Here is a 72,089-nt window from a genome sequence, read left to right as displayed (position 1 = left end):
TGTTGTGAAGTCATAAGCAAGTGTTCTCTTCTTGCTTGTCAGTAAAATGAGCTGTTTGAACTTGTTTATCTTCTTAGCCTTGTAAAGTTCCTTGATTTTGTTTTACCCTGCAGTACCTTTCAATGTGCCAAAATTTTTACGGAACCTGCATTGCTTCTTGCCTTGTGTGCCAACAATAGTTTTCCTAGTGGTTTGTTCTATTGCAAATTTTGCAAGGTGGATATTTTCCTCTTTAGTCAACTTCTTTGGTGGTAGCCTCAACACCTTTACCTTTGTCATTTTTTTTAAGCAAGTTGGTTCCCTAAATGTTGATTTCTTGTAGGAAATATATTTACTTTGTGCCTCATTTGGAAAGCTTCTTCAAGGGACTCCTCACTTCTTTTACTAGATCTTTGTTCATATGCTTGTAGACCCAATAAGCTTTGTCACTATCAACTTGCTAAGGTCCTTTGCTTCTTCAATTGTTGAAATTTTTTATTCAAACTTTTCAGGCAAACTAGTTAAGATCTTTTCAATTATTCTTTGATCATAAATTTTTTCTTCGTGAAGCTTCATCTGGTTCACAACTTCTATGAGTTTTGAAGAGTACTTCTTAACAAAATGTGTCATCTTCAGCATCTCAAATTCTCTCCTCAACATTTGCAGCTTCACTATTCTAACTCTTTATGTGCCTTGAAACTCCACCTTAACAAATTCCATACCTTTTTTGCTATAGGTGTAACAACAATTCTTGGAAAAATGTTCTCAAATACAGCAAAACGGATAAAAGAAAGAGCATTATAGTTTTTGGTGAACTTTTTTTTTTTTTTTGTATTGTATTCTTCATTTGCAAGCTCAAAATCCCATTCTTCTATTTCCCATAGATCATAAGCCATCAAGCAAGCTTTTGTCTTTCCTACCAAAAATCATGACTTTCTCTAGTGAAAATGGAAGGAGCAAACAGGAGGTGTAGGCAAAGAAACACTTGTTGCCATGAAAACTATTTTCTCGGGACCTTAAGATCATAAAAGCTCTGATACCATGTGAGTTTTTGAATGGAGAAGAGTTTTCTTCTGTTGGTACTACTAGAACGAGAAAAATTGAGACACAAAAATGTAGATAATTCTATGTTTCATTTAAAAATTTTCTTGATACATACATATACCCTTGATCAGTTTTCAACCACTCTACCCGCTACATAAGGCTTCACATTTCTTACACCATATATTTTTCCAAAACTATAGACAACTTTTTACTTAAAGTTAAAACCATATATAACAAAAGGTCAGTGCATCAATAAAAAGTTATTGCCACTACAAGAAATGTAGTTTTGCCGACATTTATTTATGGCTTGCAAATAAGGCATGCTATGAAAATAAACTATTTATGGCATGCATTAAATGTGTGCCATAATAATTCAAATAATTAAAGTATTTATGACATATATTTCAGGCACGCCATAAAAGCTGGATATTTATGACATAATTCTCAAGCGTGCCGTATATATTGATAAAAAAAATTATTTCTAATTTTTAAATTTTCAAATGAATGAACTATTTATGGTATGCGTTTATGTATGCCATAAAATAAAATTTATGGTATACATGTTGCAGGCTGTAAAAATATAGGATAAAAATGGGATTTTTACAGCATGCATTTGTATAAGTTGAAAAAATTTTTACGGCAACTTTTTTTTCCTTTTCATTTTCTTTTCTTATCTTCCCCTTCCCCTTCCTCTTTCCCTTTTCCCTTTTCCTTCAAATTCTGCCAAAATAATTCATCCATTTTTATCAAATTCCTAACCCTACTGATATGATCCAGGAGTCGAGCCCGATGAAGGCAAGTGCGAGACGAGACCCGTTGATAGTCGATGGCGGACCAATGACGCGATCAAGGGCAAAGCAAGTGAAACAAGTGATGGGATTGCTTGTTCAAGAAACCATTGGTGGAACCATGTTCGGGACTCAAAATGGAGCAACTTTCATGTTCGGGTCGAAAGCCGAATCAACTTGGATCAATTTGTTATCAAGCGACGAAAGTGGAGGCTGAAGACAACACCATGCGGCCGCACAGGCAAAACCACATGCGGCCACGCACATGCATACCAAAAACCAAAAGTGCAATTTCAATTGAACCATGCGATCGTATGGATTTACACCATGCGGCCGCACAGGCCAAAAATTTGGCGAATTTTTCAATTTTAGCAATTTCCCATATTTTGTTAGATTTTGATTCTTTTCCATATTTTGGAGATTATTCTCGACTTTTGCACGATTTTTACCTAGTTTTTAGGTTTAGTATAAATAGGAGTTTCCATTCAATTGTTAAAAACCTTTGACATTATTGATATTGAATTAAAGTGAGGCGTATTGTCTTCTCTTCATCGTTCTTCATTGAACAATTTCAAACTTATCAAGTGATAACTTGTGGTGTTCAAACAACCGGATTTAATTCTTGGATTGCGTGATCAAGGGGTCTTTCAAGCGTCGTTCTTGTTGGGTTTTTTGGTTCGACTTTCTTTTGGGTTAATCCTAAACTCTTGGATTAATTTGACTTTCTTGGGTTCATCAATCTCGTTGTGAGTTTCGTAGTCAACGTAGCTACGTGGTTTGCATCAGTTGGTATCAGAGCTTTGACTCCAAATTAATTGAAGGTTATATCTTTTCTTTATTTGTTTGGGTCGTTAATTTTTCTTTCTTAGTTTTCCTCATTCTTGTTTTCTTTTCATCATTTTGCTGAGTTGTTGGTAGCTTACTCACCTTCTTTCATCAAGGAAAAAAAGGTACAAAACGAAAAAAAAAGGTTATTGTACATTCGAGTTACTGCTCATCTCGAAGTATTGTTCACAAAAAATAAAAAAATATATATATATATAAATTTTTTTTGATATCATTGTTTGATTTTGTTTTTTTCCTACCAATAACAATTCCTACATTGTGTTTGATTTTTGGGATATTCAATTGGGTTCGAGTCTGTCATTCTTCTTTTAAGTCTATTCACATATTCGTGTCAAAACATTCATCTATTCCACTTATTCAAGTCCTTTGAGTCTCGTGGTCTTTGATTAATATTTGATTTGTTTGAATTGCCGGTAAAATAATTGATTTAGTTCACTTGGTTCTTTGAAATGTTTGAAGGGAGACTTTGAGTGGTAAAAGGCCGAGTGGTGAGTTTAATAGAGGGAAAAAGCCATAGTGAGTGTTTTCCGAGTGAAATCTTTGTGAGGCATAAAAAAATTGTGTGATATGATGTCGGAAAGAGAAGGTTCTAATTTAAGCCGAAACGGTAATGACAACAATGCATCGGAGGACATGATAAGGAGGTTTGAAAGGGTATTTGGTAATGTTAGGGTGAAGGTGGATAGGCAAGGGGAATGGATGGTGCAAATGGGTATTACAATTGCTAATCTTAGCCGGGGACAAGTGGAGATGTCTAATGCTAGGGAGCCGGGTAGGCATGAATCTAAGAGAGGAAGGCGAGATGAGTATCGTAGTGATGAGGATGATTTTGATGAAAATGACATTGATGTGGGTTGAGCGAGGCATAGGGGCAATAGGATGGAAAGACAGGGTATGAATAACTTGAGAGATGAAGTAGATGGAAATTTGGGGAGTATTAAAATGATTATTCCGCAATTTAAGGGGAGAAGCGATCCGGAAGCATATTTAGAGTGGGAAAGGAAGGTTGAGATGATTTTTGAGTGCTATAATTATTCGGAGGAGAAAAAGGTAAAATTGGTGGTGCTTGAATTCGTGGATTACGTGATATCTTGGTGGGATCAAGTACTTACATCACGACGTAGGGGTCGGGAAAGGCCAATTAGCACTTGGGATGAGTTGAAGATGTCGATGAGGAGGAGGTTTGTTCCGAGTCACTATTATAGGGAAATCCATCAAAAATTGCAAGGTTTGTACCAAGGATCGAAAAGTGTAGAGGATTATCACGAGGAGATGGAAATTCTTATGATTCGAGTGAATGTGGAGGAAGATCGGGAAGCTACCATGGCACGGTTCTTGAATGGGTTAAATCGAGATATTGCAAATGTTGTAGAGTTGCAACACTATGTGGAAATCGAGGACATGTTACATGTGGCAATGAAGGTCGAGAGGCAATTGAAGAGGAAGGGGACGTCTAGCCAACCGTTAGGTACTTTGGCTTCTAATCCAACATGGAAATCGAAGTGGGATGACAACAGCAAAAAAGGGCTGCACCTAGAGGTAAAAATGATTGGTAAAAGGGCAAGGATGAAAATGCTAGCAAATCAATATCAAAATCGGAGGCACAACCGTCGCGCAATTGGGACATCAAATGTTTTGGGTGTTTGGGAACAGGGCATATTGCTTCTCAATGCCCAAACAAACGGGCGATGGTGTTATGGGGTAATGGAGAGATTGTGAGCGATAGTGATGGCGAGTTTGATGACATGACGGCGTTGGAGGGTGTTAGTGAAGAAGAAAAAGTTGAAGGGCCGGTTGGGGATCTATTAGTCACAAGGCGAGCTCTCACTACTCACATCAAAGCGGATGACTTGGAGTTGCAACAGGAGAACACTTCCACACTCGATGCCACGTCAACAGTACGGTATGTAGTGTTATAATTGATGGTGGTAGTTGCACTAATGTAGCTAGCGTATCTCTTGTAGAAAAGTTGGGTTTAACATTGTTGAGACACTCGAGACCTTATAAATTGCAATGGTTGAATGAGAGTGGCGAGGTGAGGGTGAATCGAAGGGTTTTACTTAATTTGTCAATTGGGAGTTATAAGGACGAGTTAGTGTGTGATGTGGTGCCAATGCAAGCAGGACATATTTTATTGGGGCGACCATGGCAATACGATAGGAAAGCTATGCATAATGGGTACAAAAATCGATATAGTTTCATTAAGGATGGAAGGACCATTACTCTTGTACCATTAACACCGACGTAAGTCTATGAGGACCAATTAAAATTGAGAAGTGAGGAAGAGAGGAGAGCAAAAGAGTTAGAAAAAATGAGAGCAAATAGTGAGTCGGAGAAAAAGAGAGAAAATGTTGAGATAGCCATTAGAGAGGAAAAGAGAGAGCAATCACAAGAGAGAAAAGAATGAGAGTGCCCCGAGAGAAGAGAGAAAACACGAGCGAATTTCTTTGCAAAAGAGAGTGATTTGAGGAGGGCGGTAGTTGAGAGAAAAGAGATGATCTTGTTCGTTTATAAGGAATCACTCCTCAATTTTGAGTAAACTAACCCATCCCTCCCAAGTTGGGCTAAGTCTTTGTTGCAAGAATTCAATGATGTATTTCCGGAGGATGCCCAAGTGGATTGCCTCCTATTTGAGGCATTGAACATCAAATTGACTTCATACTCGGAGCTGTAATTCCAAATCGACCGGCTTATCGAAGTAATCCCGAGGAGACTAAGGAGCTTCAAAGGCAAGTGGAGGAATTGATGAGCAAATGATACGTGAGGGAAAGCATGAGTCCTTGTGTGGTACCGGTTTTGCTTGTACCAAAAAAGGATGGAACATGGCGAATGTGCGTGGATTGTAGGGCTATCAACAACATAACGGTAAAGTATCGTCACCCTATACCTATGTTAGATGACATGCTTGATGAATTACATGGTTCTTGCATATTTTCTAAAATTGATTTAAAAAGCGGGTATCATCAAATTCGTATGCGGGAGGGTGATGAATGGAAAACGGCTTTTAAAACTAAATATGGTTTATATGAATGGGTGGTTATGCCGTTTGGACTCATAAATTCACCTAGCACTTTTATGCGTTTAATGAATCATGTTTTACGTGCTTTTATAGGAAAATTTGTTGTGGTTTATTTTGACGACATATTAATCTATAGCAAAGACCTAGGAGAGCATTTGGAACATTTAAAATGTGTGTTAATTGTTTTAAGGAAAGAACAACTCTATGCTAATCTTAAGAAATGCACATTTTGTATGGATATAGTTATATTTCTTGGATTTGTGGTTAGTGCTAGTGGGGTAGAAGTAGACAATGAAAAGATAAAGTCTATTAGAGATTGGCCGACACCTAAAAGCATAACGAAAGTTAGGAGTTTTCATGATTTGGCTAGTTTTTATAGGCGATTTGTGAAGGATTTTAGCACTATCATTGCACCACTCACGGAAGTAGTTAAAAAGAGTGTAGGTTTTCACTGGGTGATGAACAAGAACTTGCATTTAATACTATTAAAGGTAGATTGTGTGAAGCACCTATTTTGGCATTACCTAATTTTGACAAAACATTCGAGATTGAGTGTGATGCATCAGGAATAGGGATTGGAGCAGTTTTAATGCAGGATCGAAGGCCTATTGCATACTTTAGCGAGAAATTGAGTGGAGCTGCTTTAAATTATCCTACATATGACAAAGAACTTTATGCACTTGTTCGAGCTTTGGAGACTTGGCAACATTATCTATGGCCGAAGGAGTTCGTAATACACACCAATCATGAGTCACTAAAGCACTTGCGAGGACAAGGTAAATTGAACAAGAGGCATGCACGGTGGATGAAATTCATTGAGACCTTTCCATACGTCATTCGGTATAAACAAGGTAAGGAAAATGTGGTGGCGGATGTATTGTCGCGAAGATACGTATTGCTAACTACTCTTGATTCTAAGTTACTTGGGTTTGAACATATTAAGGAATTGTATAAAAAAGATGTTGAATTTTTGGATATTTATTTGTCATGCATAAAAGGGGCGGTTGATAGGTTCTTTAGGCATGAGGGGTATTTATTTCGGGAAAATAGGTTATGTGTTCCTAATTGTTCTATTCGAGAGTTGTTAGTAAGGGAGGCACATAGTGGTGGATTGATGGGACACTTTGGGGTTCAAAAGACTTTAGATGTATTGAAGGAGCATTTTTATTGGCTTAAGATGAAAAGTGATGTTGAGCGAATTTGTAGTCGATGCATAGGTTGTAAAAAGGCTAAATCTAAGGTTTTACCACAAGGTTTGTGCACACCTTTACCTAGACCTAGTGAGCCTTGGGTTGATATATCGATGGACTTTGTTTTAGGTTTACCTAGGACTAAGAGAGGTCGGGATTCTATTTTTGTGGTTGTAGATAGGTTCAGCAAAATGACACATTTTATACCATGCCACAAAACTGACGATGCCACGAACATTGTTGACTTATTCTTTAAAGAGATTGTGCGTTTACATGGGGTTCCTAGAAGTATAGTGTCGGATCGGGATATCAAATTTTTGAGTCACTTTTGGAGAGTTTTGTGGGGTAAGTTAGGCACTAAGTTACTATTTTCCACAACTTGTCACCCACAAACAGATGGGCAAACGGAGTTAGTGAATAGGACTATGATACAATTGTTACGGACAGTAATCAGTAAAAATTTGAAGAGTTGGGAGGAGTGTCTACCATTTGTTGAATTTGCATACAATCAAGCAGTTCACTCTACTACGTCATATTCTCCATTTGAAATTGTATATGGTTTTAATCCACTAACTCCTTTGGATTTAATTCCTTTACCTGTGAATGAACGTGGTAGTTTAGATGGCAAAAAGAAGGCAGAATTGGTTAAGTCACTCCATGAAAAGGTAAAAGCGCAAATTGAAAACAAAAGTAAGTTGGTTGCGTCGCAGGTGAACAAAGTTATGAAGCGCATGACATTCGCGCCAGGAGATTGGGTTCGGGTGCACCTTAGGAAAGAGCGGTTTTCGGAGCAAAGGAAGTCCAAGTTGCAACCCCGATGGTCTATTCCAAGTGATCGAAAAGATAAATGACAATGCTTACAAGTTGGACCTTCCAGGTGAGTACAATGTTTCGGCTACTTTTAATGTATCTGATCTCTCTCTGTTTGATGCAGGTTCAGATTCGAGGATGAATCCTTTTGAAGAGGGAGGGAATGATATGATCCAAGAGTCAAGCCCGACGAAGGCAAGTGCGAGATGAGAGAGACGAGACCCGTTGATAGACGATGGCGGACCATTGACGCGATCAAGGGCGAAGCAAGTGAAACAAGCGATGGGATTGCTCATTCAAGAAACCATTGATGGAACAATGTTCGGGACTCAAAATGGAGCAACTTTTATGTTCGGGTCGAAGGTCGAATCAACTTGGATCAATTTGTTATCAAGTGACGAAACCGGAGGCTGAAAATAAACTTGTGCGACCGCACAGCAAAACACATGCGGCTGCACAGTGGCATACCGAAACTTTAATTGGAATTTTTGTTGAACCATGCAACTACATGGAAATACACCATGCAGCCACACAGGCCAAAAATTTGGCAAATTTTCCAATTTTGGCAATTTTCCATATTTTGTTAGATTTTGGAGATTATGCTCGACTTTTGCACGATTTTTACCTAGTTTTTTGATTTAGTATAAATAGGAGTTTCCATTCGATTGTTAAAAACCTTTGACATTATTGATATTGAATTAAAGTGAGGCGTATTGTCTTCTCTTCACCGTTCTTCATTGAACAATTTCGAACTTATCAAGTGTTAACTTGTGACGTTCAAACAACCGGATTTAATTCTTGGATTGTGTGATCAAGGGGTCTTTCAAGCGTCGTGCTTGTTGGGTTTTTTTGGTTCGACTTTCTTTTGGGTTAATCCTAAACTTTTGGATTAATTTGACTTTCTTGGGTTCGTCAATCTCGTTATGGATTTCGTAGTCAACGTTGCTACCGGGTTCGCATCAAAACTTAATGTTCAACAGAAAGCATTTTTGATAGAGAATGTGAGCTCAATCATTCAACAAAACACTCCACCTAAATTCAAAGATCCTGGTTGTCCAACAATTTCTTGTCTGATTGGAAATAATAGGATAGAACGTGCTTTGCTTGATCTTGGTGCTAGTGTTAATCTATTACCTTTTTCTGTGTATGAGCAACTTGGTTTGGGAGAGCTTAAACTAACAGCAGCAACACTTCAACTTGCTGATCGTTCAGTAAAAGTTCCAAGAGGGATTGTAGAGGATGTTCTAGTTCAAATTGATAAATTCTATTATCCTGTTGATTTTATAGTTTTGGACACACATCCTACTTTAAATTCAAATGCACAAAGACATGTCATTTTAGAACGTCCCTTTCTTGCTACTTCAAATGCGTTGATAAATTGTAGAAATGGTATCTTGAAACTCTCTTTTGGAAATATGACAGTGGAAATGAATGTTTTTAACATTTGTAAGCAACATGGAGATGAAGATGATTTGCATGGAGTAGATCTTATTGAACAACTTGTTGATGATCAATTTATCACTACATCTTCATATGATGCCCTTGAATTTGAATTCAATGATAATTCTAAAAATTCGCACAGGATTTCAATTGTTCAAGAGCCAAAGCTCGATTTGAAACCATTTTTTGAGAATTTCTCTAGATTGGAAGAATTCGTTGCTATACATGATTCTAAAGATTGATATCATTTTCTCATTATTTTATTTTGTATGTTTCTTTTCAGTTTTATAATGTTGTGTGTTTGTTTTTGGTGTGTTTCTTTTACTGTTGTTTTTTTTTCACTAATGAAATTGAAGGATCATTTAGGCCAAGTTTATGTAGACTTTCCAGGTAAAGCTCAAAACTCGTCCCTTTGTTCAAAATTTTGCTCCAAACTGTCCTTCATATATTTTGCACATCTAATCTTTACATTGAGGACAATATTTCATTTTGTTGGGGGAAAGGAATCAAAATGTTCAAAAAAAAAAAAAGTTCTTACCGACCGATGATAATATTTGAAATTGTTTTTATATTATTGTGACTAGGGGATGCTGCTTTGATTTAGTTTAAACTTGTTCATGTTAGATTGATCTACATTGAGCACAATAATCATGAAAATCACATATTATTTAGATTGGATCAATGGGTAGAATATGTAGAATTAACTATGACAGAAAAAAATTCCAACTAAACCAATTCTAGGATAGTTTGGGGTAGTTGAGCTGTTGTGGGGAGACATTGAGATAGATGTGGATTTCATGTGTGCTAAATTTTGTGTGGATTGCTTAAGACCAATGAGACGATAATTAGGTGAAATCTTAAGTTAAAGATTGATTTTCGATAATAAGTGTTTAATGAGGGGCATTGCACTAATCATTGCATAGAAGAGAAAAAGCTGCCATGTTGTGAAGCTACCCTAAAAGAGCCCAATGAGGACAATTATATACATAAAAAGAGATAGGCTAGTGCATGAAATAGAATATGCACGACAAACTTGAAAAAAGCAGGCGCATGAAACAAAAGACGCACTACATGCCTTGATTAAGTCCTAAACACTTATTTTAGAGAATTAGACCTTTGATAAGGGATTAGTAACTTAGTTGATTCTTGAAGGTTGTATCAGTCAAAATTAAGGAGAATCCTTATTTATTGATGTGTTAAATTAGTAAAATCTAACCAAACTAGATAGGGTGAGTAATAGTATATAAATTTAACCATAAATCACACCTTAGGAAAATAGTTACAAAATCAAGTTTGGGGGTGTGCATCCAACGAGAGAAGAGAGAAATAGTTGACCATTGAGGGTCGGAATGAGTCCAATTTGAAAAAGTATGTGATTGAATTGATTATGCACACACACATATTGATTGAGCATTGGACAAGTTAGACTATGTTTTGGTAGCAAACCTTAGAAGAATTTTGATAAGCAATTTCAAATCCTAAGGCAAATGCGACAAGCTATTTCATTTGAACTATTTTTGAATTTTTATTGCTAGAGACTAGCAATATCTTGGTTGGGAAGTGTGATTAGTGTCTAAAAGTGCTTCAAAGATATATCATTTACAAGGCATTTTACATTCACTTTGTTTTAAAACACTAATGTTAGTCTTTAATTTCAATTCTCTTGCCGTAAATTCAATTTCCACAAATACAGGATTAAAAATGCAATTAATTGAAATACGTATTTACATACATGTCGGCATGAGTATTATATATTTGAAAGAGTATCTATTTGATGTATCTCACATGTATTTCCAATTTAGAAAAAGTGGAGCAAGTGGACGAAAATAATGTTGAAAAGTCAAGAATAGTGACTGTCTTAAGCAAGAAGTAGCTGTCGGTAAAATGATTAATGTAATGTCGATCACATCAATAAAAAGGGACTTTTCATTTTTTTGAACATTTTATTCAGCAATCTGTCAGAATCTCATAAAGCCCTGCTCCATAGGTAGGCCGATCTAAGGTCGTATGTGCTGTGACACTTAGTGGAAGATTCCTCCTAAGGAATCTCATAAAGCCTTGCTCCTTAGGCAGGCCGATCTAAGGTCGTATGTGTTGTGACACTTAGTGGAAGATTCCTCTTAAGGAATCTAATAAAGCCCCGCTTCATAGGCAGGCCGATCTAAGGTATGTGCTGCGACACTTAGTGGAAGATTCCTCTTAAGGAATCTCATAAAGCCCTGCTCCATAGGCAGGCCGATCTAAGGTTGTATGTACTGCGACACTTAGTTGAAGATTTCTCATAAGGAATCTCCCCTTCTAAGGCTGTACATGGTACAATGTATATGCCTGGATCAGAAAGCGAGTACTGCACAACTAAGTAAAATTTATTCAATTTTTGCTACGTCTGTGAGGAAAAAACCGTACTGAACATAAACAATTATCCATTCCAAACAAAATGTTGTAAACGGTCAAAACAAAGTTCAAATCGCAAGTCAAAAAAACAAATTAACAAATTAAAATACCAAAAATCAATGTTTCTAATCGCCTAAGGGGTCTTGGGTCTTCAACATCTTGAGCTGCCGGTAATACTCGGACTCCAGCAGACTCCGACAACCTCTGCAACTCCTCCTTCTGCCCCTCCAGTACCTTATCCAGAAAGGCCACATCAAGATCAGGCCTCTCCTTCCTAATGTGCCCCCACCAACTCCTCTAGGGCTACTACGTAGACATCCTGGGGCACGACGTCAAACTCAAAGGACTCCTTCCAGGCCTCCACCGCCCTGTCAATCTTGGCCTCAGCTTCTTCAACCCTTTTTGTGGCTTGCCTCGCCCTTTCGTTAGCCTCTTGTACCTTCTGGATGGCCTCTCTGACTTTGCCCCGTTCCTTTTCCGCTCGAGCTTTGGCCTCTTCCTCCGAGGCCCTCAACGCCTTAACCTCCTCCATCAGTCTCTCCTCGACATCGAGGCTAGAGTTCAGCTCAATCCCCATCTGATTCAGCTTCTTCTCATACTCCTTCTCCCTCAGAGCGAACTGGGCTTTTTCAGCCTCCATACTATTGTAAAGATTGAAGGCCTGGTCTTTTACCTCTATAAGTTTGTCCAACTCGGACTTACCGTATCCGCCACTGCCATTATGTATAAAACTGATCGGTGGCCATGGAGCTGAGCAGTGACCAAGGCCTCGCCAATGGGCATCTCGTTCAGATAGCCCTATTCTCTCTCAACCCAACTCCGGGTAAGTAGATTGGCCGACTCTCTCAAAGGTGAAGTGAGCGCGACAGTTATTCCTCTGGAAGGAGAAGAAGCTCGGAGATAGTCCAAGAATATCTCTGGTTTGTGTCCCACCAGACTTTCCCAGCTCGGCCTCTGTAAATTCGGGCACCGATCTTGCAAGTTCGTAGAACTGGTCCTGATAGTAGAAGGGGCAAAAGGGATGGCAACGAGGGGCACGGCAGGGTCGGGCTCGGCAAAGGCACTGCCTCTAGAATCCTCAGTGATGTCGGGGGCATAGATTGGTTCCTCTTCAATGAAACCTCCTCCTCCACCTCTTCAGAACGACTCTCCATCCGTTTTGGGACTTCTCTCTTTTTTCCCTTTGCTGTAGCCGCCGCCTTAGCTGTTTTGTAGCCCGACATTTCGTCTGATGATCTGAGAAAGCAGCGAAATGCTAAAAAAATATGTATATGCATAAAGAAATTATAACCGCGAATGAAGATCAAAATATTACCTAAACTGGATAGAGCTGAACTTGAAGCTCATACTTGCAGCAATTCGGCCTGGTATAAGTTCGAATTTGAGATTACAAACTTACAGGACCTTTACTTTTTAGGTAACGATCTTATTACCTCAACTCATCTCTGTGTATCTTTGGTTAACGTCTCCTTCTTGTAATCTGCACAAAGAAAAAATACCGAGGTCAGCACTTCATCAAACATATGCCTTGCTAAAAGACTAAAACCCAAAAAGACACTTACATAATGAATGATAGAGCCTGGGAACCACGTCCTCCCTATTCACCTCGGCAGAATGAAATTGTCACTCCCCCGATACATAAAACCATTCTTCCTTCCATTTCTTAATTGAAGAAGGGGTGTCTAACACCAAAGAACCTTCCGTCCTGGGCCTAACGCTTATGTACCACCACTCGAGTTCTTCCCATCCTCCTTAAAAGTAAATAGAGAATCGAACTGCTGGACACTCAGCTTGAGATTCCCCATTTGGTTCCACAAAATAAGGGTAGCTATTAAGGTTCGCCACCCATTAGGGCATAGTTGTGTGAGAGCTATGCCCCAAGAAGAAAGGAATTTATGAATCGCCCTAAGAAAAAGAAGCCTAAGGCCAGCCTGAAGGATAGCTGAGTTCAGAGCAACACATCCCTCAGGAGGAGTGTCAACTCGGTCACATGGCTTTGGTATTATCATAACTATCGAACTAGGAATGGCGTATTTAGCTCGCCAGCTGGCAAACACATCCCCTGTCACAACCGACCTATAAGAACTCGCCCCCACTTCCCGAAATTACTCTCCTCAACATCCTTACTGGATCGACCTACTCCCTTTGAACCCTCACATCCTAAGTCCATCACAGGATTCCCTAAGTCAGTTGGGTTAACTACAGAAATAGGAATGGGGTTAAAAACTTCCCTACAACTAGAAGACGAACTCGTCGAGAAGGAGACTGACTTTTCCTGCTGGTTGCCCTAGGAATGAACTCTAGATTCGTCTGAACTCATGTATAAAATAGGAAAAGAAGCACAAATTGAAAGGAGACAGTAGATAAGAACAAAAGGATACCTGGGAGACGAACTGGGAAAACGACCTCACTCGAATACGGGAATACGAGCTTAGGAAAATCGCCCAAATATATGAGAAAGTAAAACCAGTGAAATGGGAAGAGAAATGATTGACCAAAAATGGATTTAAAGAAATGGAAGATGAGAGGGCGCGATCTGAGCCATTCATCTAGAAATAGAGGGAAAATATCAACGGTCCAAAAGTTTGGGAGACAAAACGATGTAGTTTTGACCAAGCTTCCTGAAGAAGCTACTTATAAATGGCGTACAGCTCATCCACCTCAAAAGATGACACTTGTCACAGCCATAAATGTACTTCTTGGAGAAAGCATCATTGAGGTCAGCTCCCCTACGGTAGAGCTGACCTGGGGGGTAACTGTTGACATCCGAACTCCGATCTGGTATAAACAATTCGCTAACCCCACCTCAGTTAAACGTAAGTTCGGCCCACACTCCCAGGTCAGAGTTACTCACCGTTATCTTAGAAAAACATCATGATTACCCCTTGTCACATCACCCTATCAATCAGCGACATTTGCCACAGGTGATGTCATCGTCGCCCGGAACAACCAATTCCAAGTCCTCGAACTCCAGCCCCTTACAGGTCATCATTACCTAGGTAATACATTAACACATGACCACCGACCTCATTGATCAATCACAGGAGAATTTGGTGACCCGAGTTCCGAGCTCAGCACTGTTGTTGATTTGATGTAATTTCAGCTAAAACTATGTATAAATAGTTTAGTAGGACCCTTGTAAAAGCAGAGCGAATTCATACAACAACTTATGGCATAATCACACTAAAATGACATCATTATGGTCTTTTTAAAGCACAAATAGCCTTTTTTCTTAAAGTTTGTTCAAAACTATCCTAGCTAATTTTGACATCAACAAGGATATTTTGAACTATCAAGGATTTCAGCACACACTATCATATCTACATTTTTAGGAGAAATAATCTTCGAAGATGATTTAAGTATCATTAGAAAGTGAGTATGCGGTAAACCTCTTTTTTGAAACTCTATAACATATATATATGCAAATGGGTCCAAATAACCGTTTCTTGAATAAATCCATTTTTAACCCGTCTAAATTTGCTCTAAAAATCCGTGAAACCAAATCAGGCCTATTTTGAAATTCATCATAATACTTTAATTCTCGCTTCATCTCAGGCCAATTTGAATTGCATATAATAGCTAAAAACATATCAGGCTTTCCAAATTTTTGAACTAATGTCATTGCATCCATGTATCTTTTATTCAAATCCCTAGAACCACCTATGAATGATGATGGTAAAATAATCCTCTTACCTACATTTGGTCCTCTAGTTTCACCATTTTGCACACTATCAACAATTCCTTAATAAAGCTTACTACGTATTCCTACCTGATTATTACGGAAGTAATCTAATCTAGAAGATTCAACTTTAACATACATATCAACTACATACTATTGAAAAAGTCTACCAGCATGTAATAGAATAGAGTTATCTAATGACCTTACCTGTATTTTATAACAATAATACTCAAGACAAGAGACCTGACATCATTTCTGCTTCTTTTGTAAAACTGAAAATACATTGAACACAAAAAAATAAAATAAATAAATAATGTAATTATAGTTACAAAAAAAAAAAAAGGTAATCCACAATCTAAATCTAAATCTAAAAGCTTAAAACAAACCAATAATTCATATTCAAACCTGTCATTTCATCATTCAGCAATTCTTGTGGAGAGTGAACATAATGTGCATCATCCAATGACTATATGCAAGAAATATCATCATTCTTGAGCAATTTATTTACCCTTTCAGTGCCATGATACCAACCATGTTCTCCATTAGGAAATAACAAAGGATACTGAAGAGGATCATAACATCCAAAATAATAGTACACTTCATGTTTGCTACCAGAATGAACATAAATAGATATGTTACGATTTCCAAAATTTTCTGATATTCCATTGTCTACCAAAATAGCAGCAACTTGTGATGTTGTTGGAGCGTTGTAGACTCTCTTATCCATATTTAAAGGAGATATAGTTTTTATATGATGACTCTGTAAATTAGGAGTATTAATTAAACTTCTAAATTTTTTTGCTTAAGGATTAACATGTAAGATGTGAAGTAATTTCTCTACAATTGATTGAGACAATCCATCTGATATTTTCAACCGATTTTGTATCTCATTCTTGTTGTCGTAAAAATAAAGCTGTAAATAAGAAGGCTTGGAATCTATAGGAAGAAGACTATTCAGATAATGATATATCTGTCCTTGAATCCTAAAAGTATATATTCCTTTGTTCCTTCTACATAAGTCTTTATCATATTTTACTCCAAATGAAGTAAATGCGAAACTACAATTGTAACTTCGGATATAAGTCCTAAATTCAACCAATTCGTCAGAGGAGGATGTAAATAAATCATACAATTCTGAAGGCACATCATTTATCTTTAATCAAATGGTTCCATCAGAACAATAGAAACATTTAATTTCTCCTTTAAATTTCTTTAATCCATAGAAATTACAAACTGTTGAAAGAGGTAACAAATAACTTTGGGTTGGAATTTGTTGTAAAATATGTATATTTGAACAACTTTCTTTTGGTGAAGGAGTAATACCTAACAAACACGCATTTAGTAATTAATTCAAATATATAAACCTAAACTTGAAAAAATCAAGCAAAAGTATAACTTGCCTCTGTCACATTCTTCTCTATTAGTTTCTTGAACTTCTTCTGAATACATAATTATCTACAATGCAAATAAAGCAAAAAGTAAATATAAGAAAATTTTAAATTGAAGAAATATATAATTAAAACAAAAACAAAATTTATAGAACTACATATTCTCTGTGCTTTTCTATCACGAGAGGTCCTCATTTTCAATCGCCATTTTTGTCGTAATTCTCGTGTTTGGGATTCTTGTGAATTTGTTTCTTTTGCCACAAAATCCATTAGAGAAACAACTAAACACAAATAAAAATTTTAAGCACTGGAATTAGAATTAAATAATGACAGTAAAACGAAGAAAAAGAAAGTTAAGGAAGAAAAAGAAGAAATATTGCCAACACCAATTAAAGAAAAAAATAATTAGAGCCTAAATTCACAGCAAAAAAAGTAAAAGAAAGTAATGATAATGTAAGAATAGTTATTTACACTAAATTAAAAAAATTAAGAAACACATGCCGAATTAATGATCAATATAAAAAATTAAAGCTTAAATGCTGGACCCAAGTAAAATTAGTGATGGCAACGGGGCGGGTTCAGGGTGGGGCACCCCAATCTCGCCCCGCCCCGCCTTAGACGGGGCGGGAACGGGGCAACTTTATGTCCCGTTTGTTGCCCTGTTTAATTTTTTTTATTTTTTATTTATTATTATTATTATTATTATTATTATTATTATTATTATTATTATTATTATTATTATTATGCTGGACCCAAGTAAAATTAGTGATGGCAACGGGGCGGGTTCAGGGTGGGGCACCCCAATCTCGCCCCGCCCCGCCTTAGACGGGGCGGGAACGGGGCAACTTTATGTCCCGTTTGTTGCCCTGTTTAATTTTTTTTATTTTTTATTTATTATTATTATTATTATTATTATTATTATTATTATTATTATTATTATTATTATTATTTTACATTTTGAAAGTTTCGAATTATGTTATTATTAGAGAATAAAATACAAATTTAAAATAAGTTTTTAAAGGATGAATTGTCTGGAAATAAAATTATTTTTAATTTTTTTTTATCTTATCTTCATGGGGCAGGTTCGGGGCGAGGCATTCTCGCCCCACCCCGCGCCCCGCGATGGGGTGACCATTTACGCCCCGTGACGGGACTGGACGGGGCAAATTGCCATCACTAGGTAAAATTGTCGACATACACATGCATATTCATACTTCCGGAGTATTAGAATCCAAAAATTTAGCCAAAAAAATGTAATTCAAAGCACGTTAAAATAAAAACGAAAAATATCGAAAAATACGTACAAGAGATCGAAATGATTTTCCAGTAAAATTATAGCAATGGTAGGCAGGAAGAGAAATACAAAAAGAAGAAAAATAAAGAGGAGGTTTAAGCTGTGGAAAATGGAGTAGTTGGCTGGTTGAGTGCAATGATGGAGAAAGAGGAGGAATGGTCTGGTAGAGTGCAAGAATGGAGAAACAGAGGAATGGTCTGGGTATTGGTCGAGAAAGAGACGAGAGAAAAAATGAAATTAAAAAAAAATGGTGAACGGGCTCATTTTCCCGACACGTGTCCTGGAGTGTTTCACTCTTTTATATATGTAGGATTAAATTTATTATATATAATTTCGAAGATCTAGTTATGTACCAGTGAAATCGATGGGCCCCAAATCTAGATATACAAGCGATAATAGGTTTCAAACTTCATTTGGAATATTTTTTGTCAATCCATTTAAACATATTGAATTTAAAACATCAAATGTTAAATTAACATAATATAGATTTAATGAAAGAAGAGAAGTACTAACTAATTTTAATTTGATAATGATGTACCTATGAAGTTATTGTTACGTGATGTATTGCTAATAATTATTTGGAAAGTGCATACATGTTGAAAAATATTTGACAAAAAGTGTAAAATGCGTATGTCGTAACCTAAATTTCATTAAGATTTTCTATCAACATTAAAATCTTTGTTATATATGAGAATTTTAAATTTAGAGTTTTTTTTTTAAATATTTGTGAGGACTAAATACACAAATTGAAATATATTTAATTAGTGTTCAAAAAAGATCTTCCATGCATGAATCTAGACCTTGACGAGATGTGAACATCACATTTTTGTTATTATTGGATCGTTTAATTTATTTTATTTAGAGTTGGGTTTGTATGAATGGGCTGGCCCAAGCCCTTAGCTTCAGATTTGTTGATTTGTGTATTTATATGGTTTGTAATTGGAAACAATACTTAGTTGATGAATGAAATGAATTAAGATTGGCTTTGCTCACATTCTCTCCTCTTTCCCTCTCCCGGTCATCTTCTTCCTCTGTTGGCTTCTTCTTCTTCTCTGCCTTTTTTGCTGAAATTCTAAATTCTGCTGAAAAATCTATCTATCCTACATCAAATTTGGTATCAAAACTAAACTTTGGTAGGACTTCATATACATAAGCCAATATGTTACAACTCTCGTCATCCTCTTCACATGTCAAATGCAACAGCCTACTACCAAAATTCCACAGTCTACCAACAGACCTCCACCCTTTTCTATTACACACAGCTATAAACAAATATGTTGCTACTGAATAGGGGCAAACATATTAAGAGCAGAGCAGGGTTGGCCGCTCTCATTGGATTTTCAAAAATCTTCGATTGGACTTCCTTAAATTTAAATTAATTTTTTTCTCTTTCCCAATTTATTTTAGCCTATTTTCTCTTGTCCACATTGGACCATAATTTTGGGTCAACCCATGCTACCAAACCCACTCCTATCATCTTTCTAAACCCATCTCCATCTTCATCCATTACATACAAAAATAAATAAAAAATAAATAAAATAAATAATAAATAAATAAAATGAAAACCTCCAACCTCCAAGCCCACTTCCAAACCTCAAACCTCAAGACAGTAACTGTCGGTAACTTCTAATAAACCATATAGTTAATGGGATACTTTTCAAAAGCAGCAAGTCAAAGAACAACTTTGCCATATTGACCAATATTTTTTTGCCATTCACCAAAAGGGTTTTTTGAAGAGGAAATGTCATTTTTGCCCTTGTTATGTTTTGTAATTACAAAAACATATCATCTACAATAATACCCTCATTTAAAAAATAAATAAACCAAATACTTCCAACTTAAATCTCAAAACCAAATCACTTTCCTTATCAAATTCTCCAACATAGTTAAAAAAAAATTTCCTCTTCCATTTGCTTGAACATTGAAATCTCACAAAATTATCAAAGGCTCAACAAGAAAATATTATTCATAGCCATCACTCAAAATTGGTAAGTATAAATTCGTATTTTTAATTTCGTTTTTAGTTAAATTAGTATATTGTTTGAATCTTTAAATCTTATTTCGACATAAGCAGATAAATTATTACAGTCTTAAACGGATGTATAATTTTTTAGCAAAAACAAGGAAAAAATTCATCCATATGCACTTATTTCAGAAAAAATTGACGCGAAATCGAAAAATCACACAAACAGCCGCCCCAAACTTCTGGGCTAGATGTTAATAGACATCCCTGAACATTTGATTGGGTCGGCTGTGATCGTCTGTGCCTTTTTTTATCCCATTTTCCGTGTTTTAGTTAGGCCTAGCATATTTTTTTTTCTTTCTTTTATCCCCGTAATTACAACTTTTTTTAATAAATGATGTTTTCTAATGCAGATATGGGATCGGCTAGAGTCCCAATTTGTTACTTTGGTGAATTTGAAAAGAATGAAAATGATCAATGGGTGTGGAAATGAACGAGCGAAAGATATGAATGTATTGCAGTTGTGATAACATCAAGTATATCATATGCAAAAATGTACAATGAGTTACAGAACTTGCTCAAAGTCGATCCCTCTCAGTACGACATGGAATTGAGATTTCTACTGGACGAGCATACATTCATTTCAATTACACCTATAATGGTTACTTCTGAAACTGAAATGAAGGTTTTAATTGAAATGAACCAGAAATGTACGATTCCTATTTGCGTAACTTTGATGAAGAAGAATGTCCTCGAGAGTGAACACCGAGATTTCAATGGAGGGGATCGTAATAAGAATGAGTTTTGGGACACAGTGGAGATAGTTCGTGAGGATGATGTGACTATTCCAGAGACAGTTGATCCTCACCATGATCTCACTGTTACGCATAGAATTTCTGCTATAGTTCAAGACAACAAAAAAGATAATGACTTTACAAATAAGAATTTGATTGCTTTATCTCGTCTGGGACATGAGTCGAGCGGGAGCTCACAGGCTAAATCGAGTGCATGGTCTTCTAATTGTTAGTGTGTAGTTCCCAATGATGAAGATTTTTATGCCGAGCAACTATTTGACACGAATAAAGATTTTCAGAAAGTTGTTCACCGGATTGCTTTGAAACATAATTTTGAGTTTAAAGTAAAGAAATCAAACAAGTTGACTTACATAATTGTCTGTGTTGATGATAGTTGTCATTGGCGTTTGTGAGCGACGAAGATGGATATGAACAAGTTCTTTGTAGTTCGTAAATATGCACGTGAACATACTTGCGAAGTGGGTATTAGTTAAAATATCATAGGCAAGCTCAATCATGGTTTATTGGTCGAGAAATAATGCATAAGTTTCAAGACTCACGAACGATCTACAGACCTCCGGACATCATTAATGACGTTCGTCGAGGATACGGGGTGGCCATGAGCTATCAAAAGGCTTGAAAGGCCAAAAAATGCGCATTGGAGGACTTGATGGGTTCGAGCGAAAAGAATTATGCTAAATTGACCAGGTATTTCATTGTTTAGATGTTTATTTAATATTTATTTTAATAGTTAATTATTTATTTCAATTATTTATTTTTCTATTTATTTAATTATTTAAATGATTATGTAAATTATAATTATTGTTTATTTAAATTGTTCCCATATTGCTATAATATGGGAAAAATTAATATTGAATCAATAATTTTTATTGAGAAGGATGACGAGAATCGCTTCAAGTATTTCTTTATGACCTTTGGATAATGCGGTTAAGGATTTCGAAATGCAATGTGACCTCTAATACTAGTCGACGGTACAACCCTTAAGGCTAGATACGGGGGCAAGTTAATTATTGCAACATGTCAAGATGCCAACATCCAAATTTACGCTCTTGCATTCAACATAGTCACCGGAGAAAATGATCTAGCGTTGCGTTAGTTTTTCATGAAGTTGAGAGAAGTAATCGGGGATGTTAAGAACCTTAAACCTTAAACCAACCGACAGTAGTCAATAATAAATGATATCGTCGAAATCTTTCCCAAGGCACATCATGGTTATTGTATGTATCATATACAAGGAAACATGAAGACTAGGTATCGAGGCAGTGTCATCGTTACATTGTTTAGAAGAGTTACAAAGACTTACAGTTTTCAAAAATTTGAATAGTTCATAGTCGAAATAAAAAGTAAATCGTATGCTACATGGGAGTATCTAATAGAGATGGGGATCAAACATTGGACATGATCACATTTTTTAGGCACATCATGATTATTATATGTACCATATACGGGGAAACCTGAAGATTAGGTATTGAGGAGTGGCATCATTACATTGTTTAGGAGAGCTATAGAAATTTATAGTTTTCAAGAGTTTGAGAAGTTCATGGCCGAAATAAAAAGTAAATCGTATGCTGCATGGGAGTATCTAACAGAGATGGGGATCGAACATAGGGCACGATCACTTTTTCCAGGGCACGATACAACATGATGACGTCAAATAATGCGAAGTCGCTCAATGCCTTATTCAAGAGGGATCGAGATTTACTAATTCTTGCAATGATTGAAAACATTCGTGACAAACTACAACGGTGGTTTCATGATCAACATGAGAAATCACAAAGTTACACAAGTGTGCTAACCCCCACTCAGAAAAATAAACTCTTCGAGACTTTGGAAGTGACTAGAAAAGTATATGTAGAACCACTAGATCAGTTTCGCTTCTCCTTGAGATATGCGTGTAATTTCATATACATCGTGGACTGGAATGATAACACATGGACGTGTAGACTGTTTCAGTTTGAGAGTTGTCCATGTACACAAATAGTGACAGTGGTTATGCATAGATGATTTTCACCACACACCTTATGCAGTGCTTATTACATGACTGATTATTGGAGAGCAATGTATATCGAAACAATATTTCCTGTACCAAATGAAGTAGAGTGGGAAGTTCTCGACCACATTCTCTCACTGAATAACTTGTTGCCACCAGCAATCGGACCACGACGTATATGTACATCCAAAATACCATCTACGGAAGAATTTTTCCGACCTCGTAAGTGCGGTAGGTGCGATGCAACAAGGCATACTAAATGATTTTGTACAAGTTAGATTCCTCAGCATGACAATGTAACAGATGGATAACTGTTGACAATATAACATTAATTTCGATTGCCTAGTTTAATAAAATTTAACATTTGTTAATAAAATATTGACAATGTAATTATTTATAACATAGATTTAACATTTTTAATTATTTATTTTAATTATTAGATTTAATTTTTTATGTAAATATTTCATTAATTATTTTCATTGGTTATGTTAATTATTTATGTTAACTATTTATTTTAAATATTTATTTTAATTATTAGATTTAGTTTTTTATTTAAATATTTCATTAATTATTTTCATTGGTTAATAATATTTTTTATTTTTATTATTAGATTTAATTTTTTATTTAAGTATTTCATTAATTATTTTCATTGGTTAATAATATTTTTTATTTTTATTTTTTATTTTAATTATTAGATTTAATTTTTTATTTAAATATTTCATTAATTATTTTCATTGGTTATGCATATTATTTATATTAATTAATTATTTTAGTTATTTATTTTAATTATTAGATTTAGTTTTTGATTTAAATATTTCATTAATTATTTTCATTGGTTCTGCATATTATTTATGTTAATTATTTATTTTAATCATTAGATTTAATTTTTTTAAATATTTCATTAATTATTTTCATTGGTTTTGTTAATTATTTCTTATTTACTTGAATAAACAATAAATATAAATAATTAATATAATTCATGAAATATTTAAATAAAGAAATAAAATAAACAAATATTATACAATTGTTGTATTGGAACACGATTTAATATTTACATTTTTAAATAAAATAATACATAATGTACTAAGAATCACAATTATATTCATACAGATCGCAGACTAACTTCAACCTCCACATATCTATAAGAGATTGGATTATTTTATCAACATTGCGCCCAATACTAAAAAATTCTATATACTTTATTGCGAATATCGCACGATCGCTCCTACAAGTAAATAATAATATATTAGCTCTATAACATATAGCTAAAAACTAAGTTTTCAAATAAAAAACTTGTAAATACTTACGATACTTCCTATCTCGCCATCGTCATGTCCCGCACTATGGCTAATCTCTCATTTACTTGAAAGTCGACATATTTAGCCTTCATGGGAACGGTCACGGTCATTGGCCCCAGTATTTGCTATAGTTGATTTTGCGTCTGACGGCTGTGATAAAAATCGTACACATAGATAGTGGAATCGGCGATTGTGATCTCAACTACAAAGCAGTGTGAGTTCGCGATCATAGGCACGTATATATGTGTATAATCCGTCAATCGAAAACTTCCTGTGATGACATCTTAGTACGCTCTCGAGTATAAACGCCATCCCCAACTTCAACTTGTTGGACATTTGGTCGTATTCCCTGAATGCATCTCCTAACTGTGCCAGTATCACTGTCATGTGCACATTAAAATAATCATTTAGTAGCCTCTTGTTTGCCGGAATACGGGCCCTTGTTGCTTCTACGCCCGTACATCTAAATCCGACGATGAAGGTAAACTCAAATATGGAAAATGTAGCAACCTTGTCCCCAAGATCAAAGTGAAGGGAATCTCCGTCAACTGATTTAAGCAGTTGACATAATAATGAATTGAGTAACTGCCTAGAAAACTGTACAAAGAGTAGCGAATACAGGGGCATAAGTAGGATCGACGTAATATCTCCGCGTGCTCCTCGGCCAATGAATCCAATATTGATGTAAAGCTGGCAAAGTTATAGTTTGACCTAACTTTGCCAGGAATCTGTTTCATGGTGGCGTCCAAATGGTAATCCATCCTGCGAAATTTCAAATGTTAGAACATTATTAATTGAAAATGGATAAAGCATAATATTACAAAATTAAACTAATCGAATTGTAACTAATATACGCAAAAAATAACAGGTAAAGGAATAAAGAAAATGAGGGTAATTAAAATTTAAACAAGAAATTATAAAAAGCGAAAAATAATTTTTCTAAAATAATTTATTTAATTGTTTATTGAATGTTTAATTCTTTATTATTTATTTCAATTATTTATTTAATTTGTTTCAATTGTTTATTTAAATTATTTGTTTTAATTATCTATTGAACATTTAAACGTTTATTTAAATTATTTTTTTAATTGTTTAGTTGTTTATTTAACATTTATTTTAATTGTTTATTGAATGCTTAATTTTTTATTATTTGTTTTAATTATTTATTTAAATTATTTTTTTAATTATTTATATTTGTTGGTTATTTAAATTGTTTATTGAACATTTAAACGTAAATATTTAATTATTTATTTTAAATGTTAGATATTTATTTCAATTAGTTGTTTAAATTTTAATTACATATTTTAATTATTTATTTTGATTATTTATATTTATTTATTATTTAAATTATTAATTAATTATTTAAATTATGATTATTGTTTGATTGAAATTGTTTATTTATTATTGAATTACTAATTTTAAATATTTATATTTCTTGGTTATTTAAATTGTTTATTTATTATTTAAATGTTCATTATTTATTTCAATTATTTATTTAAATTATTTATTTTAATTGTTCACTTTTTTATTTAACATTTATTTTAATTTTTTTATTGAATGCTTAATTTTTATTATTTATTGCAATTGTTTATTTAATTTGTTTTAATGGTTTATTTAAATTATTTGTTTAAATTACTTATATTTATTGGTTATTTAAATTATTTATTGAACATTTGAACGTAAATATTTATTTATTTATTAGTTGTTTATTTATTATTTATTTTAATTCTTAATTTAAAATTTAATTGTTTATTTTAAATGTTAGATATTTATTTCAATTGTTTATTTAAATTTTAATTACTTAATTTGATTTTTGATATTTATTTTTTATTTAAATGATTTATTATTCAAGTGTTCATTATTTATTTCAATTGTTTATTTAATTATTTCAATTATTTATATTTTAAATAAAACGAAATGGAAAAACAATTCAATTAAATAAAAAAATGGGCCACATTTCTAGGTGCCCCAAACGTCTGGATCCGTCTGAGCCTTCGACATTCGCAGTCTGCTTCGTTGCAGATGGCTCCAATGGTGGAGATCGCCATTTTTGACGATCTCCGCCCACATAAACACCAATAAAATTGAAACCCCATTAATTATTTATATACTAGAACCCTTTTTTAAATGAATTTTCAACAAATAAACCCTCAACAGTTCAAGAAATCCATTATTAATGGCAACAATTCAAAAAATCAAAGATTAACGGTGGACAAGAGTTTCAAAGCTTACCTTCTTCACAGAAATGGAGAGCTTCGGTCTGGGTCGTTGATTTTCCTTGCATACAGGCGACGGTTTTACTACATGACTTTCTCTCTTTTTCACTCTTTAGGTCGGTGTGAGGGCAAAAATGGATTTTCATTGTTCTTATTGGTTTTAATGATTTTTCAATTTTTTTTATTTATAATCAACTGCCATTTTAGAAAATTGTAATAATCAAGAAGCCATCTATCCCTATTTCTTCCTAAACAAAGGGGTACTTTTCAGTGTAGCTTTATCAAAGTTACCATTTTTCACTTTGACCAAAATTTTTTTGTCATTCACCACAATGGCTTCTTAAGCTGTAAAAGACAAAAGTACCGTTAACTTGTTACACAATAAAAAAAAAAAAAAGAAGAAGAAGGATATTGTTTAAAAGACTATTATGCCCTTTCAAGTTACAAAAAATTCCAAACACTTTTCATTTAAATTTTCAAAACCAAATCACCTTTTTTTATCTTTTTACTTCAACACAGACAGAAATGGCTTCATTTTTCATCTGCTTCAACCGTGAAATCTCATAAATTTATCAAGCGCTCAACAAAAACAAATTATTTCTAGCCAGCACTACGAATCCTTAAGTATATTTACGTATTATTAATTTTATTTTCATTGATTTAGTAACTTGTTTTAATCGTTAAAACTTATTTTTTACAAAGCAGATAATTTTTTACAATCTTAGATAGATCTATAATTTTTTAAGTAAAATCAAAAAATTCATCTGAACACGTCCAAGAACATTGGGCTCCCGACGGCTAGGCCATCTGGATCTACACATAGCGATCCAGACAGGATTCACACGTTTGGGTCCGCTTGACCCAACCTGCTATTTTCGACGCGTTGGATCCAACTCGCTAGGCCAAATGTCGGGTTGGAGGATTTTTGAAGTCTTTTTTTTATCTCCTAATTATATTTTTTTAACAAATTATGTTTTCCGTATGTATATATGGGATCGACTGGAATTCCAATTTGCTACTTTGGTAAAATTGAAATAAATGAAAATGAACGTTGGGTATGGATATAGATGAGCGAAAGACGTGGTGCTACTGCAATTGTGATAAGTTCTAATACATCATATGTAGAAATGTACCATGAATTACAAAACATGCTCAGCGTCGATCTTTCTCAGTACGACATGGAATTGGGATTTCTATTCAGCGAGCATGTGTTCATTTCAATTCCGCATGTAATAGTTACTTCTAAAGCTGAAATGAAGGTTTTAATTGAATTAAACCTGAATCGCACGACTCCTATTTGTGTAACTTTAGTAGAGAAGAATAAACTCGAGGGTGAACTTGAAGATTTCGATAGAGGGCACCATAATGTGAATGATTTTTGGAGCACAGTGGAGATAGTTCGTAAGGATGATGTGCTTATGCCTGAGACAGTTGCTTCTCACCATGACCTCATTATTACTCATAGGATTCCTTCGACGGTTGGAGACAATGAAAATGAAAATGAAAATGAATTTACAAATGAGAATTTGATTGCGTTATATCGTCAGAAACATGAGTCCGGGGGAACTCATAGGTTGGAACTGTACACGGTATTCTAATTGTTCACATGTAGTTCCCGATAATGAAGATTTGTATATCGACCAACTGTTTGAAACAAAGAAAGATTTGAAGGAAGCCGTTCATTGGATAACTTTGAAACACAACTTTGAGTTTAAAGTAAAAAAATCAAACAAGTTGACGTACACAATTATTTGTGTTGATGACAATTTCCATAAAAATGAAGATGGACACGAATGAGTTCCTCGTAGTTCGTAAGTATGCACGGGAACATACTTGTGAAGCTGGTATTCGGTAAAATGATCACAGACGGGCCAGATCATGGTTCATTGATTGACAAATAATACACAAGTTTCAGGGCCCATGGACGATCTATAGACCTTTAAACATCATTAACGATGTTTATCAAGAGCATGGAGTGGTCAAGAACTATTAGAAGGCCTGGAATGCCAAATAATGTGCATTAGAGGACTTAATGGGTTTGATCGAGGACAGTTCTATTAAATTGGCCAGGTATTGCCATAACATGGGGAGAACTAATCCTGGATAGGCATTTTTTAGTGAGACGGATGGCGAGAATTATTTCAAGTAGTTGTTCATGGTCCTTGGACAATGCATTCGAGGATTTCGAAACGCGATACGACCTCTAATTCTAGTCGACGGTACAACCTTTAAGACTATACATGAAGGCAAGTTGATTATTGCAACATGTCAAGATGCTAACATCCAAATTTACCCTCATGCATTCGGCATAGTCGAAGGAGAGAATGACCTAGCGACACGTTGGTTTTTCATGAAGTTGTGAAAAGTGATTGAGGATGTCGAGAACCTTGCATTCGTAACTGACCAGGGACAGTCAATAATAAATTGTATCGTCGAAGTCTTTCTCGAGTCACATCACAATTATTGTATGTACCATATATAGGGCAACTTGAAGACTACGTATCGAGATAGTTGCATTGTTGTATTATTTAGGAGAGTTGCCGAGTTTTACAATTTTGAAGAGTTCGATAAGTTCATGGTCGAAAGAGAAAGTAAATCACATGCTGTATGAGAATATTTAACAGAGATGGGGATCAAACATTAGGCACGATCACACTTTTTAGGACGTCAATACAATATGATGACGTCGAACAATGCGAAATTGCTCAATGTATTATTCAAGAAGGATTGAGAGTCACCAGTACTCGCAATAATAGATCACATTCGTAACAAGCTACAGCAGTAGTTTCATGATCGACATGAGGAATCACAGAGTTGCACAAGTATGTTAACCCCGACTCAGGAAGTAAACTCTTCAAGACATTGGAGGTGGCGAGAAAGATATGTGCAGAACTACTGGACCAGTTTCGCTTCTCCGTGAGATGTGGACATAATATTGGATATATCGTGGACTTTAATGATAACAAGTGCACGTGTAAACAGTTCCAGTTGAAAAGTTTTTCATGTACGCATGCAGTAGTAGTGGATATGCAAAGAGGATTTTCAGCACACACCTTATATAGTTATTATTACATGGCTGATTATTGGAGAGTATCGTATGCCGAAACGATATATCCTGTACTAAATGAAGTCAAGTGAAAGGTTCTTGACCACATTCTCTCACTTAATAATGTGTTGCCACCCGGAGTCAAACCACGTACTCCTGGACGCACACGCACGTCTAGACTACCATCCACTAGAGAATTTCCTCAACCTCATAAGTACGGCAGGTGTGTCGCAACAGGGCATACTCGTCGATTTTGCACAAGTCAGATTCCATTACATAACAATTTAATGAATGTGTAATAAAATTTGAAATTTATTTGCTATTTTTACATTTTGTCTGTTATTTAACATTTACCAATTTTTAATGAGTTGTTTAATATTTCATTCATTATTTTAATTATTTTACATAAATTTGACAATATTTTCAATTATCTCGTAATTAATAAGTTGTTTAATATTTCATTCATTATTTTAATTATTTTACATAAATTTGACAATATTTTCAATTATCTCGTAATTAAAAAATCAACATATTGTATTTACATAAATTTGAGAATATTTATAATTATCTCATATTTTAAAAAAATCAACGAATAACATTTACATAAATTTGACAATATTTACAATTATCTCAAAATTAAAAAAATCAACGAATAACATTTACATAAATTTGACAACATTTACAATTACCTAATAATTATAAAAAATCAACGTATAACATTTATAAAAATTTGACAATATTTACAATTACATCGTATTTACAAAAAATCAACGTACACAATATTTATGGATCACAATTGTATTCATACAAATCGCAGGCTAACTTCAACCTCTACATATCTATCCAAGATTGATTTATTGTATCACAACACTAAAAAATTCAATATATTTTATTGCGAATAATCCACAATCACCCCTGCAAGTAAATAATAATATATCAGTTCGTTCCATATAGTTAAAAAAATAAGTTTTTGAATTAAAAACTGGTAAATCCTTCCGATATTCCTTGTCTCGTCGTTGTCATGTTTTGTACAATGGCTAATTTGTCATTTACTTGAATCATCGCATGGTTTATCCATCATGGGAATGATCAGAGCCATCAGCTCTAGTATTTGCTCCAATTGATTTTGTGTCAGACGGCTATGGTCGAAGTTGTACACATAAATAGTCGAATCAACAAATACGATCTCCAGTGAAAAGCAGTGTGCGATCATTGAAATGTTGAAGGTATCGAATACCCTTTTCTAAAGACGCATAAGGTATCTATAAAACATTTTCGTCCTCATGAATAGTTGTTGAAGGTATTAATGTCATCAACAACCTCTAAATGGAAAATGTCAATCAATGTCTTCTTATGATGACACTTGAGCATGCTTTCAAGAATAAGTACCAAGCCCAACTTCAACTTATCTGACATCTAATTGCATCCCCTAATGCTTCTCCCAACTGCGCCAAAGTAACTGTCGTCTGTCCATGAAAATACTCATTCAATATCCTCTTATTCCTCGAAATACGAACCCTTACTGCTTCTTCGTCTGTACATTGCAGTCCAGTGATGAGAACAAACTCAAATATAGAGAACATCGCTACCTTGCCCTCAAGATCAAAATGGTGGGCATCTCTATCGACTGGCTTAAGTAGCTGATATAGAAATGCATAGAGCAGCTGCCTTGAAAACTTTACGTCGTGTAAGGAATACAATGGCCATAAGTAGGATCAACGTAGTATGTTCGCGTGCTCTTCATCTAGTAAATCTAATACTGAAATGAAGCTAACAAAGTTACAGTTTGACGTAACTTTGTGGGGAATTTGTCTGACGACATCGTCCAAATAATATTCCATCTTGCAAAATTTCAAATGTGAGAACCATGTGCAATAGATAATGGATAAAAATAACATTAAAAAAATTAAACTAATAAACTGTTACTATACGCAATAATCGACAGAAAATGGAATAAAGGAAATGATTGTAAAGAAATATTAATTATTTTATTAATATTTAATTTAATTATTTATTTTAATAATTATGTAATTATGTTCATTGTTTATGGATATTAGTTGTTTAGTATTTAATTCTTTATATAATTTATTTATTTAATTTAATTTATTCATAATTTAACTGTTTATATTAATATTTTAATTATTTATTTTAATTTGCTTAATTTAATTATTTTAATTTTCTTTTTTCCTTCTCCTTAAATCTGGTCAAAGGCTACTTTGGGAAGATGGCCGGGTTCACTAATTCCTCCTAAACAATCCAATGAAAATAGGCCCAATACCTATAATCCAAAATTTTATCTGATCCACTTACCCAGATTCAATCACACTTAACCCAACCCCACTATATAAAGTTTATTTTACCTAGCCCAATCCATATAGTAACCTATCCTCTATTGTCAACTTCTTCCTTTATTTGGTTGGAATCTCATAGAAATAAAATAGTTGATTTCGAGAAGCGAAAGGAAAGAGAAGAGAATAGAAGAAAGGTAGAAAAAAAAGGGTGAATTTTCTAACATTATCTTGCAGGTACTTTTTAGTCCGATTGATTGGCATAGCTACTTCAACACAAAAAAAGAAAAGAAAAAAGGGAATCAGCGTTTTCTGTTTGTTATTGGTTTGTATTCCTGTTTCATTTTAAATTGCATTGATTAAATTTTTGTATTGTTATTATTCTAGTTTTATTTTTTTATTTTTACTTAAAATTACTTTATTGGATCCGTTAATGGTGTTAAATTCCACTTTTATCTCGCTTATTTTACGTGATTAGATTTTTTATTAGTATTTGATCCCTGTTTTGTTATTTCACATATATCAATATTAGCTTGCCATATTTGAATTTATTTAATCCCAAAATTGAAAAATAAAATAAAAAATGCTCAAGTTGTTATTTTCTATTGCTTGTACTTATTGTTCATTAATATCTCAGTTGAAGTCATTTAGCTGCTAATACATTGCATGTAGTTGCATAATGACCGTCTTATCACTTTTAGTGTCAGTACCTTAACCATGGATCCTTCACTATTCGATGCACTCACCTGACAAATAGCTGTTATCCAATCCCAAATGATTGCTACTCTTGAAGAGAGTAGGTGCCTAGTTGCCAGTTTGAATAATTTTAAGCAAATCCCTCATTCTACTGATGTTAATAATTTCCAAGTGTCCCACAATAGACAATATCATCGTTGACAAGGTGATCAAAAATATTTTAGGCATGATCGTAGGGATAGGGATTAGATTCGTGAGCGAGAATGAGGCTATAACTATCACAATACTCGTTCTCTCCTTTGTCATAAGCAGTGTTTTTTTAGAGACATTAAATTAGATTTCCCTACTTTCGTTGGTAGCTCAAATCCTGAAATTTTTACCCAATGGAATACCCTTACACAAGGGAATCGGCTAGTGACTGAGTACATTGCCTAGTTTGAAAAATTTCGAATAAAATGTTATATCATTGATGATGAGGCCCTGACTTTGAGTAAGTTTAAAGATGGTCTAAGAGATGATCTAGGCGTGAGCTTTTCCTTCATTGAGTCACTACTCTTGATCACGCTTGCTCTTTAGCCCGAGATTACAAGTTGATTATTGGTACTCCATATGGAAAACATGGTGCCAACCATGTATCCATCTCATCAATGCCACCTCATTTTAAGTCTATTATAAGACCTTCCCCGTCTAATATTCCTCATGTGTTGGAAAATAAGAGTAAAATTCTTAAAATTCTAAGGACTTCTTCTCACTTGCAGTGCTTCAACTATAAGGGCGTTGGCCACATCCCTTCCAAATATCTTAGCCGAGCTTTAGTTATTGAAGCATGAAAGAATGTAATATATGAGCCATTAGAAGATCTAGTCTATGAAACTAAACTTGAAGATTTTGATGACTTGGATGATATAGAGTACACCACCTTAAGTGGTATTCGGAGATATAGAGTACACCTCCTTAAGTAGTATCCGAACTCTTTCGGAGAAACTAGATATCATACCCCTTGTTCCCGACACCTCTATATTAGGTGTTGTATGTTGTACTCTTACCTAACCCAAAGAGGCTGATGATATCATTAGTCACTTTTGGAGAATCATGTTGCCTAGTTTTAGCACTAAATTGAAATTCTTCACTGCAGACCACCCTGAGATTGATGGTCAAACTAATGTTGCTAACCAATGTCTTCACAATTTCTTAAAGTGTATAGTCCTGTAAAATCTTAGAAATTGTGGTTTGATCCTTCCACCAGCTCAACTTGCATATGAAAATTCTATACTCAGATCTCCAAATTTGAGTCCCTGTGAAGTTATTAATGGTTATAAGTCTAGGAGGCCTTTAGACCTTATTCCCATGTCCCTATATGGTAGTGTGTTGATGTTAGCTAAGGTATTTCTACTTCATCTTCATGACTTACATATTGAGACGAATAAACAACTTGAAGCAAGTAATACATCATATAAACTTCAAACTGATTTACATAATCGACATATTGAATTTAATACTGAGGATTATGTTATACTGCAAGCCTTTAGTGTTGGTCCTTTAAAATTTTAAAGTATATTTGTCCAGATACATATATTATTGACCTTTTATCACATTTTCGCCACCACTCTATTTTAACTATTAAGGACTTCATTGCTTACAAAGGCTACTTTAATCCCTTTAATGATCATTTTCTATCGTCACCTGGGACCTCCCACACTAAATCATTTTCTATGTATTAAATTAACGGATTGTACTGACCAATGATGGAAAGATTTACTGCTTCCTTATTTGTTGGGTAGATCAACTTGAGTTTGACTGTACATAGAATCCTAGAGAGAAACTCCAGTAGCTTGATCCAAATTTATTGGAGTCAGCCGAATTTTGCCCATATCACATTGGTTACATCATATTGTTGGGGATAAGATCCATTTTTGATTGCTATCAATCATGGAGTTTTGATATTCGGTTCTTAAGATAGATAGTCCCCCATGGCATGAGTACATCCACCTTGCTTATGATTCGGAGCTCGACTGCAGCCATTTGTGATTTGCCCACTCGATAGAGTCAAGTTTTTCTTCCACTCCGGGAGAATTGATGCAAATGTTACCCTTTTGTTATTATTGGATCATTTATTTTATTTTATTTAGAGTTGGGTTTGTATTAATGGGTTGGCTCAAGTCCTTAGCTTTAGTTTTGTTGATTTGTCCATTTATATAGTTTGTAATTGAAAACAAAACTTAGTTGATGAATGAAATGAATTAAGATTGGCTTTGCCCACAATCTCCCCTTCCCTTGATTCTTCTCCTCTCCTGGTCGTCTTCTTTTGGTGGCTTCTTCCTTTGCTTTCTTATTGTTTTTCTTCTTTTCTCTTCTTGCTACAATTCTAAATTCTGCTGAAAAATCTATCTATACTACATCATGATGCCTAGTAACAATTTATGTTTTTAATGCCTAATACATTTAGGGTTGTAACAGCGTGCATTTTAGAATACGAAAATTAATAAATAAAAAAAGTTTAAGAGATCTAGTTACATACCATTGAAACCATTATTCCCCAAATCTAGATATACAAGTGCTAATAGGTTTCCAATTTCATTTAGAATATTTCCTGTCAATCCATTTAAACATATAAATTTTAAACTATCGAATCAATTAACACAGAATAGATGTAATTAATGAGAAGTACCAGATAATTTCAAGTTCATAATTAAGTGCTGATGGATTTCCAATTTCATTTGGAATATTTCTTGTCAATCCATTTAAACATATAGATTTTAAAATGTTATATGAACACAAAATAGAACTAATGAAATAGAAGAAGTACAAACTAAATTGATTTTGTTGTGAAGAACCTATGAAGTTATGTTGCATGATGTATTCCTAATAATTATTTGGAAGATACCATATTTTTTTGAAAACAATTTGTCAAAAGAGTGTAATATGCACAGGTGGGAACCTAAAGTTCATCATATGTTAAATTAACACAAAATAGATCTTATGGTAGAGGGGATTACCAACTAATTTGAAGTTGATGAATAAGTAACTATGAAGTTATTGTTGCTAGAAAATTATTTGTAAAAAGGCTAAGAGATAGCCTAAAGTTCATTTAGATTCCCATTAACATAAAAATCTTTGTTAAAGGTGACCATTATAAATTTAAATTTCCATAACTTATATTGCGTCCTAGATCCTAAAACTAAGAAACTAAAAATAAAACAAAAAATCATTTCAATTAATATTGAAAAGTTTAGGAAGTATAATCATATTAGGTACTTAGGATTTGAGGTGATTGTGCTGTATTTCTAAAACTTATTTGATAAGTACCACACAATTCGAAAAACATTTGCCAAAAGAGTGTAAAATGCATAGGTGGAAAAGTGTTTATTTAGATTTTCCACTGGCATAAAAATCTTCGACATACATGACAATTTTAAACTTAAAGTTTTGGTATAAGTCTTTCTAGACACTAGATAAACAAATTGAATATATTTAATTTGTGTTTTAAAAGTGCATCTAAGCAGAAAACTCAGACTTGCCAGAAAGCCACGCTGTACGCTTTTATATGCTCGCCCATTTGAGCTCGTAAAAGCTAGAAGGTTAGCCTGACATCTAGTCAAGCTTTTATTTTTAAAACACTCAATTTAATATATGACACAAGTTTAGGAGATGTATTTACATACCACTCTAACTATTGGACGACAAAATCCAAATATTCAATTGCTGATTGGTTTCCAATTTCATTTGGAATATTTCTTGTCAATCCATTTAGAGAAATATATTTTTAAATATCAAATGTTAAATTAACACAAAATAGATCTAAAGAAAGATAAGGAGTACCTACTAATTTGCATTCGATAATTAAGTGCCTGTGGAGTTACTGTTGCATGATGTATTTCTAATAAATGTTTGGAAGATGGCATACATTTTGAAAAACAATGTAGAATACCTAGATGGTAACCTGAAGTTCATTTTGATTTTCCATCAACATTAAAATCTTTGTTGAATATGAAAATTATAAATTCAGAATCTTGATATAAATCTTTGACACGAAACAAAATAAACAAATTGAAATAGATTTAATAAGTGTTCTAAAAGGTGCGTTTAGGCATGAAGTTGGCCATATCACCTAGCCCCAAGGTACGTTTTTGTATGCCTAGACCGTGTAGGCTAGTGTAACTCCAAAGCTTAAACTTGACATCTAGTCATATTTTAAGCTTTTAGAACATTGAATTTAATATAATACAATTTCAAATATCTAGATACGTACCATTGAAGCAAATCTAGTAATACAAGTGCCATGGTTTCCAATTTCTTTTTCTTTTTTAATCCATTTAAAATTTCAAATGTTGAATTAACAAAAATACATCTAATGAAAGACGAAATACATTGAAGTCGATAATTAAGTACCCATGAAGTTATTGTTTCATAATGTATTTCTAATCATTATTTGGAAAATGAATACATGTTGCAAATTATTTGTCAAAGTTGCGTAAAATGCCTAGGTGGTAACCTAAAATTCATTTAGATTTTCCATCAGCATAAAAATCTTTGTTATATATGACAATTTTTTTAAGCTTCAATATAAATTTTTTATTAGGACAACAAATAAAGTAATATAAATTTAACCAATATTCTAAAAAGTAAAAAGTGCATCTAGGCATGAATCAAGCCCTAGCCGTCTAGCCCTTTAGGCTCATAATGGCTTGAAACTTGGCTTTGATGTCTAGTTACACTTTATGATTCTTATAACATTGAAATATATAAAATAAGTTTAGGAGATCTTGATACGTACCACAGAAATTGTTGTGCCACTAGTCCAAATATACAAGTGCTGATAGGTTTTCAATTTCATTTGGAATATTTATTGTCATTCCATTTAAAGAACGTGTGGATTTTAAAATATCAAATGCTAAATTAACACAATATAGATCTAATGAAAGAGAAGAAGTACCAATTAGTTTGATTTCAATAATTAAGTACAAGTTATTGTTACATGACGTATTTCTAATAATTATTTGAAAAATGCTATACATACAGAAGTATATTAGTCAAAAGAGTGTAAAATACCTAGGTTGTCACTCAAAGTTCTTTTAGATTTTCTAGCAGCATAAAAATTGATGCTATGTACGGCCATTTTAAATTTAGTGTTTTTGTAGCTGAAAATTTCATCTCCTATGTCCTCAAACTAACAAATTAAAAAAAATATTCCAATTAATGATGAAAAGATTATAAAATATTGACTAAATATTATAATCTAGCTAGCCACTAGCCGTATCCATCTCCAATAAAAGCTGATTGGGTATGTTGGATTTGATGTTATTACGATTTATTTCTAATATTTATTGGAAAATGCTATGTATGTTGAAACACATTTTTCAAAATGCACAATCGATGTTTTAGGGATTATAACGCACATAACTTTTAGTGAAGCTACGTTAAAGGACATACTCCACGAGCATAAACACGCAGTTTCATTATACATGTAAGAGATGTTTTATGATGTTATTGGGCAACAATTCTAGTCAATTGTCAAAAAATTTGGAATAATTATGGAGTGAAGTGGGAGATGTATGTATATGAACAATATTTTAAACGTACCTATCAAATTATTTTGTCCGAGATAGAGAACTTGAAGCTTTGACAACTTCCGAATTTCTGTTGGAATGCTTCCAGCAAAATTATTGTATTGCAGAGAAAGTAGTTTAAGATTCATGCAAGCTCCCAAGCTTGGAGGAATGTTGCCACTTAATTGATTCATTGAAATCCATAGCCTCTCTAGCTTTGGAAGATTAAAGCAAATATCCATAGGTAGATATCCTAAGAGACTATTGTTTAAAAAAACTAATTTCAATCAGAGAAGTGAGGGTGAAAATCCTGTGAGGAATATTTTCGGTGAGTCCATTATGGGAGATGTTTAACTTCAATAGATTTTCAAGAAATTCAAAAGTTGGTGGAATAGAACCAGTTAGCTCATTGTACTGCATCTCTATTTTTTGAAGCTCCTGAGCTTACCAATTTCATTAGGGATAAACCTATGAAAAAGTATTATTGCTAATAATTAAGGATCTAAAAAAAGAGAGTTCACCAATTTCTTTAGCAATAGTACCTCCTAGAGCCATATCTGCTAGATTCAAGCCCTAACTCTTTGATGTCTCCTGCCACAAGTAATGTCAATTCAATTGCAGAACGAGGTTCCTTGCGACTAATTTTTTGTCAGGATTTTATTTGGATCAGAAGTTATTTGAGCTTTGAAAGCTAGAAAAGCATACTCATCAGTGGAGCTATTTAGAGATGTAACAATGTTGATAAGTAAGTAGACCATTGCCAGCAACATAAAGATGACATTCTTTCCCATGGCTAATTTGAAATGCATAAAGGTAATTGGGAGCGGGCTGGTAATGACTAGTTTGATATAAGTGTAAGTGTGTGTGGATATATATAAAAAAAATAAAAGCTTAAGCAAGATAAGTGTACAAGGTAATTTAGGGTTAATGTGTTGGTTGGGGATTTATCTCAAGGGAGTGGTGCTCATCACACCATTACGATCTTCACTTTCTCCAAAATAAAACAAGCTATGCTTGACTATGAAACTTGAAAGATTATTTCATTGGATGTTGAGATTTTTCCTTATCTTTTATTGTGGAAATTGAGGAAGTATTTTTCACAAATGGAGGCTTCATTCTTCTAATAATCCAAAAGAAATAATTAACTTTTGGAGACTTCATTGTCCATCAATACTCCGTCATTTTCTAGTAGAATGCACAGATTTTCTTAAGAAAATAAAAATAGCTTAAAGTGTGCATAATTTAGAAGTGTAAATCTTAGGCAGTCATGAAATACGGCCCGAATTTCCGTTTCAAAAAGATTATTTATTATTTATCTTTTTATATCCAAAAGAAAGGTTTTTGTGGTTATTAAGAACAAATAATTTAAATTATTTAGCTTGATGCTTATAAATTCATTATTAAAAGTGCTCAATTTTTCTTATAAAATATTTTACAACTTTTGGTCTATACTAGTCAAAGTTGAATATGCATTGCACTTTATTCAGAAATACTTTATAAGTATTGTAAAAGTAACATTTGATACCAATTTGTTGGGAGAATTTAATGAGTTTCAAATGAATTAAAGGAAAAAATTAGGATAGAAATTTAAGAGAAGAAAATTGTAATCTCAAAACTCAACTTCTATTACTTAAGTTTTTTAAGATGAAGAAACAAATGGGCAACCTTTTTTTTTACTACATTTGGTACATAAGCATTAATTCTTAATACATGAATTTAAATAAATATTAAAATTTCTAAATACATGAATAGAAATGAATTCATCTTTAATAACTCTAGATTTATGTAGGTCAAGATTCATCAAATTAAGATTCATTGAATCTATATTAATGTGAATGTTAATTAATTGAGAATTGATAACACGAAATTAATACATGATGAGAATTTTGTAGTATTTATTACATATTGAAAAACAAAAAGTAATGTATTATAGAAAAAATGAGTCATAGTGTGATTAAAATCGTCAAAAAAAAGATTCTTATTGTGATATTTAACATATTATAGATTATGAATAGAAATAAATTCATCTTTAATAACTCTAGAGTTATGTAGGTCAAGATTTATCAAATCAAGATTCATTGAATCTATATTAATGTGAATGTTAATTAATTGAGAATTAATAACATGAAATTAATACATGATGAGTATTTTGTAGTATTTATTATATATTGAAAAATGAAAAGTAAGGTATTATAGAAAAAATGAATCATAGTATGATTAAAATCGTCCAAAAAATTATTCTCATTGTGATATTTAACATATTATAGATTATAGATATGAAGACAATGAGGACACTTATATGGAGAAATTGCCACAACCAATGTCCTGAAAGTAGCCTCCATCCTCTTGAGTAGAATTATGGGCTCTTTGAAATATAAATGGGCATGAATGGAGCTTTTACGAGTGTATCAACTAAAGCTCTCTTTTTTCATGTACGATGAAGCAAAGCATATCAGATCCAGTGCCGGATGTTCTATATTTCTTTATCGGTCTAGCATTAGACTCATATATTTTCTCTACTTGTAATTTCAGTAGTATGTTTTGCTCTTTTTTTCCGTCTTGCAGTATAAAATAATGTCTCTTTGTGTTAGCTGGCTCGTGATGGGAAGTCGTATATTTTGCATTTTTTATCCTCGTAGTATAAAATAATTTCTTATAACTAATGGAAAAAATATTAAAATTCAAAATTTTCACAAAAATAAATGTAAATTTATACAATACATTAGTGCAAAATCATTTACAAAAAATAAATAAATAAATAAATTTCTTAATTGCAAAATTATTCACTACTATAAAATGCAGGGACGATACTTTAGTTGTGTTGCCTTTGCAAAGTCTCTTCCATGTTTTCTTTCACCGTTTTTTGCTGAATGTTTATGTTGCCACCAACAACATTCTGATGATGTTGAGTTTAGTAATCACCGATTCACTGGTAGGATTTCCATCAATGATGATTCACAAAATTTAGTATGTTTTAGTAACTTTTGCTGACTTCACTTCAAGAATTAATGAAGAATGACATATTAGTGATACTGCATTTAATTACTATTCACAAATCATTCATTTAGATGTTTTTTTCCAATTTTCCCAAATTGCTGGAGGCATCCCTACCCTTATCTTAGAAAGTTTAACAAGTGTTACCATACAAGACTATATGAGACACCATTATTTATAAACGTAAGCCTAACATAAGCTCAGTAAATCAATCAACAAGTGTTTCAATTTTTATTTTTTATTTTTTTTCTATATTGCAACATCGACTTTCATAAACTGTAAAACATGAATTTTGTTGACAGCATGAAAAATATGCAGTGTTCATGCGGCATCCCAACATCAAGTTATCCATATATGTCACATTTATAATTTCACGACTATCTTATATTGAACCATCACATCTAAAAACCAAACGGTTAGAAAATAAACATTTATTGATTTAAATATAATGTTTAATATGTTGAGTTTGGTGACTCAAAATTGAGTTAGATTCTTGTTATTGGCATATTGGACTTCTACTTAGAAAGGAGATTAAGTGCAATCCGTGAAATAAGGAAATGAAATCCTTTCCGCACGGGTTTCTCGTTTTACACAATTTTAACCTAATTCTACTAGATTTTCTTACCTTTTAGGACTCTATTAGGTTTATGGACATGGCCTATAAATTAGAGACTCCTTTGTCACTTTTAATGACGCATTATTGCTGTCATGGATTATTCTCTTTATATTGTCGATTTAATAAATTTCATCGTTCCTTTGCTTAGTTTCTCTTTTTGTACTTTACTTTAATCTTGTTTTCATGGTACGATCTTGAATATTTCATAATTGTCATTAATCTCAATCTTGCATCGCCTTTGGAATAAACAAGTGGTATCAGAGCATGGGTTGCATGTTCTTTGTGATTTGCTTGAGATTTTTCAAGGATGAATTCGTTAAAGTATGAAATTCCGTTGCTGGATCGCCATATAAGATTTTCGCTATGGCAAGTAAATGTGAGGGCCGTGTTGACACAGATGAATCTTGACGATGCTTTGCTCGATTTTGAGAGGATGCCAGTAAACTATGGAGGAGAAATAACGAAGGGATCGAAAGGCTCTAGTGCAGATTCATCTTCACTTATCCAATAGTATTCTGCAAGATGACTTGAACGAGAAGACGACGGCTATTTTGTGGCTCAAGTTAGAGCAGTTGTGTATGAAAAAGAGTTTGACGAGCAAATTGACTTTAAAGCACAAGCTGTATTCCTATCGAATGGCGGAAGGAGGGTCACTGCAAGACCATCTTGCTGTGTTCAAGGAGATTGTTGCAAATTTGGAGATGTTGGAGGAAAATATGATGAAAAGGATCTGGCCTTGATCCTATTGTGTTTGCTACGCAGTTTTTTTCATTGTTTTGTTATAGTATATTGTATAGTCGTGACACCCTGACCATTGAGAAGATATATGACGCCTTGTTCTCAAAGGAAAAGATGGAGCTGTTGGTTAAAGATCCTTCATCTAGGAGTGGGGATGCTCTGGTTATTCATAGTGATCGATGGAGGGATAGATCGAAGGTACAGCAATGTGTATTGTTATTACTGTAAGAGGAAATGACATATTAAAAAAGATTGCGACGAGTTGCAGGTTAAAAGTGATTTACATGCAAATCATATGGGATAATCAGGTAACGAGACTAACATTGTTGAGAATTTTTCGGATGATGGAGATATAATGTTGGCTGTATCTGATGGGGAATTTAAACCTGGGGAGTGGATTTGGATTCTGCATGTTCATATCATATGTATTCCAATAGGATTTCGTTTCAGACATATGAGACGGTGAAGTAAGGTGGAGTTGTCATGGAAAATAATCAATCTTGTTGGGTTGCAGGAATTGGTCGGGTCAGATTGAGGCTACAAGATGGGACAGTGAGGACACTTTATCAGGTTTGCCATGTTCCAGACTTGACAAAGAATCTCATACCATTGAGTGTCTTGGATGTAAAAGGGTATAAATTCTCTGGTGGAGGTGGAGTCTTGAAAGTCCAAAGGGGTGTCCGGGTTGTGCTGGAGGGACAGAAGAAGTCTTAGTTGTACATCTTGTAGGGGGATGCAAAACCAATTAAAAGACATCTGGACAAGTTCAGTACTGTGGTGGATATTCAGGTTAGTATAGTACCTCTTGTGATGGGCTTTGAGTCGGTTCAGAACATTGCTAAGAAGAGCGTTAGTGATCTTGCTTTGCCACCAATTTCAGCGGATACATTGTGTTTAGTTGCTATGGTTGGACTCATGGAGCGTAGGTACAGTGGTGTCAATAATGTCTGGAATGCTTTAGGGGATGTTGAAGGTGACAGTTCTAGCAAGGGGCCTTCTGATCCAGTATGTGGTATGGTTTCTGTTACAGGGTGTGTTTTGACCCTGTTTGGTCAACAGTAATTACTCAGTAGAATTTTGGGAACCCGGGATTTGGGTTCGGGTGTTGCTTGTGGATACCGTCCAGAGGATTTGGGTTTGGTGATGGAGTTTTTTTGGTTATTGCGTTGAGGAAATTGGTCAATTCATTTTGTTGCAGAAAGATTTGAAATCTAGGAGTTTCGTTCGTTGCATCGAAATTTGAATCGAGGTGGAAATTGTTGAGTTTGGTGACTCAAAATTGGGTTAGATTCTTGTTATTAGCATATTGGACTTCTATTTAGAAAGGAGATTAAGTGCAATCCGTGAAATAAGGAAATAAAATCCTTCCCACGCGGGTTTCTCGTTTTACGCAATTTTAACATAATGCTAGATTTTCTTACCTTTTAGGACTTTATTAGGTTTATGGACGTGACTTATAAATTAGAGACTCCTTTATCAGTTTTAATGAAGCATTATTGCTATTCTGTATTATTTTCTTCATATTTCGGTTTAATAAATTTCATCGTTTCTCTGTTTAGTTTCTCTTTTTCTACTTTACTTTAATCTTGTTTTCGGGGTGCGATCTTGAATATTTCATAATTGTCATTAATCTCAATCTTCCATCGCCTTTGGGATCAACATAATACACACTTTCACATGCAAAATGTATTGATTTTTTATTAACAATTTTTATTTTAAAATAAACTATTATGAAACCACATCAGAATCTATAGGTAAACAAAGAATCTATTTCCTTTGGGCTCCAATGATCCTGAGAAAATGCACTAATACATCGCCGGCCACTTGCAAAGTAATTCTCAACACAACTTATCAAAAAAGATGGTGAAATAAAGATTTGGTGATTTAATAAAGACACTCCATTGACTACACTAATCTTCATACGAAATACAAAGCTATAAATCTTAATCTTTGGACATAAAATTCTCTGTGGGAATTGCTATATCTGAAGCAAAAAAAATCGCATAGAGCATCAGATCAATTAGGGCTATGCAATTGGAATTTGTTCGGTGACCGACTAAAGAGATTTTCAGCAGGAATCTCGACAAATTCTGAAAGCATTGCTCGAAATTCATCTCCACTCATTGTCTCCTTCTCAAGAAGGACCTCCACTATCTTATCCATTGCTTCACGGTTGTTTCGGACTTGCCTCAAGACAATCTCATATGCACTATCTGAAATCCTCTTAACGGCAGCATCAATATCTTCAGCAAGTTTCTCTGACATTGAATTCCTTGCCATCATTCTCATGATGACATCGGCACTTTGACCCGAGAAGCCCATGAGCGACCATGGCCCTAGTTTGGACATGCCAAAAGTGACAACCATCTACAAGGAATCATAACGTTTTAATAAAATAACCAAGTTAATAATCCAGTAATTAAGTTAATGATTTATTCCAGAATCCTGGACGCAATCTCATATGCACTATCTGAAATCCTCTTAACGGCAGCATCAATATCTTCAGCAAGTTTCTCTGACATTGAATTCCTTGCCATCATTCTCATGATGACATCGGCACTTTGACCCGAGAAGCCCATGAGCGACCATAGCTCCTAGTTTGGACATGCCAAAAGTGACAACCATCTACAAGGAATCATAACGTTTTAATAAAATAATCAAGTTAATAATCCAGTAATTAAGTTAATGATTTATTCCAGAATCCTGGACCACAAGGAATAGAAATATAATGTTTACTTGCCTGGCCAAACCCGTAATCTGTTGTAAATCACCAGCTGCCCCCACCAAATATGATTTCTTCAGCAGCTCTTCCACCTAGCCCATCAAAAATTCCGGCAAAGAGTTGCTGCTTGGATATCAAGGTAGGGGTCATCTGCAGGGCAAGTTTCTCTGACATTGAATTCCTTGCCATCATTCTCATGATGACATCGGCACTTTGACCCGAGAAGCCCATGAGCGACCATGGCCCTAGTTTGGACATGCCAAAAGTGACAACCATCTACAAGGAATCATAACGTTTTAATAAAATAACCAAGTTAATAATCCAGTAATTAAGTTAATGATTTATTCCAGAATCCTGGACCACAAGGAATAGAAATAGAATGTTTACTTGCCTGGCCAAACCCGTAATCTGTTGTAGATCACCAGCTGCCCCCACCAAATATGATTTCTTCAGCAGCTCTTCCACCTAGCCCACCAAAAATTCCGGCAAAGAGTTGCTGCTTGGATATCAAGGTAGGGGTCATCTGCAGCAATGAACCAGGTCAAACCACAAGCCTGACCACGCGGTACCAAGGTTACCTTTTGAACAGGATCATGCCCTGGAGTTAGCGTTCAGCATGACAACACAAGCAAAACATGGATGATTGTAACTTGATTCTATTAAAAACAAAGAAAGTAGTATGTAGAACTCGCTTTTGGAAAGAAATCAAGAATCTATACCCTGAAGTATATGAATTGAACATTCATATTCTAAGTAACTCAGAGAGACATGATCGAAAAAGAAAAAAGAAACGAGAGCTTTATTCCAGAACACTAGCTAGGGTTAAAAGGCATATTATATAGAACACTAATTAGATCAGCTATGTTTTATGGCTCCGAGCGTTGAGCTGTTAATTGTAGAGATATTCATAAAATGTATATAGCAAAATTAAGGATACTAAGATGGATGCTGGGTCATAATAATAAAATGGATAAGACAAGAAATGATGCCGAGGAAAAAGAAAGAAGACTTTGGTGCTTGGGTCGTAATTTGCACCAATTTAAAGATGCCCTCGTATGTAAGAGTGATGAGACTTTGGTATAGAAAATTAGAGAGGTGTAGATTAAAAATTATCATCTTGGCCTGTAGTAGTTTCTAATAATAGTTACCTTAGATCTCTTGGTAGATGTGTACGAACAAAACGGAATGTCCAAGAAGCTTTCCTATAGCTGATCCCAAATTTATTGGATGCCAAGTTTGTTGTTGTAGCTAAAGGAAGCATAACTTATAAATGGTTGTATTTTAAGTGTGATCACATGCATTCACAAGTAAAGCGTGTTTAACTTCTCATTTATACTTCTACTAACATAACAGTCAGGGTCGGTCTTGTGTTTGTTGGGGTCTGAGGCAAAGTTCAAAAATTAGGTCCCTCAAAATCAACGTAAATGCAAAATTCAACGATATATTAAGCAACATATTGTCAACTTAAAACTTAACATTAGAACAACAAACAAATATCTCAATCATCTAACAATTAATGGAAAAACTATTTTCCTTTTCCTTCTTCTAATATTTAAAAAAATAAAAAAATTTTGGACCAAAATAGGCCCCCTATGGTCTTGGGCATAAGGCGCAGGCTTCATTTGCCTGGCCACAGGGCCAGCTCTGATAACAGTAGAGTGTTATTTAAATTTTAGATACTAAAGTGCCACATGCATTAAGCCCAGCTTGTGTTTACCCAAGACAGGACATAAAATTTTTTGAGCTCAGTCAATAATCATTGCAAAATTTTCAAGTACTCAGCCCAGCAAATGCTTGTCCCGAGAATGTTGGTTTGGTCCAATAAGATGTTTGCTAGGTGTGAGAAAGCAATGATTTAAAATAACTGTAACATAAGAAGCCTAGAGTGTGGCCCGATTTGTGATAGTGAGACAGCCAGAGAATTTAGTCTACAGCTCATAGTTCGCAGACAACAGGAGACAAAAGCAATATGATAAAAAGGCCAAATTGCTAATGTATAAAAATAAATAAATAAAAAAAATAAAATCTATAGATGAACTTCTTTACAGCAATTACCCGCAGATGGCATGGCCTACTTCAAGTTATGCTACGAGACTTTTGCTTTTGCCATCTGTCATAACTGTTCCTTCTATTCCGGCTACTATCCTATCAATTGAATCATCAATTTTTTTAGATGAGATTGCAGACTTTCCACGTCGACCAGCCAGAATAGCAGCCCCGTTTAAGAGATTAGCAAGATCTGCTCCACTAAAAACAGGTGTCCTCATGGCTATCACTTCAAGCTATACATCGGAATCAAACTTCTTATTTCCAGCATGGACCTTTAAGATCTCTGTTCTTCCACGAATATCTGGGACATCAACAGTTACCTGTATGAAGATTAAAAAGTGCATCAGTACGAGAACATTAAAATTAGAGACAGACATAAAATGTATCTTTACCTGCCTATTATTTTTTGCAGCAGTAATTAAGCAGGAAACCCCCCGTCCACCCACCCAAGCACACACCCTTTTCTGTGTAAAATTTGCCCAATTGATCTTAATCTTTAGATATCTGTTGCAAAATACATCAACCTCCAACATTGGACTTCTCAGTACCCAACCTTCAGTATCATTTTCATATTTTATCGGTTTTGCATAATTCTATCTACTTTTTTATTTTTTATTTTTTTTGCTCCAAACACCCAAATTCAAGAGTAAGGCTCCGCCACTGGCTGTGCTACTTATTTTGATATGGTTGGATTAATTAGTTCTACTAGCTCAAGTCACTTTCGACATGCTTGCCCTCCTGGCTATCTATCTGAAGATCATCACCAACTTTAAAATCTAGAATTTTCTAGTTAGTGTACTATTGTTCTTAATTTTCCACATGCAGTTTTATTTGCTAGAAGATTCTATGTCCAATTTGTAATATTATCTTATTACTAAAGCTAGAGGGATCTAGAATTGTCACCACCAACTTTTAACTCTATAAATAGGGGATGGTGCGTGATGAAATGTGTGTGAAGAGAGTGAGACCAAGAAGAAAGAGTGGGAAAGAGAGAGATAGTGAGTAAGTGAAGCATTTTAGTGAGGAGTGTTTTCATATAATTAAAGTGTGTAAAATCTATTTCATAATAAAATGATATCTTCCTTTAAGTCTTAAAATCTAGGCAGTCGGGAAATAATTTTTTGAGCTTCTTGAGTTCGTGCACAAAAGGAGTTTGTGAAGCTTTTATAAAGCTTGCTTGATTACGATGAGGTAAATCAAGCCACGATGAACGATCTACAAGTGGTAGGTGGATTAGAGAAGATCAATAATCATAATTATACCACATGACAAACTTGCATGGAGTCATATTTCCAAGGACATGACCTGTGGGAAGTATTTGGTGGAAGTGACGTGACGCTGCTAGAGAAGGTCGGAACTCTGAAAAAGTGAAGAATCAAAGCAGGTAAGGCTTTGTTTGTTATAAAAACAACAATCGAAAAAAACTGCCGGAGCACATAAGAGACAAAACTACACCAAATGAAGCACGAGACACTTTGGCCTCATTGTTCTCGAAGAAAATGATTTGAGGTTGTAGCTTCTGGAGAATGAACTTCTCTCAATTACTCAAGGAGAGTTGACAATAAGTCAATATTTTAAGAAAAGTTAAATATTTCTGTAGTGAAATTTCTAATTTAAACGCTTCAAGTAAGATTTCGGAGTTTAGAATGAGAAGAATAATTATACATGATTTAAGACTCGAATTTCGAAATTTTATTACTGCAATACAAGGTTGGCTAGAACAACCTTCATTGGTACATGAAGAGCCTTCTTGGTGGATTCTAAAAAGGGATGAACTACCAAACTTTGAAGAGGCATTTGAAGAAGTATATTATTTTGAGACACCGCAGAGGGTGGAGCAGACACCTGAAGAGGGTGAATCTACTATATTCAAAGGAAATGGAAGACAAATTGCAAGAAGATGTCATAGAAGCGCAACAAAGTCTCGAGAAAACAAAAGATGCATAAGGATCAAGTGACGAGAAGAAGTCTATTAGCGTAATAAAAAATTCCTGGCAGATGGATGTGTATCAGGCAACATCATATGCGATTATACAAAGTAAACAACAAGATATTAAGGTATGTACAAATTTACAATCACAAATAAGAAAATCGGGTGAACATGAGATTTCAAGCATCAAGTACACCAATCTAAAAATCAATGAAGAAGAAAGCATGGAGGAAGAAAAAATATTTGAAGTAGCAGACATGCTGAACGAGAAGTCGAGGACTTCAAAATTTGTCAAGGCAAAGTTTGCGTGACGAAAAAGAAGAGTCAAAATGAAAAGTTGGTGCTGAAGAGGAGAATTGAAGATCTTCACCAACTTTAAAATCTAGAATTTTCTAGTTAGTGCACTATTGTTCATGATTTACCCACATGCAATTTATTATGCTAGAAGATTCTATGAGCCATTTGTAATATTACCTTATTACTAACCTAGAGATCTAGAATTGTCACCACAAATTTTTACCTCCATAGATAAGGGATGGTGCATGGTGAAATGTGGGTGAAGAGAGTGAGAGTAAGAAGAAAGAGTGGGAAAGAGAGAGATAGTGAGGCAATGGAGTGTTTCAGTGAGGAGTGTTTCCATATAATCAAAATGTGTCCAAAAATGTGTAAAATCTATTTCATAAATAAAATAATATCTGTCTTTAAATCTTAAATTCAACACTATTTGAACAAGGCTAAGGAAATTCAAAAATTCCATTCAATTATTGGAATCTCAAAAGACGGAAAAATATGATGATTTTTCAATCCTGGGGACATCCTCAACTCAGTAAAAAAAAAAATAATAAATAAATAAAAGAACTTATGATGCAATTATGTATTCTTTTAGTCTCTTAGCATTGTATCTTCCTCTAGAAACTGAAAAAATATTTCAAATTTAGGGAGAGTTCTTCCATTACATTCTCTACATTTTCTTCATTCAACTCGAGACCAGTTTCCATGTCAACTATCTGTTATTTCAGGGATCTTATTGTGCAGTCGAGTTTCGATCACCATTTTCAGGGTCATTGTTGAGCTTGAGCACCACCCACAAGCTTCTTGGAGCTTTAATACTACAACAAGACCATCGATCTCATGTAGAACCACATTCCTTCCATCATCCATTAGGCCAGGCCTCACATCATTCAATACCGTCTCAATATTATCCTCAGTTAGTGGCATTACACAAATTGGTGAAACCACAGCGCCTAAAGTCATCAGAAAGTTCAACATTATTGTTATGCATAAACCAAAGTATGATGCGTGGTGGCATTTAGGAAAATGACGAACACACAAACAACCACAAACAACCATCTAATTTTTTGTTTATTCTAAACAACACCAGAAAACTTGGCAGCAAGACTCGTTAATTCATAAAGAATACCAAGAACTGGTGAAGAATTGAGAATAGTCAAATTTATGGGCAATTGTCTTATGGGCAGTTTCATTTTTGTAATGCAATCAAAATTCTTTTGCTAGAACAAAATCTCTAAGTAACCACAATAACTAAATTCACAAAACTCAAGAAACAATTCACTAACTATGAAAACATTACATAATACGTGTGCTTGACCAAGACCAGAGTATCAACCAAGACTGGAATAAAAAATTCTTATTGCCTTAGGATGGTCCTAAAGGGCACTTATGTCCATCTTTTATAGGCAGCATCTAAGTAGCCCTAGAATTGAACCAACCTCTCTCAATTTATTGATAAAGCATTGAACATAGCTTAAAGGAAATATTAATGTGCACTCAGAAACAACTAAAGCTTATATAGATTATGCTTAAGATTGCAAGCATAAGGTTGATAATGACTTAAAAGAAGAACAGTTATACTATTCAGGAATACATACAATCGGTTTAACTGCATTTTTCTGTTGGCGTGAGCTATTAGAAATCTTTTTCTGGAAACATAAATCATATATAATTGTATCATATTAAGAGAATAGAATTAGGCAATTATGTGTAGAATCAATTAATTAGCTACAGATTTGTGATTATCCAAAATTAGGAGTTTTTTTCCTATATAAACTCTGTAACCCACCTATTGACCGTATGAATGAAAATTACCTCTTGTGTGTATTGTGACATGGGATCAGAGCAGGACACATGGTCTTGGTTCCTCTTCTTCAAGTTACCTGTAGCCCGGTTCTTGTGAACATTTTCATAAACACATGGAAGACCCCAACTTCATCACCGATCCCAGCCAATCTTTACCTAATTCTGATGCTATTCTTACAGATATTTCTACCAAAATTTCTGAAGCCTTAACCAAGACACACATATCAGCCCTACTCACTGAAATTCGCCCCAGATTGGTATCAAATTGAATGATACAAACTATGGCCTATGGTCCCAGGTTATGGAAATGTATATTTCCGGGAAAGATAAACTGGGTTACATTAATGGAGATACACCTCCACCCCTACCGACTGATCCCTCCTTCCAAAAATGGCGAACTGAGAATGCCATTGTCAAGGGATGGATTATCAATTCTTTGGACCCTATTCTGATTGGCAATTTCATTCGTTTCCACACTGCTAATGAAGTCTGGGATGCTATTGCCACTACATACTTTGATGGGAATGATAAATCCCAAATCTATGATCTTCGATGAAGGGTGAGTCGCCTAAGACAAGCAGGCGGATCTGTGGAGAAATATTATACTGAACTGCAGGGGTTGTGGCGCGAAATTGACTTCCGTCGCCCAAATCTGATGAAGTGTGCCGCTGAAATCCGCCACTTCAATAATTTGACCCAGGAAGACAGAATTTACACCTTCCTTGATGGGCTCGATGAACGTCTCGATAGCATCCGTAGTGGAGTTTTGCATATGGACCCGTTTCCTACCGTTGAGCAGGCGTATGCGTACGTCCGTCGTGAGGCACTGCGACAAGCAGTCATGGTTTCTACAAACTCCGACAATGGTCTTCCTGGAGTGATCTTGGCAACCAAAGGCGTGAAGATGGAATCATTTGCTATTGCTGGAATAAATTCTTTAAAAGGAGACCCAAATAAAAGTGGTGGAGGCCCAAATAAAAGTGGGCCAAATAAGTTAAAGGGTTTGGATGAGGAAATTAAGTGTTCATACTGTGGAAATAACAAGCACGCACGAGAAAACTGCTTTAAACTTAATGGATACCCCGATTGGTGGCATGAGTTGCAGGAAAAAAAGAACAAAAATGGGACGGGCACCAATAAGCGAATAGGCAAGGCGGCCGTGGCAACATCTGACTCTCAACTATCTTTGATTCTTGAAAATGATTATTTTCAGGATACGAACCTCTCATCAGAACCAGGTAATTTTGGTTTAGCTTGTGTTACATCCTCCAGTGACAAGAATAATAATTTATGGTTACTTAACTCCGGGGCAACTGACCATATGACTTATGATGAAAGAGATTTTATTCAGAGGACCTCATCTCGACGCAACAGGGTTGCGAATGCAAATTGAGTTATTTTCCTAGTCACCGGGGCTGGCTCTGTATATCTGTCTCCCTCTCTACATTTATCCCACACTTTACTTGTTCCATCACTCTCACATAAATTATTGTCTGTAAGTCAAGTGACGGCTGAATTAAATTGCGTGGTACTTATTTATCCAACATTTTGTCTTCTTCAAGATATTCTCACCAAGGAGATACTTGGGCGTGGTACTAAGAGAGAGGGGTTATACTACATGGAGGATTTCAGTGTCGGTCGCACTCATCATGTTCAGAGTAATGTGAAGGAACGACAGATTTGGATGTGGCATCGTCATCTTGGGCATCCATCATTCGGTTATTTAAAGCATTTATTACCTAGCCTTTTTTCGAATAAGGAAGTTTCTGATTTTAAATGTAATACCTGCATTTTAGCGAAAAGTCAACGCACTTTTTATCAATCAAGCATGAATAAAAGTAGTATTCCTTTTTCCCTGGTACATTCAGATGTGTGGGGCCCTTCACCTATTGCTACAAGGTTTGGGGTTCGTTGGTTTGTTATATTTATTGATGACTACACTCGCATGACCTGGCTCTATCTACTAAAAAATAAAGATGAAGTGTTCAAAGTATTTCAGTCATTCCATGCCATGATTCAAACTCAGTTCTCTACCAAACTAAGAGTTCTTCGTTCCGATAATGGTGGTAAATTTATCAACCAACGATTTCGCACTTACTTTGAACAACACGGTCTCATTCATGAGACATCTTGCCCTCAAACCCCTCAACAAAACAGCGTTGCTAAACAGAAAAATCGACATATTCTTGAAACTGCAAGAGCTCTCCTTCATGGAACCTATGTTCCAAACTGTCACTGGCCTAATGCAGTGTCCACAACTGTATACTTACTCAATCGGATGCCCTCTAAAGTCTTAAATTTTAAGACTCCACTCCAGGTCCTATCATCCCATGTTGCTCTACCACTAACTCTAATGCTCTCTCCTCGAGTATTTGGTTGTGTGGCCTATGTACATCTTCACAAGAATCAACGGACAAAACTTGACCCATGTGCTCTCCGATGTCTTTTTGTGGGATATGCTACACATCAAAAGGGCTATCGGTGCTATGATCCATCCTCCAAACGGACCTATGTAACTATGGATGTTACCTTCTCGGAGTCTGACACATTTTTTCTCCAACATCCAATTCTCCTCTTCAGGGGGAGACAAGGGATGAAGAGTTGAGTTGGTCGAAGTTTGAGTGGTCAAATAATACTGAGATAGAGACAACTCCGATAGATATTGACTTAAAGAATGATATGACTCAAGATCCGGAACCAACTGTAGAAGCTGAACCAAACTCCACCGAACCAGAGCCCCCTTTCTCTTCAGTATCCGCAGGCCCATCTCCTGAGAATATCTCTGAGGTAAGCACTCCTTCACATATAAGCAATTTAGATACTCCTGGTGGCTATAATTTACCTTTCAGGCATAATCGAGGCAAACCGCCAAGCAGATACTCTCCAGACATTGAAAAACGAAGATCAAGATATCCAGTTGCCAACTATGTATCCACCACGAAGTTATCTGATCCACTGAAAGCTTTTGTACATGTTCTCTCTTCTAATCATGTTCCAACAGGAATTCAGGATGCCTTATCAGATTCCAAATGGACTCAAACAATAAAAGATGAGATGGAGGCACTAGTAAAGAATAACACGTGGATACTAGTTCCATTACCTAAAGGAAAGAAGACAGTAGGATGCAGATGGGTATTTTCCATCACACACAAGGCAGATGGATCCATTGAGCAGTACAAAGCAATGCTAGTCGCGAAGGGGTATACACAGACATATGGGATAGACTACCAAGAGACGGTTTTACCAGTTGCTAAACTAAACACTGTTAGAATACTATTGTCCCTCACTGCTAATCTTGACTGGCCACTACATCAGCTTGATGTGAAGAATGCATTTCTTCATGGCGACCTCAAAGAAGAAGTCTATATGGACCTCCCTCCGGGCTATACAGAGTCTTCACAAAATGTTGTGTATAAATTGTAGCGAGCATTATATGGATTGAAGCAGTCATCTCGAGCATGGTTCGGACGATTTAGTGTGGCAATGAAGAAATATGGATTCAAACAGAGTGACTCAGACCATACACTCTTTCTTAAGCATAATGGAGGCAAAGTAATTGCATTGATAGTGTATGTGGATGACATGATTATCACAGGGGATGATAAAGAAGAGATTTCCAGAATTCAGAAACAGCTAGCGTCTGAGTTCGAGATAAAGAACTTGGGAGGCCTCAAGTATTTTCTGGGAATTGAAGTGGTTAGATCAAGACAAGGCATATTCCTATCCCAAAGGAAATATGTGCTAGACTTGCTAGCTGAGATGGGGATGTTGGAATGTAAACTAGCAGATACTCCTATCACTCAAAACCTTAAGCTGAGTGAGTGTTCAGATCAAGTGCCAACAGATAAAGGGAGATATAAAAAATTAGTTGGCAAACTTATATACTTGTCTCATACTCATCCAGATATTGCCTATGCCGTAAGTGTAGTTAGCCAGTTTATGCATAGCCCTAGCAAAGACCACATGGATGCTGTGACTCGAATACTTCGATATCTAAAGTCCTCACCAGGGAGGGGACTGATGTTTTCAAAGAATGATCACTTGAAAGTTGATGGCTTTACAGATGCAGATTGGGCAGGGAACATTTCAGATAGGAGGTCTACCTCAGGCTACTTCATGTTTGTAGGCGGTAATCTCGTTACATGGAGAAGTAAGAAGCAAAAAGTGGTATCATTATCGAGTGCTGAAGCGGAGTTTCATGGAATGACAAAAGGACTTTGTGAACTCCTCTAGATCAAAAAACTGCTCGCTGAACTTGGCTTTGTTCCTATTACTGAGATGGATCTATACTGTGACAACAAAGCTGCCATTGCCATATCTCATGACCCGGTTCAACATGATAGAACAAAACATGTGGAAATAGATCGACACTTCATCAAGGAAAACTTGGTAGCAAAGACAATTCGTTTTCCTTTCGTAAAGTCCGAAGATCAACTAGCAGACATACTCACAAAGGCAGTTTCAAGCAAGGACTTTCACAACTCACTTGACAAGTTGGGCATCAGAGACCTGTATGCATCAACTTGAGGAGGAGTGTTGGTGTGAGCTGTTAGAAATCTTTTTCTGGAAACATAAATCATATATAATTGCATCATTTTAAGAGAATAGAATTAGGCAATTTTGTATAGAATCAATTAATTAGCTACAGATTTGTGATTATCCAAAATTAGGAGCTGGAGGCCCCCTTCTTAGTTTGTAAAGAAATCTTTAGGTTCATGAATCTTGCACTTCACTGTTGTCTTTGGTTACTCTACTAATATCAGTCAAACCTCGCAAATGTGCCATGGCTTAAATTTTGGTAAACCCCTTGAACCTAACAGCTGAACCTGTTTTATATGATTTTAACTACTGTGCTATACCTGGCTCATCCTCGATTTTAGACCCAGCTCTTTGCATAGAACTGAAGAAACTTTCTTACTACACAACTTACATGATGCGGTAGGGATGGAGAGGATCTAGTTAGTGCCCTCAAGTATGGTCAAGCCCCATTCTGCAGTTGTCAGAACAAAAGAAAAATCGGGGAAAACAAAAAAATATAAAATAAAAATTAAGGCACATTTAAACTAACCTGAATCTTTCTCAACTGGAAGACAGTCAAAAGAAATCCGATAATAATTTAACTAGCCGTGAATATCACTGTAATTTTGGTGTCAAATGTCGATGATTTCTTGAGGTTAGTAGCAAAACCAGTGTGCAGATAGGAGATCAATGACCGAAATGTGGAAGATTTTGGATAGTAAAAATGATGATGGAAAGGTCTGAGACTCCAAGTATGGTTTGGGTGTGGACTAAACATCCACATGAGCCATTGCAATAACTTGGCCCAACAACGCCATTCTTTTTCCAAATGACAGTCACAAATAATAACCCACAAAAATGAGTTTTTTATTTATTGGAAAATGAAAGAAAATGAATGATATAAAAATTGAGTAACTAAGAAGAAGGATGAAGATTTTCTGAAATAATATTCAATATACAACTTCCATATTTGGCCGGTATATTAGAAAATATATATAGCAAAAGTGTTTTGACCATTTTCATCAACCACTACCTACTTGCCATTGCCATACTTTTAGATAGATTATATGGCATTACATATGGCCATACTTTGATAGATTTTTCAATACACAAATACATTAAAATTTACTCCAAACAAGTGCTACAAAATACACTATCTTTGGACAGCAAAAGTATCAACTAGCATTAACATTCCTCCTTGAGACTTTTGCTGGAAACACCAAGGCAACTCCTCAATGTTTCGAACCTTCCTTTGGACAAAGCTTTTGTTAAGATATCAGCATATTGGTCACTTGAATTGCAATGCACAAGCACAAGCTTCATCTCCAGCCTCTCTTGAGCTTCCCTAATTGAATGATACTTAATCTTTATGTGTTTTGTTCTCTCGTGGAATATTGGATTTTTTTACCATTGCAACTGTTGATTTGTTGTCACAATAAAAGACTGTTGCATCAAATTGTATGTGTTCAAGATCCTCCAACATTTTCTTTAACCAAACAGCTTGGTTTGTCACCTCAGATGCTGCTATATACTCTGCTTCAGCAGTTGATTGTGTCACAGTCTTTTGCTTTATCGAATTCCAGCACACAATGTTTGAACCAACATAAAACACATAGCCCGAGGTACTCTTCATGTCATCTGCTGAACCTACCCAGTCACTATCTGTATAACCAGTTAAAACCAAGTCCTCTGATCTCTCGAACCAAATCTCCAGATTCTCACTTCCTTTTATGTACCGAAGGACTTTTTTTGCCGCTTGAAAATGTAATTCACTTGGCTCTTGTCTGAATCTGGATAGCACATTAGCAGCATAGGTGATATCTGGTCTTGTTGTTATAAGATATAGCAAGTAACTAGTTAGACTTCTATAGATCTTTTCATCCACTCTCTTAGTACCTTCTTTCTTCATTAACTTTAGATTTTGTACTAATGGAGTGCTAACCGATTTGCAATTTTCCATATGGAACTTCTTCAACACTTCCTTGATATATCTCTTTTGACAAACAAAGATACCTTCCTTAGTTTGTTCAATTTCCATTCCAAGAAAATACTGCATCTCACCAAGATTTGTCATTTCAAAACCTTTCTTCAATTCCTCCTTCACTTCTTCAATCAAGGTGCAATTGCTACCGGTTCAAATCATCAACATATAAGGATATGATGATCATTCCTTCTTCCACATATTTTATGTAAAGTGTTTGCTCATTTACACTTTTAACAAATTCCAAGCAGCACAAGTGATCATCAATGCGGCTGTACCAGGCCTTTGGAGCCTATTTTAAACCATACAGAGCCTTTTTTAATAGATATACTTTGTCTTCCTCACCTGCCACTGCAAAGCCTTCCGGTTGTTCAATGTAGATTACTTCATTTAAGTACCCATTTAGAAAAGCAGATTTTACATCTAACTGATGTATCTTCCACATTCTCTGAGCTGCAATTGCAAACAACAACCTGATAGTTTCATATCTTGCAACTGGTGCAAATGTATCAGCAAAATCGATTCCAAACTGCTATACATACCCCTTCACTACCAATCTTTGAACTTGTTTATTGATCCATCAGGGTTCATCTTGGTTTTGAACACCCACTTGACCCCAATCACATGCTTATCAACTCGTCTGTCACCTAGTTCCCAAGTCTCACTCTTTTCAATCGTATTTAGTTCTTCCTTCATTGCTGCTAACCAGTCCTGTCAACTCACAGCATCAGCAAAATTCGATGGCTCCAGTATGGCAGAGTTGCATCTAGCATATACATCAGCAAGGGGTCTTGTCTTTAGCACAATATTTTCTGAGTCTGAATCACAATCCTGATCTAGACCAATCGGTTCCTCTCCATTTGTGATAGTGTCCTCAATTTCATGAGCAACCAGCCTTGGAACTTGCTGGTTTTCCAGGCTTCTTGTATCCCAATTCCAGGTAGCACTTTCATCAATTTTAATATCTCTACTAGATATTATCTTCTTGGTTTGTGGAATATAAACTCGATATCCTTTTGCATTACTACAATAGCCAACAAAACACCAACCTTAGCTTTTTGGCTAAGCTTATCCCTCTTTGCTTCAGGTATATGAGTGTAACAAACACTTCCAAAAACCTTTAAATGTGTCACATCTGGTTTTGTTCCATACCAAGCTTCATAGGGAGTTTTTCTTTTCAATGCTTTAGTAGGAAGTCGGTTTAAAATATACACAGCTGTGCTAATAGCTTCTGCCCAGAATTCTTTCTGAAAATTCTTTTCAAACATGAGACATCTTGTCATCTCCGTGACTGTTCTTCCTTTCAAAGATGCCATTTTGTTGAGGTGAGTATGGGATTGTGAGCTGATGATTTATCCCCATATCATCACAAAAATTATCAAACTGGCCGCATTTATACTCAGTTCCATTATCAGTCCTAATGGCCTTTATCTTGCTGTCACATTCATTTTCCACTTATTTTTTTGAATTTCTGAAATATAGCAGCCACATCTGATTTTAGTTTTAGAAAAAACACCCAGCACATTCTGGTTGAATCATCAATAAAGAGTATAAAGTACTTGTTGCCGTTTAGTGTCTGTGTATTCATTGGACCACACACGTCAGAATGTATCAATTCCAATTTATTCATAGCTCTCCTTGACAGATTTTTAGGAAATGGCATTCTGGACAGTTTGCCCTTTTGACACACCTCACATATACATGTTTCATCACCTACATCTGGAATGTTTTCAACAAGTTCCAAATTGTGCAATTGCTTCAATGATGTGTAATTAACATGACCAAATCGTTTGTGCCATAAAGAGGAATCAACCACAGTGTAAGAAAGTGCCTGATTTTTCACATTTTTCCATTCCAATGGAAAGCTTCTTTATTTCATTTTGACAGACATTAGCTCCTGATTTTTGAATCAAATATGGTACAGCTATTTCCTTTGAAGATCAATGTATATTGCTTCTCAATTAATTGACCAACACTAATTAAATTCTGGTCAATTTCAGGCACAAAAAGAACATTAGAAATGAGTTTGGTACCTGATGGTGTTTGAACTGAAATCACACCTATTCCCGTGACTTCCACATGTTCTCCATTGCCAGCTTTAACCTTTGATCTATAGGCATCAATCAACTCGACAAAGATACTTGCATCTGATGTCATATGATGAGTACAGCCACTGTCTAACAGCCAAGTCGCCACACTGCTGCTGGCTTTAAAATTGATGGCTGTGAACAAGTGCTCTTCCTGGTTTTGTTGCTGATTTTCAGCCACTTGAGCTTGAGGCTTTGATTGCTTGTCTTTTATGCTTTTACAAACCTTTTGAATATGTCTAAATTGCTTACAACCTCGGCATTGAACTTCAGGTCTGTACCAGCACCATTTGGGAGAGCGCCCTGTCTTTTTGCAATGAACACAAGGTGGATTAACACCACTTTTGCTTGCACCTTTGTTCAGTGGCCTGCAAAGCATTCACCAATTCTGATAAGGTGATGGTAGACAAGTCTCTTGAATCCTCAAGAGATGAAATCTTTGCCTCAAAATTTTCAGGCAGGCTGATCAACACTTTCTCCACAATTCTTCTGTCAGGCAGATCATCTCCCAGTAGCCTTATCTGATTTACAACCTTCAACAGCCTATTAGCATACTCGTTAACTGATTCTGAGTCTTTCATCTTCAAAGTTTCATACTCCCTCCTCAGGTTTAACACTTGCATTTGCCGTGTTCTTACATTGCCCCTAAATTCTTCCTTCAAACTATCCCAAGCTTCCTTGGCCGTTTCACAAGTGATTATCCTTGTGAAGATGGCATTAGAAACATCATATTGGATGCATGAGAGAGCCTTAAACTTCTTAGCAATTTCTTCACTACGTTGCTTAAGTTGAGCAATTGTTGGATTTGCTCTAAGTGCTGGTGGTTCACTTCTAGTTTTAGTTATCTCCCACAGGTCATATGCCCTCAGGTAAGCCTTCATTTTTGCTGCCCAAAAATCATAATTTTCACTAGAGGGTAGAGATGCTGAGAAACCACTTGAAGCCATCCTTAAAACTCTCACGAATCAGTTGGTTGTGTTGTGAAGGTCTGCTGGTTTTTTCTTGAACCTACCTCTCGTTTTTCTCAGCTTCTTCTAAGATCAGATCAACTCTGATACCACTGATAGAAAATTGAGTAACTAAGAAGAAGGATGAAGATTTTCTGAAATAATATTCAATATACAACTTCCATACTTGGCTGGTACATCAGAAAATATATATAGCAAAAGTGTTCTGACCATTTTCATCAACCACTACCTACCTGCCATTGCCATACTTTTAGATAGATTATATGGCATTACATATGGACATACTTTGATAGATTTCTCAATACACAAATATATTCAAATATACTCCAAAAAAGTACTACAAAATACACTATCTTTGGACAGCAAAAGTATCAACTAGCATTAATAATGAAAGAATAATAAAAAACAATAATTTAATTTTAAGCTAATTTAAATCAACATGTCCTCAGCATATTGCTGTCCCTTTTTTTTGATTAATCACGTGTCTTCATTGTCACCTGTGTCTCTCCACGTTGTTGCTTCATTGGGATGTAACTAATAATGCATCGTACATTCCTAAAAGAAGAAAGGAAAACAACTAGATTTGGCTAATTGATCAACTACTGCTTGACGACCAAGAAATATGGATAATATGCGGTGGGGGCCCTCAAGGTTGGGGTTCAACCTTTTAATATGGATAATAAATGAGAAAAATATTGTGAGTAGAGAAACAGAGGAGAGTACGAACTTAGTTGGAAGCCTACAGAATTCTTGTCATTTAGTAGTGCTTATTGATTGAAGTTGTTGGTTGTCGCTATAATGCGGTGGTAATAATTGATGTTTTACTTCATTTAAGCATCAGATGTACGTGTAATTTTATATCATACAAATCTTATCTCTAAACAATAACAAAAACTTTCCTTCTAAAGATTAAAAATTTTGTATTTTTGATTTGTGATTGAGATGTATCTTGATAAGAAAATTCAGCTACATCAATTTTCGTGCTGCTAAATTCGAAGAACGAGGGTAAAGACAAGTAAGCTAGAATTAACATTTCCTCCAAGAACCAGATAGGCATGGTTTTCTTTGCGAAAATCTCCTCTCTGCCAAAAGTAATTCTATGTAGAGCCTGAAAATTTTAGATGTTTCATTTATGACTAAGCTGTTACCTAGTTATTCATTTGCTGCTACTTTTGTCTTGAAAGCTATTTTAATTGGAATATTTATTTTGTTTCTGATTTCAAATAATTTGTATGAAGACTATATATCTTGCTCTTCTGTGGAGCTTCAATTGACATTTACCCATTTCTATAATATTCACCTGTTTTATCTGGCATTGCTTATCTAATCTTGTAAGAAATTTTCTTGAATTTGCATAATATTTTGTAATGTAATTGAATCTGAATAAAAGTAGAATTGTTTGCTATTGGATCTTTTTTAAGGAATTTATAAACCCTGCTCTTCATGCTTTCCATTAGGACCTCCATATTTTTATGCTATAATTTGCTTTAGAAAAATTGTTGAGATCAACTATCTTCAGTTGATGTGTGAATGAGAGACATAAGTAAACATGTGGAATCCTTTATTACCTTGAAACTAAACGAAGCCTAAAACAACTTGTGTACGAGTATTGTACACGATTATTGATTATTTAACATCAAAGTTGTTGGAAAATGGTTATTGTTAGTGAAATGGGTCAACTTTGAGCCCAAGTTTCAGTGGGAACCGTACCTTAATAATAATGGGACTAATGGGACCTAGAATATTCATGTTCTACTCGGCGACGTGATTAAGGTGATATATTTATTTATTGAAAATCACTTAGAATTGAATGAAATATTAAATGTCAAATACTTAAAGTAACTCACTTGAAATTATGAATTAGTGAAGAATTTGATTTGCCAAACACTTATCATACATAGGAAAGTTAGGAAATTTTGTTGTGGTCTATATGGTGGAAGTTCGGGAATTAGGTTTGGGCCCCAAGGGGTATCAATAGTTTTTGAAAGGGGAGAGACCTATATTCTATCGGGTTCGATCATAAACCCACACTTGCAAGCCGTCGTCGTCAACTGACCTGCTCGCTTGGCTCAGCACATGCCAGTGTTCGAGTCTGTCCGATGCGGGTGGGTCCTTGTACTACATTAACTTTTTTAGACAAAATTTAATTGAATCTTTGGGTCAAATTGTAAATAATCAAATTCTTGGGTATTTAGAAATTTAATTTTTGGCAGTATTGAACTAAATTGTCTATTTGGAATTTGGAGGTTGTCTGAACAGTAATGACTGTTCTGAAGAGGCTTGGAGTATGTTTGAATGGCCAAGAACATGTTTATCAATGGTTGCCCTGCTACCAGAATAATTACTCCATTTTCATTGCAAAAATTCTCTGCTTTGAATCTTACTCACTCACTCTCTCTTTTGATATTATTTTTAAAGTAAAAACATTTCATTATGTTCGTTGAAATTCCTGCAGATTGCTGTGCTACTTTCGTAGGAGACGAAATTCGTTCTATCTTGGGAAACGATTGCTGAACGCCTTTAGCATCTTTGAAGACGAAAAATTCGTTTTAAGAAAATATCGTGAAGTCGGTGGGCTCGAATTAATTTTTCTAATTCTGTTGGTCGTACTATTATGCTGTACAAATTACGTTACGATAATTCTGTCAAATTGTTTGGAAGGAGAAACTTATACTCCAGAGTCAACAATCTTAAAATGAATTTTGTTTGTATTTTGATTTTTTCTGTTTCTACTCCTTTTTATTGTTTATCTTCTGATTATGTTTACAAAATGGCAACTTCAGGTATTATACTCCCAAATACGACTGAAGAAAAATTAGAGAAATTTAATGGGTTAAATTTTAAGCGTTGATAATAGAAAATACTTTTTTATCTGACAACATTAAGTTTGACAAAATTTTTGAAAGAAGATGAGCCTTCATACATTTAGGAAGAAAGTGATGTTGAGAAATTGATTACGGTTGATGCATGGAAGCATTTCGATTTTCGGTGCAGAAATTATGTACTTAACAGACTGGACAACAGATTATGTAATGTGTACTACAATGGGAAGTCTGCGAAGGAACTATAGGAATCTTTGGACATCAAGTACAAAATCAAAGATGCCGGCATGAAGAAATTCATTGTTGGTCTTTTTTGGATTACAAAATGGTTGACAGCAAAACTGTCATATTCCAAGTTCAAGAACTTCATATCATACTCAACGACATCCATGGTGAAGAAATGAAACTAAGCGAATCATTTCAAGTTATTGCACTGATTGAGAAATTACCCCATTCTTGGAAGGACTTCAAGGTAGGACATCGATCCAAGTGTTGTCAGAACCCAAAGAATGATAAGGGAAAAATTCATCAAGCCAATGTAACAAACATGACAACCTTTTTGATATGTTCCAAGACATAAATCTTTTTTAAGTCATATCCGAATGTAATTTATCTAGAAATACTATGGAATGATGGGTGGATACTGGAGCTATACGTCACCTATGCTTAAACCATAGGATGTTCTCTACCTACAAAGTGATGGATCATGATGAACAACTCTACATGGAAAACTCTTCACTTCCAAGGTTGAAGGATATGGAAATATAGTGCTAAAAATGACAAGTGGAAAAGAGCTTACTTTTAATGATGTTCTTCATGTGCCCAATATTCAAAAAAATTTATTATTCGATTCCGTATTAATTAAGAACGGGGTTTAAGTCAGTATTTGTTTTAGACAAATTTGTACTTACAAAAAATGAAATGTTTGTAGGAAAATGCTACTTGAATGAGGGGATCTTTAAATTGAATGTAATGACTATTATACCTCCCATTATGAATAAAATTACATTTTATTTTTATTTCCTTTAGTCGTTTAATATTTGACATGAACAACTAGGACATATAAACAGCAAAATTTCGCGTAGACTAATCAAATTGGATTTACTACCAAAGTACGATTTAGATCCTAATCACAAATGCGATATATTTGTAGAAGCCAAAAAGGCATGTTTACCCTTTCGTTCTGTTGAAAGAAGTGCCAAACCCCTTGATTTAATTCACAGTTATAAATGTGATTTAGAGTTTGTTTAAACTACAAGTACTTCATTACTTTTATTGATGATTGCACTCAATATTCCTATGTATATTTACTTAAAAGCAAATACGAAGTAATTGAAGTGTTTAAACACTATAAATTAGAGGTTGAGAATCAACTTAAAAAAAAAAAAAGATAAAGATAATAAGAAGTGATTGAGACGGTGAATATGATTCTTCATTTGAACATTTTTGTTTGGAGAATGAAATTATTCATCAAACTACCACGCCTTATTCTCTTAAATCTAATGATATTGCTAAATGCAAGGATTGAGTATTGAAGGAGATGATGAATGTTATGTTGATAAGTTCTGGATTACCACGGAACTTGTGGAGGAAAGCTTTGCTTTCTGCCAATTATGTTCTTAACAAATTACCACATCAAAAAATGTATAAAGTACCTTATGAGTATGGACAGGTCACAAACCTAACTATAAATACTTGAAGGTATGGGGATGTTTGGCTAAGGTAACAGTTCCTAAACCTAAAAAGGTTAAGATAGGACCTAAAATCATTGATTGTATATTCATTGGTTATGCCTACCACAGTAGTGCGTACAAATTTATTGTATATAAGTTTGAAAAACCCGACGTGCATGTTAGTATGATTATTGAATCAAGGGATACTACATTTTTCAAAAATTATTTTCCTTATCACATGTAAAGTGAATCAAATTTACAGAAAAGATCTCGTGAAAATGAAGAGGCTATATATCAAGAATCTATAAATGAACAACCTAGACACAGTAAGAGGGCTATGACATCAACATCCTTTGGGCCTGACTTTTTAACATATTTGTTAGAAAATGAACCTCAAAGTTTTAAAGAGGCTATGTTATCGACTAAAGCTTCATATTGGAAAGAAGCTGTTCATAGTGAAATAGAATTCATACTACAAAATTATACATGGAAATTAGTAGAGCTTCCTTCTGATAATACGCCATTGGGGTTTAAACAAATTTTCAAAAGAAAAATAAAAGCAGATAGATCAATGGACAAATATAAAGCTAGACTTATCACTAAAGCTATAAGAAAAAAGAATGTCTTGATTATTTCAATACCTATTCTCCTGTGACTAGAATTATTTCCATACGTATGCTTATTGCGATAGCAACTTTGAATAGTTTGGATATACATCAAATGGATGTTAAAACGGCTTTCTTGAATGGAGAATTAAATGAAGAAATTTATATGATGCAACCTGAAGGATTTGTAGACTCAGGACAAGAAAAGAAAGTGTGTCGACTTGTTAAATCACTTTATGGATTAAAGCAAGCTTCTAAGAAATGACATGAAAAATTTGACACGGTTATGATGTCAAATGGGTTCAAAATTAATGAGTGTGACAAATGTGTTTATGTCAAGAGCACTTCAAATGGACATATCATGGTATGTTTGTATGTAGATGACATGTTGATTATGGGTAACAATGATACAACAATTCAAACTACTAAAAGGGTGCAAACAAGTAATTTTGAAATGAAAAATTTAGGTATGGCCAATGTTATATTAGGAATTAAAATTCCTAGAACATCCGATGGTCTCATATTATCTCAATCGCATTATATTGAGAAGATTCTTGATAAATTCAAGAAATATGATATTATTCCTATGAAAACACTTATGGATGCTAGTATGCATCTTGTTTCCAACACTGGTGACAGTAAATCTTAATCGAAATACTCTCATATTATTGGCAGTTTAATGTATGTCATGAATTGCACTCAACCTAATATTGCTTATCAATTAGTAGGCTCAATCGATATGCAAACAATCCAAGCACTGATCACTGGAAGGCAATTGTTAGAGTTTTAGGATATTTAAAACATACCAAACACTTTGGATTACACTATTCAAGATATCCTGTAGTACTTGAAGGATACTGTAATGCAAATTGGATATCGGATACTAAAGACTCTAAGTCAACAAGTAGATATGTCTTTAGATTTGGAGGTGCTCTAGTATCATGGAAATCTTCAAAACAGACATGTATAGCTAGATTAACAATGGAATCTGAATTCATTGCATTAGACAAAGTTGGAGAAGAAGTTGAATGGCTACGAAAATTTTCAGAAGATATTTCATGTTAGACAACACCTATGCCTGCTATATGTATCCATTACAATAATCAATTAGCAATTGGTAGGCACAAAATGCTATGTATAATGGTAAATCTCGACATAAACATTGTAGACACAATAGTATTAAACAATTGCTCTGTACTGGTATTATCTCTATAGATTATGTGAAATCAAAACAGAATATTGGGATCTGCTGACTAAAAGTTTGACGAGAGCAAGTCGAAAGTTCATCGAAGGGGATGAGGTTCAAACCGATAAAATAATCAAAAGTTTTCATGGTTGCAACCCAACCTAATTTACTGGAGATCCCAAGATATAAGTTCAATGGGACAACTGAACTGTGAGAAACTTAGTACGCATTGAGAAGATTTTACACCTACCCATTTCTATGATGAGCCAGTGTCTAGCTACCACGAAAATAGGTTAAGTTACGCTTTTAATGATTTTTATATCTCGATTCGTTCAAGTGGAGTATAACATAATACTCTTTATAGAGATTAACTATGTGGGTGAGAAGGGGCCACCTTTAAGAGAATTAGGCAGAGATAAATTCTCTAAAAACACTTATCAACCATGAAGTGTCCAATGCCAAAATTGACACAAACGTGAGAACTAATTGTGTTCGAAGGGAACTGTGTGACTTTTATTGTCTAGATTTACATGAACAGCTGACTGTTCAAAGCAACTTGCAACTTATTGGCTAAGTAAATCCAGTAGATTTTACTAGGAAAAGTTCGAAGTCTTTGGCTACTTATCCCAATGAGTTTTCTTCAATCTTACTTTGGAAAAAAACATATCAGATGTTGTTTAGAAAATTGGTTATTGTTAGTGAAATGGGTCAACTTTGAGCTCAAATTTCAATGGGACTTGTACTTTAACAACAAGACCTAGCATATTCATGATCTACTCTGCGAGATGATTAATGTGATATATTTATTTATCGAAAACCGTTTAGAATTGAATAATATATTTAACGTCAATGTAACCCACTTGAAACTATGAATTAGTGAAGAATTTGATTTGTCAAACACTTATCCCACATAAGAAAGTTAGAAAACTTTGGTGTGATTTATACGATGGAAGTTTGGGAATTGAGTTTAGGATCCAAGGGGCACCAATAGTCGTTAAAAGGAGGAAGACCTATATCCTATTAGGTTTGGTCATAAACTCACACGCACGAGCCGTCGCCGTCCGTCCAGCAGGTTCCATATGAACATAAGCTCGTGTCCAAGTCCAGTCCGGTCCGTTTCGTGTTTAGATGCAGGTGGATCCTTGCACTATATTAACTTTTTGGACAAAATTTATTTGAATTTTTGGGCCAAATCGTAAGTAATCAAATTCTTGGTTACTTAATAAAATTTAATTTTTGGCTTATTTTCGAGTAATTTTTTTTGTTTGGATGGTCTTTTAACCGATTAAACAGTTGTCTGTTAATTGACTAAACAGCCGACCGTTAATTGACTTAACCGACGCAGTATTAAATTAAGCTATCTGTTCAGTGTTTGGAGGTTCTCTTAACAGTGAGGAATATTCTAAAAAGGCTTGGAGTATGTTCGAATGGCCACGAACAAGTCTATAACTAGCCTATCCCGTTGCCAGAATAATTACACTATTTTCACTACAAACATTCTTTGTTTTGAATCTCATTCTCCCTATCTCTCTCTCATTCTGATATTATTTTCGAAGTGAAAATACTTCATTGATTTCGTTGGAACTCCTGTAGATTACTGTGCTACTTCCATAGGAGACGAAATTCGTTCTATCATGGAAAACGATTGTTGAACGCCTTTAGCACATTTGAGAGCAGCAAATCCATTTTTTAAGGAAACATCGTGAAATCAATGGACTCGAATTAATTTTTCTGATCCTATTGAACGAACTGTTACACTGTACAAATTACATTAAGGTAATTCTGTCATATTGTTTAGAAGGAGAAACTTATACTCTAGAGTCAACAAAATTCTCTTGATTGCAGATTGCTGGAGCATCACACTGATTCCCGAGCATGTTCAAAGACAAGCTAGTATGAGTTTTCCACATCCTGCTGGGACATGATTATCGCTACAATGTATTGTACTCGTGGTGGTGTTAATGGGTATGTAGCAAACAAAAGGCTCTTCGTATTATGATCAAGCGTTTTCCCCATAGTCTGTGGTTTTTGATGGCCCAAAAATATGTTAGCATATAAAATGGTTGTTTGGGTAAACTCAAAAAATTCGAATGTATAGTATGTTTGCTGAGTAAATTGAGTTTTCATTGTTACTGTATATTCTTTTTGGTGGAAAAGACTGTTATGTTAAATTGAGCATATTTCGTTAAGGAATAGAAGATCTCGAGGGGTTTTGTGTTGTATTTGTTGTTTTCACTTCTTTTTGTATTGTTTATACCGTGTTAGGTTGTTGCTAAACTTTTACCAACTTTGACAAAACTTTTTGGGATTATAAATTGGTGGGTCTTATGAAATGTGTGATTTAAAAGTGAATAAAAGTTGGGAGTTTAATGAAATACTTGGTTAAAAATTGAAGTTTGATTAGCCTATAATTTCAATAAAGGCTTTTCAAATAGGGTTGTACGACAAATTGTGTATTAAAATACAGAAATCATTACAAATTGTATTTTTGAGAAATAGAAGTGATGTTGAACTTATTGTAATTGTAAAATTGCAAAAAATCTCTGATTAATGATCTGAATATTTAAAGACGAGAGACCACGAGACTTGAATCCTGGTATTTGAGAATTTGTTAAAAATTTGACTTGTTGAGACTCGACCTATTCGGCACTTGGATATCGAGGCTTAGGCTTGAACTTGGATTTAATTTGATGTAAAGAAGACTTTGATCTTTTTGAACTTGGCTTGAACCTATTTGATTTGAAGAAGTTTTCGATTTTCTTGAGGCTCACCTGATTTAAATTTGAGAGGATTTCTTCTTTTCCTCCGACTTTGGAATTTCTTCTGCACTTCGTGATTGTCTTCTTTGCATTCACTTTTTGCTTTGCTTTTTGTTTTTTTTTTTTTGTTTTTTGTTTTTTCTTTATGGACCATTGGTCCTATTTATCGGGGAATTTCCGCACTAATTTTGGTAATTCTCAATTATATTTAATTAGAAGAAATAATTGAGTAATTATGATTTATTTATTTATTTGTTTATTTATTTAAAGAGTAAGATGGGTCTTTGGATTTATGAACTTTAGTAGACATTAATTTAATTGAGCTAATGATTTAAATCGACCAAATCCATTTTTTTTTATGTCTACAAATGCCCCCTCAAGATTTATTTATTTATTTATTATGAAATAAATAAATAAATAAATCTTAATTTTTGATTTTTTTATTTATTCGATTTTTTTAATTTTGAATTTGATTTTAATTCAAACTTCCCATTAGTAAATTAATACAGATGGAAAATTTGAGAATAAAATAGGGATTTGATAAAATTCTTATCCTTCAAATTTCAAAATAAGATTTTTTTAATTTACGAGAATGTTATTCGATTATTTATTTATTTTGTACGATCCATAACAAATTTGTTTTGAACAGACTTTTTATGTTTCTTGATAAGTTGGCTTGAATGAAGTCTGAAACTTATCTATTTATATGAATGCATTATGAGATTTGGAAACAAGTAGGTTAAATTTTGCAAACAAATGTAAAGAATTCTCTCTCTCTTCTTCTTCCTTTTTTTTATTTACTCTCTCTCTCTCTCTCTCTCTCTTTTCTTCTATCCTCATTTTTTTTTATTTCTTAGTTTTCGCCGTAGAGAAAGGCAGAAACAATTACCAATTTTTTTTGGTTTCTGCACATTGCAGAAACCAATTAAAAATTTGAATTATTTATTCAAATTGGTTTATACTTTTGCATAAAATTTTTAGTTCATTTTTATTTTATTTTTTTTCTTGGGCGGCGGAAACTATGTTTGGGCTTCTACTTCCAATTGGCAATTGGTTTGTTTGAATAGTAGAAACTCATTTTCTTTTGCTCTCTTTTTTTTTTTTTGGGTTACACGTAATTTTATTCTTTCATGCTGCAATTATTTTTTGAAATCGAGAAATATATGCTTATAAACAGATTCAAAATTGCAAACATTTCCGTGCACATTGAGGACCAAAGACTACCACTTTCCACCATTTAATGCATTTTTTGTTGGGGGCCAAGGACATGTTCCTTCGAACATCCAAGGCACTTGTGTTGAGGACCAATGACCGGCTCCTTCGACCGTCCAAACTACTTTGTGTTGAGGACTAAGGACCTTTTCCTTCGATCGTCAAAGGTACTTTGTGTTTGGGACCAAGGATTGGCTCATGCAACTGTCCAAGGAATTTTGTATTAAAGACCAATGACCTGTTCATTCTACAGTCCAAGGCACTTCGTGTTTGGGATCAAGGACCTGCTACTTTGACCATCCAAGGCAATTTGTGTTTGGGACCAAGGACTAGCTCCTTCAACTCCAAAGCACTTTGTGTTAAGGACCAGTTCCTTCGACTATCCAAAGCACTTTGTGTTTGGGACCTAGGACTGGCTCCTTCAACTGTCCAAGGCATTTTTCATTGAGGCTGTTTACATATTTGGGAGATTTATGATTTTAGACGATAAACGAATTAAAAGATTTACTCCCTTTTTTTCTTTGCAAACATAGCTGGAACAAGTTCTAATGATAAAGTATACTTTGACATACACGAAAGTGCTGAGCTTAAAAATCAAGAAAAAAGTTATCTACGTTTCAAAGATACCGATGTGAAGTACCATGCCCAGACTGGCCGATGAGATGAACTTAAATTTAGTGTCTATAAGCCAATGACAGATCCTTCTCTTGACCTCCTAGAGCCATTTTGGGAGTTGCATATGCCCACCATTAGTGAATGTCACGAAAGTTTGGATACTGGCAAGTCCAACCACTCTAGCAATCATCTTCCTTTTCTGCGTCTTCCGCCTCATCATTCCTAGAGTATGAGTGCATCCCAAAGGTTGTAATTTGTGAGAGGATTGACAATAAAGAAATATGATGGGAAAGCATGCTAGCCGGTCGATGAGAGATTTCTTTTCTTCTAAAATTTTGAAGATGATCTTTATGGGTCCAAAAACTTCTACTCAAGATGAATCTTCGTGAGTTAGTTTTTGCAGTCGGTTCTGTTACAAAAGATTACCATAGCCCAAGCTCTATTTATAGAGCTCTTTGTGCGGTTTGGTGTCCAAAGACCAACACTTTTGTGACTGCTAATGGTGAAATTGGCATTTCTCTTTGGGACATCCATGAGATAAGTGGGCTTTCGATCATGGGCCATTACTATGAGGAAGTAGTTCCAAGCCTTTTAGAGTTGACAGAGATCATCTTCCCAAGTCTTGTCTATACCTCTCTAAAGTTTTCACATTGATTGCCAATGCGAATGAACCTAATTGGGTTACTTATGCAAATTGGATTGATTTTTGGTTTCACGAGAATGGTTGTGTCCAGAATTCTCGACAACACAAAAATTATAAGAATGCCATGAATTTAAATCCATTCAAG

General features: G+C 34.7%; 1 protein-coding gene, 1 long non-coding RNA gene and 1 pseudogene across 2 annotated transcripts; 1 reads left to right on the top strand and 2 right to left on the bottom strand.

The window, feature by feature from the left end:
• Window positions 1-30,599: 30,599 nt before the first annotated feature.
• LOC111370019 (probable leucine-rich repeat receptor-like protein kinase At2g33170) lies at window positions 30,600-37,971 on the bottom strand. The gene is made up of 6 exons (XM_022991732.1): window positions 37,764-37,971; window positions 34,702-34,773; window positions 33,911-33,980; window positions 33,235-33,324; window positions 32,936-32,993; window positions 30,600-30,839 (listed from the first exon to the last, which is right to left on the bottom strand). The coding sequence occupies exons 1-6, from the start codon at window positions 37,969-37,971 to the stop codon at window positions 30,600-30,602; spliced, it is 738 nt and encodes a 245-aa protein (XP_022847500.1).
• Window positions 37,972-43,979: 6,008 nt separating this feature from the next.
• LOC111370018 lies at window positions 43,980-45,396 on the bottom strand (annotated as a pseudogene).
• Window positions 45,397-58,466: 13,070 nt separating this feature from the next.
• On the top strand, window positions 58,467-63,178 carry LOC111370417. The gene is made up of 2 exons (XR_002698410.1): window positions 58,467-59,788; window positions 62,885-63,178. It is a non-coding gene; the product is annotated as an uncharacterized LOC111370417 (long non-coding RNA).
• Window positions 63,179-72,089: the final 8,911 nt, after the last annotated feature.

Source organism: Olea europaea, chromosome 21 (genome assembly GCF_002742605.1).
Source record: "Olea europaea var. sylvestris chromosome 21, O_europaea_v1, whole genome shotgun sequence".
Taxonomy (NCBI): Eukaryota; Viridiplantae; Streptophyta; class Magnoliopsida; order Lamiales; family Oleaceae; genus Olea; species Olea europaea.
Note: the sequence above shows the minus strand (reverse complement) of the source record. Positions and strands in the feature narration are given on the sequence as shown.

Coding starts and splice junctions, on each gene's coding strand:
- LOC111370019 (XM_022991732.1), bottom strand. CDS start 37,971: ATGGATATTTGCTTTAATCTTCCAAAGCTAGAGAGGCTATGGATTTCA. Junction 34,774..37,763: donor CGGACAAAATAATTTGATAG/GTACGTTTAAAA, acceptor ATGGATTGACAG/GAAATATTCTAAATGAAATT. Junction 33,981..34,701: donor GGGGAATAATGGTTTCAATG/GTATGTAACTAG, acceptor TTCTATGTACAG/TCAAACTCAAGTTGATCTAC.